The 71,449-nt window shown below is 46.4% G+C and overlaps 4 protein-coding genes across 5 annotated transcripts in view; 2 read left to right on the forward strand and 2 right to left on the reverse strand.

Annotated features, from left to right (window-relative positions):
- Positions 1-246: 246 nt before the first annotated feature.
- CGRRF1 (cell growth regulator with ring finger domain 1) lies at positions 247-16,986 on the reverse strand. The gene is made up of 6 exons (XM_040411938.1): positions 16,801-16,986; positions 15,424-15,563; positions 11,351-11,528; positions 6,707-6,848; positions 2,558-2,665; positions 247-2,061 (listed from the first exon to the last, which is right to left on the reverse strand). Exons 1-6 carry the CDS (start codon positions 16,902-16,904, stop codon positions 1,765-1,767), a joined length of 969 nt encoding a protein of 322 aa, XP_040267872.1. The 5' UTR covers positions 16,905-16,986; the 3' UTR covers positions 247-1,764.
- Positions 16,987-17,128: 142 nt separating this feature from the next.
- On the forward strand, positions 17,129-33,799 carry GMFB (glia maturation factor beta). Its single transcript, XM_040411939.1, has 7 exons — positions 17,129-17,445; positions 18,851-18,947; positions 28,060-28,109; positions 28,580-28,629; positions 30,770-30,852; positions 33,269-33,342; positions 33,603-33,799. The coding sequence occupies exons 1-7, from the start codon at positions 17,443-17,445 to the stop codon at positions 33,672-33,674; spliced, it is 429 nt and encodes a 142-aa protein (XP_040267873.1). The 5' UTR covers positions 17,129-17,442; the 3' UTR covers positions 33,675-33,799.
- Positions 33,800-47,554: 13,755 nt separating this feature from the next.
- Positions 47,555-60,852, forward strand: CNIH1 (cornichon family AMPA receptor auxiliary protein 1). The gene is made up of 5 exons (XM_040411578.1): positions 47,555-47,740; positions 52,382-52,450; positions 57,694-57,806; positions 59,366-59,509; positions 60,385-60,852. The coding sequence occupies exons 1-5, from the start codon at positions 47,660-47,662 to the stop codon at positions 60,410-60,412; spliced, it is 435 nt and encodes a 144-aa protein (XP_040267512.1). The 5' UTR covers positions 47,555-47,659; the 3' UTR covers positions 60,413-60,852.
- Positions 60,853-64,072: 3,220 nt separating this feature from the next.
- Positions 64,073-71,449, reverse strand: part of CDKN3 (cyclin dependent kinase inhibitor 3) — an 11,954-nt gene continuing 4,577 nt past the window's right edge. For both annotated transcript variants that reach the window (XM_040411577.1, XM_040411576.1), the window contains 4 exons: positions 69,238-69,460; positions 66,029-66,060; positions 65,064-65,167; positions 64,073-64,429 (listed from right to left, as the gene is read on the reverse strand). In XM_040411577.1, coding sequence (XP_040267511.1) covers positions 64,343-64,429; positions 65,064-65,167; positions 66,029-66,060; positions 69,238-69,460 — 446 coding nt within the window. In that variant the 3' untranslated portion in view covers positions 64,073-64,342. The remainder of the gene's footprint in view (positions 64,430-65,063; positions 65,168-66,028; positions 66,061-69,237; positions 69,461-71,449) is intronic.

Here is a 71,449-nt window from a genome sequence, read left to right on the forward strand (position 1 = left end):
AATGAACTTGCACTGGATGTATATTAACAGCATTCTGTTTATTAAGAATTAAATGAAATTATTCTTGCAAAAACTTTTTGGAATGCCGTGGATATTTAACCTACACCGCTGAAGGACTGCAGGGTGGTCGTAACCATGGAAACTAGACGTGTAATGGAAAAATGTATCCAGCCAGCAAAGGAAGCAATATGGACAATCACAATACATTAGTAAGTGGCTTGTATTAACTTTCTCTACATGATAAATGCTATTTGCTGAAGTGAGAGACGACCCCTTTAACTGCTCATTTGCATATGGATTAAAAGTACTTTTTTCTCCAGAATGAAGCTAAGTGAAAGCTGTCATCACATTCAGCTGAGGTAGTCCTAGAAGGCGCAGTGAATTTCCTGGTGACACTCCCTTTAAGTGTATGGCCGGCCTTCAATATTATCTATAATATGGCATCATGGTCTGAAGCCCTGGGGGATGTATCACTGTATCTGTCCGTACATACAAGAGTTTACAATCTAACATACAGAATCGTCTTAATGTACGCTGCAGAGCAGCTTTCTTCAACCTGTGGGTTTTCATCGGTTGTACTACAACTCACAGCATCCCCAGCATGCTGTGAGCTGTGGTTCTGAGACCACCTCTGCAGAGAAAACTATGAAAGCTACAGTAAATCAGGAGACAATAAAAACTTGGCTAGAACATGGTAAGTATAATATGGAATAAAAGCCGAAAAAAGGGCGACTCGTCCGAGGCTACTGCATACATCGTCCATTCTAATTGGAGATCCCTCATATAAGGGTTAATCTTGTAAGTCCCCGCCAGTCCTGGAGTCGTCCTCGTCCAGTAATTCATTCGGTCATATCTTTATAGGAGTCGGAGCTCCACTGTTCTAATACAGAGCTCCAAATCCCCAGCAGCATAAATACAGACTTAAAGGGGTTGGTCCATGAACATCGCTTATCCACAGGATAGGTGATAAATGTATGACCGCTGGGGGTCTGACTGCTGGGACCCTCGAGAGTCCAAATGTCCCCAGTGTGAATGCAGCAGTAAAGCACATGGGTGACCGTCGCTCCATTCACTTCTTTGGGACCACCGGAGATAGCCAAGGCAGTCCCATAGACAGTGAAGGGAGCGGTGGTCATTCACACAGAGGACTCGGGGTTCCTCCATTCTCAAGTTCGGTGAGGCTCTCATTAGTCAGACCCGCCAGCGATCAGACATGGAGAGGTGATAAATGTTGTCTGTGGGCCAGCCCCTTTCAATGATAACATTCTTGCTTTCTGCAGCCACCCCTAGGAGGAGCTGAAGAGCTTACTGCATTATTATGGAGTTCAATGTATGAGCTGTATGCAGGAAGAGCCTGAGCTCCCCCTAGTGGTGGCTGCACATAGCATTTAACTATAGGACCATAAAGAGGATTTGGAGCTCTGTATCTAATAAAATGGACCATCATCCACTAAACAGATATGTCCACGAAACTTTGGCGCTATTTAAATAAGAAAATACACAAAAAATAAAAAACAAAAAGATACCCAGCGAGTACTGAACATAAATTATTTACAATTAGACCCTTGCAGGATGCTCGCGGGCACTGGATGGTTGCCTTGGTAGCAGTCTTGCCCAGGATGCAGTGGCGAGAGCATGCCTGGACAACCCCTTTCCATAAGGATATCTATCAAGGTACCCTCTAAATCACCAATCGGGGGCCCCTACGTGCTGATGGAAGCAGTGCATGCCGGCTTGTGGCAGTAGTATTCTAGCTGCAGTCCATTACTCCGTCAGTGGTGTCCTGCTACGTAAAGGGAAGGTTTCCTGAACAAAATGGCGGCATATTGGGCAATGCTGGAAGCGCATCAGGCAGCCGTCACACAGGCACACGTGCCGACACGGTAACAGCACCCAATTCACCGAGTCATTCTGACACACCACACAGTCTTTGACGCTGCTCTCTTCTATCTCTTCCTCTGATATTCCCAACTTCTCCAGCAGTTCTTTATCCCTGGAGACATCGTCCTCCACGGCCTCCGCTGACTCCGATGGGTTATCGCTCACAGACATGTAAAGTTGCTAGGAAAGAAACATACATGATGAATGACGGTCATAACGTGTGACTACCAACTAGACGCCGGACACGTAAATGCTTGTATTCCCCGTAATATTCTGGAGCAACTTTTCTTAGAACTTTACATTGAGCTGTTCCCCTGTTATTCCTACTGGAAATGTGACTAGGTCAGTTGCGGGCGTCCTTACGCAATCTAATCTGTGCTGAAAGACTGCGAAGGGACACATCCTCTTGACATGGGGAATGGTAATGCCTAGTTTCCAGGAGGAATAACAGAGGAGAAACGATGCTCAAGAATTATTTCATGGGGGAGGAGGATGCAAACATTTACTGACACTTCTGGAGAACAGACGGTTCCTTTTTTTGAAGGAAATGTGCAAGATCCTTAAAAAGGATCTATTCTTTTTTTTTTTTCGGAGAAAGAGCGCCACCCCTGTCCACCAGGTTGTGTCTGGTACTGCAGCTCAGGTCACATGCTGAGGACACAAAAGTTTTTTTTACCTTAAGGTCATAGAATTGTCCTTGTGCAGTGAGCAGATACTGGTACATTATCCTACAGGGCAGCCGGTAACTTCTGTCTGGAATGTGAATGACAGTCAGCATGGACACCTGTAAGGAGAAGACGTCAGAGTACGTTTAGCGTACATGCTGGGAAAACGTATGACGTGCACTCTAAACGTGACCATAGGGTTACATCAAAGTGTTCTTTTTGCCTCCGTCAGTCCGCCACATTTCGTCATCAGGGGTGCACCTAGCCTTTCTGCTGCCTGAGGCGAAAACTGAAATGGTGCCCCCCCCTCCCCCCACAATGCTAATTTCTTAACCTAACCCCTTTGCCACAATGAAAGCGCTCATTGCCCATGGCCCTTCCGCTGCTGCCCTCTTGCCCTTACCTGGCCTCATTGGTGGTGCGCCCCTGGTCGTCATACCGGATACAATACCGCAGTAGACTGCACAATTCCATTGGACGGATGCTACTGTATGGTACCTGTTGGCGTCACAACCATGGTGTGCGCAGAGCCTTAGCAGGACTAGGCCGGGACAGTTTTCAGCCTATGAATGTAATGAAAACTGTTTCCATTCACAGGCGGCAAGCAGAGATCTTGAGAACAGCGAGAAACTGAAACACAAAGCATATGCTGCAGAAACTCTTCGTTCTACGATTCAGCTTCATGAAAATGTTGTAGAACAGGAACATTGTGTGGCCCCTGCGCGAGGGCCACAGCATCTACCGTATCAACGTCCGACGTGATTATCGGCAGGGCGGGTTTAGGCCGAAATCCTCCATTTACTGGAATATAACAGTCAGCAAAACAGGGGAAGCTGGAAATCACCTCCCCGTGGCGAGTAGCAGACGGCGGCTCTACCTGAGCCCCCGCTGCTGACGGGTGAAGCGTCCGTGTCAGCACAATGCCAAATTCCACGCTTGTCTCCTGCAGCTCAGATTTAAGGAGCACGAGTTCAATAACCGAGAGGTGAGATGGGTCGCTCATACTCAGCTGAGGGTCACGTGACTGACGGCGACGCAGTGTGCCGCAACGTTTCACAATCTTACCCCCAGCTCAGGAAGAACCATGGTCACTGCATACTGGAAGCCGCGCCCAGTGTCTATCTACACACGCCCAGTCCCCTTGCTGCCCCCACACAGTAGTTATGCCACCTTTGTGCCCCCACAAAGTAAAATGTCCCCTTGGTGGCCCCCTGAGAGAATGCCTGGTAACTGCTCCTACAGTTATGCCCCATTAATGCCTATTTCACAACAAAATGCCCTCTTACTACCCTCACACGGTAATTATGCCCCCATAGTGCTTCCACACAGTAGTACTGCCACCTAGTGCCCCTCTTACAGTTGTGAGGCCCCTTAGTGTTAATACAACAAAATAGTAATACTCACCTGGCCCTGTTCCCCCGATGAATGGAGCACAGCATGCTCTTCCCAGCATCAGGAGCAATGAGCTGGGCAGGAGAGCACACAGACCGATTCCCCGGCTAGAGAATGACCTTTGGCCTGTGCGCCCTCCAGCTCAGCACTGCAGGTGCGATGACATCACTGCATGGCGACTGCTGCTAGGGAGAGCACAAGCCGGTGAATGGTGAAGCAGGGAGTGTCCGGCTCCCTGCTTCACCATTGCATTCAACTCTATCGGCATCCACAGGACATACTTCACCCATCCCAGGACCATAGGACAGCTGGCGAAATCTGGGATTGTCCCGCTGTATCCGGGACAGTTGGCGGGTATGTGACATTATTACGTGATTCTCAGGGGGTACTTTCCCTACTTACAGAGATTTATTTAATGTGTAGAGTCTTATAGGCAATGGTACATGGGAAGGAGTGGAGGAGCGTGGGTTACCAGCACCTGGGGCAAGCCAAGTGTTGTGCCCCCTAACCTATGGGCATGCCCTATTTATTGAAGCATGCCCACAGTGTACCAAGACCAACATAACCAATAATAACACTATATAAGGGCCAAATAATACCGCTCCACCATGACCATAGCCATTTCGGACCCTGTCATTAATAATTCTGTTTAGGTCCCCACTCAGTGACTTATAGGTGATGTCTCCTCCTGATTGGGGGCATTCCTGTAGTGCCATCTGTACATATAATGCCCCACCCATAGTGCCATCTCTACATATAATGCCCCCCATATCACCATCTTTACATATTATGCCCTGAAGGCCTAGGAGGCTGCACAGCGGGGACAGGGACTATCGACCGCCTTCCATTTTCAATGGTGTTTCATTAGAACCCCCCTTGAAAATGAATTCTGCTTTCCCATATACATCAATGAACCTTTCCTTGTATAATGACGAGTACTGCAGCAACTTTCTCATATATTTTTTTGGGTTTCAATTCCTCAACATTTGTAAGATCTCTGCTTCCGGTCATTGAATGGAAACATTTGGATTAAATGTGAGAGGGGGAAAGCTGGATTTCTGCCAGCGATTTACAGTTCTATCCGGTCCACATGTGGATTAAAGGGGTTGACCAGTTTCCTGTATTGAGGACCTATTCTTAGGATAGGTCAACAGTATAGGAAACTGGTAAATCCCCATCCACGTTGTTAAAAGGGTTATCCAAAGTCTAAAACATGCCCCCCAATGACCGGGTCCCTCATATAGATTATACTTACCCCGTTCCCCGGCACCCGCGTCTCCCGGGAGATGCAGTGGCGGCCGTGCGGGGATCAGGAACGACACTGGTGCCGGGGAGCGGGGTAAGTATAACCTATATGAGGGGCCCGGGCATTGGGGGGCATGTTTTAGACTTTGGATAACCCCTTTAAAGGGGTTCTCTGGGAATTAAGAAAATGAAAATACTTAAATATTATATTATTATAAATGTATTCCCAAATACCTTTCATTATTTATAATGGCTCGTTTTGTCTGGGGACCAATCATCAGGGGAAACAAAATGGCCGCTGTCCCATCAGTTCACACAAAACCTGCCCTGATCACACAGGAGGACAAGTTACTTTACGACACTGAGGTAAAGTGCTGCCTCATCCTCCTCGCTGCTCTGCTTGTCCGGGGTTTATGATCCTGAATACAGATGATAAGAACTTTAGCTCAATCTCTGGGGAATTTAGTTCATGAGGAGACATGAAGTACAGAGAAGGACGGACAGGACAGACTGTGGTAATGGAGACTGTAAACAAGTGCTGCTGCTCATTACCCTCCGCTCATGTCTCCTCATCTTCTCCATTCCCACAGAGATTCACCTGTATTCAGGATCATAACCCCTGACCAGCAGAGCAGAGAGGAGGATGAGGCAGCCCTATGGCTCATTGTGGTGAAGTAACTTGTTCTGCTGTGTGATTAGGACAGGTTTTGTGTGTACTGATAGGACGGCGGCCATTTTATTTCTCCTAATGATTGCTCCCTAGACAAACTGAGCCATTCTAAGTAATGAAAGGTATTTGTGAATATATTTATTATAAAATAATATTTAAGTATTTTCATTTTTTTTAATTCCTGGAGAACCCCTTTTAACGTAGGTGTAGCCATCCGCTGTGGTTTCCGCGTGGAAACCATGACCGGGATTGGGCATTTTTTTTCCATGATGCGGATTTCAAATCCGTGTTTTCAGAAACAACAGGACTGTGGGATACATGTGGATTTCCCGCGGATTTCAGCACGGAATACCTGCCAAAATCCAACATGTCCTAATACTTCTCACAGCTGAGGTGTTGCAACAACCGTATCCGACACATCAGCAGCACAAATCTCTGCTACAGTGTATCAGTGCAGGCCCATGAGCTCTCGGAGGACTGCCTAGACTGGATACAGTTGTAGCAAACCTTCAGCTGTGAGAAGTATTAGGTTGGTACATATTTTTCAACTTCTTAAACAACCTTTTGTGTCCGACAACAGGTGCGGCATCAACACAAGTCAGTCCGTAAGACTAGGAAAGACAGGGACTTTCTATCATCGGGCTTGGAAATATGCAAATAATTAGATCGGAGGCCGGGGCTTCCCTTTATACCACCATGCTGAAATGTGATCTGAAAGCAACAAACCACAAGGCCCTGATCTTCATCCAGTAAAAACAAGGACAAAATCGGATTCAGAGCAGGGGGTGCACATACTTAATCATCCATCATGTGCGCGGGGTAAACAGCTATTCATGCATTAGTGCAGACTTACTATGAACTCCCGGTCATCCACATCAGACATTGTCAGCAGGGCTACGAGAGGATAACGAGTCCGGGGCACCGGGCCAAAATCTTCTATCTTGTTGTCCTCTGGCAGCTGAATTAATATTTCTTCCTTGCTTTGTTTCGGCACGCTGAGTGAGTGTTCAGGAAAATGCTGCACCCGCGATATAAGGGGCAGAGTGATTAACGGGGGGCTCTTATTCACTGCTGATACAATGAATCAGTGGTTACTGTGTTGCAATGCTGAGTGACTCATGTCTTTCACTCATTCCTGGTGACCTAGGGTGCACCCAAATTGTTTTTTTTCTAGTGTGGCGCCGATTTTCGCGTCTTTAGCCGGCGCATGTGCAATAGTTACTGTGATGCCGTACAAAAAATGGGCATCGCAGTGTGCATGCGCTGGCCAAAGGAATGAGTGCGCCGGCGCGGGATATTGGCAGCATAACAAGTTAGTACAAAGGAGGTCAGAGGGAAAGGATGGGCGGGCGGAGGGTAGGAAGGTGCTGGGGGACGCAATGAGAAGGCTGAGCAAGCAGGGCACCTAAGAGAGTAACGCCGCCCTGAGCACTTGCGAGACCTCATTTGCATATCTTATAAAGATCGTTTTTGAGGGTTCTATAAGTCCAGGATTGATGCCAGAGGTAACGTTTTTATTAACTGTAAGCATGCTAGGGAGCTGTGGGAAGGGTTAAAAAAGTGAAATGCTGGTGACAGACTCCCTTTAAACTGTTATATGAGATCTGTATGGTTCCAGGCCCTGGATGTAACTATTTCCTCCTATACGTAATCACTTTCAGCTGCAGTCTGGTACAGTTTTATCCACTAAAGATAATCCCCTCTGAGATGCATTTACACATAGGGGTCAATCTACAGACATCTCTCTCCTGGACACATCTGCATGTATATACTCAGTAAGCTTCCTAACAGCGCCACCTAGTGGCCAAACTGTACATAGCAGAAATCATGTAAGTAATAGGACTATAATATTTGTGCTCTGTCAGCACAGACTAAAAAAATAAATATTGCAATCATTAATGCCTTTAGGATATATTAGCATACGGTTAATTTTTGCTAGTATCACAATTTTTGCTAATGCTATACTCCCCTGAGTTCCTTGGTTTCTAAGAACAGCCAGAACTAGTTTAAAAAAGAAATGAGAGTAGAGGAGAGGAGAAGCAGCAGGGAGAAATTTACCCATATATCTCTGAATTTAATTGGCCAAATTGCAGCAGGTCAATTACCCACTGAATTGTACATATGAATGATCCTACTAGCAACATAACTAAACTGGTTGGCCAGAGCTGCACTCACTATTCAGCTTTGAAGTATAATACAGGATGTAACTCAGGATCAGTACAGGATAAGTAATGTATGTACACAGTGACTCCACCAGCAGAATAGTGAGTGCAGCTCTGGAGTATAATACAGGATGTAACTCAGGATCAGTACAGGATAAGTAATGTATGTGCACAGTGACTCCACCAGCAGAATAGTGAGTGCAGCTCTGGAGTATAATACAGGATGTAACTCAGGATCAGTACAGGATAAGTAATGTATGTACACAGTGACTGCACCAGCAGAATAGTGAGTGCAGCTCTGGAGTATAATACAGGATGTAACTCAGGATCAGTACCGGATAAGTAATGTATGTACACAGTGACTGCACCAGCAGAATAGTGAGTGCAGCTCTGGAGTATAATACATGATGTAACTCAGGATCAGTACAGGATAAGTAATGTATGTACACAGTGACTGCACCAGCAGAATAGTGAGTGCAGCTCTGGAGTATAATACAGGATGTAACTCAGGATCAGTACAGGATAAGTAATGTATGTGCACAGTGACTCCACCAGCAGAATAGTGAGTGCAGCTCTGGAGTATAATACAGGATGTAACTCAGGATCAGTACAGAATAAGTAATATATGTATGTACACAGTGACTCCACCAGCAGAATAGTGGGTGCAGCTCTAGAGTATAATACAGGATGTAACTCAGGATCAGTACAGGATAAGTAATGTAATGTATGTACACAGTGACTGCACCAGCAGAATAGTGAGTGCAGCTTTGGAGTATAATACATGATGTAACTCAGGATCAGTACAGGATAAGTAATATATGTACACAGTGACTCCACCAGCAGAATAGTGGGTGCAGCTCTGGAGTATAATACATGATGTAACTCAGGATCAGTAGAGGATAAGTAATGTATGTACACAGGGACTGCACCAGCAGAATAGTGAGTGCAGCTCTGGAGTATAATACAGGATGTAACTCAGGATCAGTACAGAATAAGTAATATATGTACACAGTGACTCCACCAGCAGAATAGTGAGTGCAGCTCTGGAGTATAATACAGGATGTAACTCAGGATCAGTACAGGATAAGTAATGTACAGTCATGTGAAAAAATTAGGACACCCTTTGAAAGCATGTGGTTTTTTGTAACATTTTTAATAAATGGTTATTTCATCTCCATTTCAACAATACAGAGAGATTAAAGTAATCCAACTAAACAAAGAAAACTGAAGAAAAGTCTTTTCAAGATCTTCTGTAAATGTCATTCTACAAAAATGCCTATTCTAACTGAGGAAAAAGATAGGACACCCTCACATGTATTCCCTCTTAAATTGGCTCAGATCTCACACAGGTATATCACACCAGGTGCACATAATTAGTAGATCGTTACTCTGCATGTTGAATGAGGCTTGCCCTATTTAAACCTCAGACATTTAGTTTGGTGTGCTCCTGACTGTTGAAGTGAGAGTGAGCACCATGGTGAGAGCAAAAGAGCTGTCAGAGGACTTCAGAAAAAAGATTGTAGCAGCCTATGAGTCTGGGAAGGGATTTAAAAAGATCTCAAAAGATTTTGAAATCAGCCATTCCACTGTCCGGAAGATAGTCTACAAGTGGAGGGCTTTCAAAACAACTGCCAACATGCCCAGGACTGGTCGCCCCAGCAAGTTCACCCCGAGAGCAGACCGCAAGATGCTAAAAGAGGTATCCAAAAACCCTAAAGTGTCATCTCGAGAACTACAGCAGGCTCTGGCTACTGTTGATGTAGAAGTACATGCCTCTACAATCAGAAAGAGACTGTACAAGTTTAACTTGCATGGGAGGTGTGCAAGGAGGAAACCTTTGCTTTCCAAGAGAAACATCGAGGCCAGACTGACATTTGCCAGCGATAAAGTTGACAAAGACCAGGACTTCTGGAATAATGTTCTTTGGACAGATGAGTCCAAAATTGAATTATTTGGACACAACAGCAGAGGACATGTTTGGCGTAAACCAAACACAGCATTCCAAGAAAAGAACCTCATACCAACTGTGAAGCATGGAGGTGGAAGTGTCATGGTTTGGGGCTGCTTTGCTGCAGCAGGACCTGGTCAGCTCACCATCATAGAATCCACGATGAATTCTACTGTGTATCAGAAGGTGCTTGAAGAACATGTGAGACCATCAGTTAGAAAATTAAAGCTGAAGCGGAACTGGACCATGCAACATGACAATGACCCAAAACATACTAGTAAATCAACCAAAGATTGGCTGAAAAAGAAGAAATGGAGAGTCCTGGAATGGCCAAGTCAAAGTCCAGATTTGAATCCCATTGAGATGCTGTGGGGTGACTTGAAAAGGGCTGTACGTGCAAGAAACCCCTCAAACATCTCACAGCTGAAAAAGTTCTGCATTGAGGAGTGGGGTAAAATTTCCTCAGACCGATGTCGAAGACTGGTAGATGGCTACAAGAACCGTCTCACTGCAGTTATTTCAGCCAAAGGAGGTAACACTCGCTATTAGGGGCAAGGGTGTCCTATCTTTTTCCTCAGTTAGAATAGGCATTTTTGTAGAATGACATTTACAGAAGATCTTGAAAAGACTTTTCTTCAGTTTTCTTTGTTTAGTCGGATTACTTTAATCTCTCTGTATTGTTGAAACGGAGATGAAATAACCATTTATTAAAAATGTTACAAAAAACCACATGCTTTCAAAGGGTGTCCTAATTTTTTCACATGACTGTATGTACACAGTGACTCCACCAGCAGAATAGTGAGTGCAGCTTTGGAGTATAATACATGATGTAACTCAGGATCAGTACAGGATAAGTAATATATGTACACAGTGACTCCACCAGCAGAATAGTGAGTGCAGCTTTGGAGTATAATACATGATGTAACTCAGGATCAGTACAGGATAAGTAATATATGTACACAGTGACTGCACCAGCAGAATAGTGGGTGCAGCTCTGGAGTATAATACAGGATGTAACTCAGGATCAGTGCAGGATAAGTAATATATGTACACAGTGACTCCACCAGCAGAATAGTGGGTGCAGCTCTGGAGTATAATACATGATGTAACTCAGGATCAGTAGAGGATAAGTAATGTATGTACACAGGGACTGCACCAGCAGAATAGTGAGTGCAGCTTTGGAGTATAATACAGGATGTAACTCAGGATCAGTACAGGATAAGTAATGTATGTACACAGTGACTCCACCAGCAGAATAGTGAGTGCAGCTCTGGAGTATAATACAGGATGTAACTCAGGATCAGCACAGGATAAGTAATGTAATGTATGTATGTATGTACACAGTGACTCCACCAGCAACTATATTCTAAGCATCTGGAAAGGATACATATGCTGCTCCTTGTGAAGGTATTCACTATACAGGGCGTCCTCCAGCACTCCAGGGGTCTGTATCTGGAAGCAGTAGACATGTTTCTGTAAAGCCTCTTGCACTTTCTGTACACTGCACCCCCAGTAACAGGACAGAATACACTTCTCCAGACAGTGCGGTCTCAATGTAACCCCCTCTGTGTGAAGAGAGCAAAGAAACCAAGATTAGGACCCCTCGCTCCTCTCCCCTCTATGACAGTGAATCAGCAGTCAAGTGCTGCATCCATGCCACTATAATCCTCACTTGTGCATAGACAACAGTTGTTCTACTAAATGTAAATGACAAAGAATATCCTATTGCTAAAGGGGGCTGTCCCATTTGGGACGTATTATGGCATATCCACAAGCTCAGCTATTTTCAGACGTCCTATAGAAGTGAATGGAGAGAGCTGCGCATGTGCCGCACCGTATGCGTTCCCAGGCAGGCGTGATGGAGCTCGGTTCTGGAGATAGGAGCGGGTCCATCCTATCAGACATTTATGGCATATCCTGTGGACATGCCATAAATGTCACATGTGAGAATACCTCTTTATTTGCAGCTCAAAGGGGTTGCCCTTGGATATCCTACCCACAGGACCACTGGGGTCCCCCTGACCACGAGAGCCAAGTACATGCGTTTAGCTACCTTCAGTGGCCCCACAGAGCTGAAGGAAGCAATGCGCATGTGTGTCCACGGCTCCATTCAAACTGGGCAGCACAGGCATCTGTTCTCGTAATCAGTGGGGGCCCCAGCGCTCAGACCCCCTGCCTCAGACACTTATTCCCTATCCTGTGGGACAACCTCTTTAGCGCTCTGCCAACGAGAGTAAGCGCTCAGTGCCCATACTGCGGACCGCAAATTGTGATCCGCAATGCACGGCACTGCCTGTGTGCATTGATTTGAATGGGTCCGTGATTCGCAACACGGCATCTTTTTGAGGTGTGGAGGCACGGATCAGAAGCCCAAGGAAGTGCTTCGTAGTAGGGCTGGGCGATATGGCCTAAAATCTATATTGCAATATAATTTGAAGCATGTGCGATATAACGATATATCACAATATATTATTTTCTTCTGTATGTATACAAATTACAAAACTGTTCAAGAAATTTTCAAGATGTGCATTGTGTAACAGATCTTTTTCCAAACGATGTAAAGATGAAGTGTCCCCCAGCCATCGCCATCAGCCCCATGCTGCCATTGCCATTTGCCATCATTCATCTCCCCCAGCCAGCGCCATCAGCCCCATGCCATAGCCATCCACCGTCCCCCCACCCCCCGGTAGATTCGGGCCCCTGCTAATATACATGCCTTTCCTTCAGGGTGCGCGGCTGGCTGATGGAGTCCGCAGGAGACGGACCGCGTCTTCCTCCCAGCATGCACTGGGAGGGACCTGACGTCACACACAGAGTCAGCCAGCGCGCTGACGATGTGTGCACGCAAGGCCCTGGCCAATGCAGCGCGGTGCAGAGTCGGGAGGCCACGGAGCAGTAAGTGAGAAGGTTCTACAATTCACTACTGTTCCGTGGTCATCTATCGCGATATGGCGATATAGACAAAATCAATATTGTTGCCCGAATTTATATCGTTCATATCGTATATCGTTCATATCGCCCACCCCTACTTCGTAGTGCTTACGATCCCTGCTTACGAACACCGCAAAAAGATAGGTGAAGCCCTATTTTTGGTCATATCTGACAGATTCTGACCCATTTAAGTCAATTGTCCGTTTACGATCCCCAATACGGGTACTGAGCACTTACGCCTGTGGGCATGAGCCCTTAAATAAATGTTATTTTCAGTTACTCAGCATTTTCAAAATCGCTGTTTGCTTCCAGTGGATAAAAACATTCTTGTTTACAAAAAGAGGCTGAAAATCTGTACAGCCTTAATATTTTCTCATAGCTGAGGGTTTGCTACAATTGCCTAGGCAATCCTCTGTGAGCTAAACAGCATGGAATACAAAACGGATACATTTTACCTACTTTGTAACAAAACAGGAGAGAATTGTGCTGCTGATGGAATTATCTGAAAGAGGATGCAATAGTAGGGAATCATCAGTATTAGTTCTGTTAGGCCCCATGTGCATGACCGTATCCGTACTGCGGCCCGCAAATCACAATTCTGCAAAACCGGCCATGTGCATTCCGCATTTTCCCAATCCGTCCGTCCAATCGTATGTTAAAAATGCCTATTCTTGTCTGCAAAACAGACAAGAATATGACACGTTTTATCTTTTTTGTGGGACAGCGGAACGGACTTACGGATGCGGACAGCACATGGTACTGTGCATCTTTTGCGGCCCATTGAAATCAACGAGTCCTTATCTGATCTGCAAAAAATCGCCCATCAGCTGTTTGATGAGGCCACAGAACTCCAGTGAGTGCCACGGCCTCCTCGCAGTTTACCAAGCTCGGCACCGTCCATTGTACAGCGGCAGTGCTTCGTATCACAGAACAGCCCCAATCACTTGAATAGGACTGAGCTACACCTAGGCCATGTGACCGATGAACATAACGTCACTGGCCTAGGAAAAGCAGCGAGCAGGCCTCTTCAGGTGGGCCGGGAGTTGGCCCCACACAAATCAGACCTGATATTTATGACCTATCTCGAGGATAGGTCATCAGTATTAAAGGGGTTGTCCGCTGTTGTAATATTGATGACCTATCCTCAGGATAGGTCATCAATATCAGATCAGCAGGGGTCCTACTGCTAGCACCCCCGCTGATCCGCTGTTTGAAGTTAACACAGCACCCGTACGAGCGCTGCATTCTCTCCACTGTTTATGCTACTTTTACACTCGCGTTTTGGGCGCATCCGTCATGGATCTGCAAAAACGGATCAGTTACAATAATACAACCGCATGCATCCGTCATGAATGGATCCGTTTGTATTATCTGTAACATAGCAAAGACAGATCCGTCATGAACTCCATTGAAAGTCAATGGGAGACGGATCCGTTTTCTATTGTGCTAGATTGTATCAGAGAAAATGGATCCATCCCCAGTGACTTACATTGTGTGCCAGGACTAATCAGTTTGGCTCAATTTCGTCCAGCGGATAGCAAAACGCTGCAGGCAGCCTCCATAGGCGGAATGGAGACTGAACGGAGGCAAACTGATGCATTCTGATCCTTTTCCATTCAGAATGCATTAGGTCAAAACTGATCCGTTTTGGACCGCTTGTGAGAGCCCATGACGGATCTCACAAACGGAAAGCTAAAATGCGAGTGTGAAAGTAGCCATACCTGCTTGCCGTTGCAATTGAAGCGGGAGCAGTGTAATGACAACTCTGCCGTCCCTATTCACTTCAATGGGCCAGCTCCTCCCTATTCCACTGACGGCGAGCAGGTAAACAGAGAAGAGAACACGGCGCTCATAAGAGTTTTGTGTTCTCTTCAAACAGCTGATCGTCAGGGGTGGCAGCAGCTGAGCCCCCGACGATCTGATATTCATGATCTACCCTGAGGATAGGTCATCAATATTAGAAAAGCGGACAACCCCTTTAAAGACAGCAGGCGGAGATCTCAAAATGGTGAGGAACTGAGAAAATTATTATGGAAACCTCATTCAGGTATAATAGTTTGGCGGTTGCTTACTTCAGAAGCCCCTGTCAGTAAGCCTTATTAGGCCACCTGTTCACACAGCGCATTTTCAGAGTAGATTTTCCTACGGAAACCCACAGTGCAATTCAATACCAGCCATGTAAATGAGATTTTAACAAATCTCATCCACACACTGCGAAGATTTTCTACGAAGAAACTGACCTGCAGTGCGGATTTTAAAATCCACAGTAAGTCAATATTTGCTGTGGATTTTTACAGCGGATTTCACCTCCATTCAATAGAGAAAGGGGAAAATACATGTTAATTTTTCCAGGGTATGTCCAGGTATAAGGGGGTCCTCTGCTTGCACTTCTCGTGTGCACTATTGTTACAAACAGTGAAGCTCCCTCTGGAACACCTGGCATGGTCAGCGTACTATATGGACATATGGGGGGACCCCGCTCCATGAAGTCTTTACCAACCTCTCTCTGCAGCGGCCGGAGTCACTTACTGGCTAATGTGGCAGTATCTTGATTAACTATTTCAAGGCCAAAGGGGTTCTTCACTTCTTGCATCTGCTTCTTACAAATGAAGGCATTGGAAGCGGTCTCAGCTGAGTTTCTCAGTATAACAGGGACGTCCAGGCCGCGCCTGCAACGAGAAACCAAGTGCGAAGCTTATACAAGAAAATTCTGAGAATCTTAAAGCCACAATCCATGCCCAGATTTTATAAATTACAGGGGTTGTCCGTATGTATAGCCTATCCTTAGAGTAGAGTAGACCATCAGTATCGGGGGGGGGGGGGGGGGGGGGGGGGGTCCGACTCCCAGCACCTCCACCAATCAGCTGTTTAAAAGGAGCGGCGCACTTAGGCCGGAGAGTCAGACACAGCGCCGTCCATTTTATAGAGGCTGCGCTTGGTACTGCAGCTTATCGAATGGGACAGAACTACGGGTTGTACTGCGCACTGCCATGTCTGAACTGTACTTTGCGGTCGGATCACTGTAGGGCGCAAGAACACCGAGGAGGACTGTTGTAATATTTGAGATCCTCTTTATTTAAAGTGAATGCATCAACAGGAAAACTACGCGTTTCGGGGATGCTCAGGTCCCCTTCATCAGGTTTGAGATGCCATGTCTGCACCGTACGGCACTGTGCCCGGTCAACCGAAGAAGAGGCCGCAGCACCCGCCGGAGCCCCGCTGCCTCTTCCAACAGCTGATTGGTGGAGGTGCTGATACGTTCATCACACACGTAGCCGTGTAAACAGTGACCACTGTCCATATCCTTTTCCTGTATTGAAAAGGCGAAAAATGCACAACGTTTAGCAGTTCCTTGACCGCCTTCAGCACAGAACAGGGATTAAGCGTCATCTTGGAAAAGGATATGGTTGGCAGCGACTATTTCCACTGCTACCCTGGACACTGAGGGAGGGCAACTCCGTGTGGGCTAAGGTAAGCCCAGAGGCCAGCCAGCACTAGAGCATGACATTACTGTAATTTACCGTAGAAGCAAGGAGGAAAATTAGCAAAACTGGTGCAAAATTAAAGTGGTGCAGTTGCCATAGAAACTGGACTGCTGCTTATACAGCTGTACCTCTTAGCAACCAACCAGATTGCTGCTTGTTGAACGGTTGCCCACAGCAACCAATCACCTTGCTGCCTGTGTAGCCTTTGCCCAAAACAACCAATCGCATTTCTTCTTTCATTTTCCAAAAGGCTTAAAAAAAATAAGATCTGGAATCTGATTGGCTGTCATTGGACAACTGCTTTTACAGTTTTTTTTTCTATCGCCAGCTGTTATACATCTCCTGTTCTGCGGGTGTCTGCCGATGGAAAATAAAGGAAACAGATGGCAGACAGACAGCATAGCATTCACTAGTGACTCACCATCCCAGCACTATCCCGCAAGTGACTACAAAGCAGATAGACACCACAGTAATGTAGAAGAGAGGGGAATACTCGTATAACGTGGCCAGGAATATCGCTGGCATCGCAGCGCCGGACAGCCTTGCCCCATCCGCAACATAACAGAAGATAAAAACGCCTTCGCGACCGTTTTTACCTATCTGAGCCGCCGTAGCCACTAGCTGTCATTCTTCCTGCCTCTCTGATTGGTCAACGGTAGGTGACGTATAGATCACATGACGTACTAGCAGGGACAGAGTATCGGCCATGTTTCTTTTGGGGCCTGGAGCCATTACCTAGAGATGTCAGATCCCAAACTGTGGACAGATCACTGAGCGATACGTTTATGAGTTTTGAAGTCAGAACATACTGACTCTGTACGGCAAATCAAATCAGGGATAAGAAAACTCCAGCTTGCCCTTTACAAAGATGGCAGCTCGCTTTGGTTCCGTCAGACTGCGGTTTGACCACGCCTTCTGACATAATTTCTGCTTTCTGGTTGGACGTTTTCCAAAGTCACGTGACGTTTGGCTTTTTCTCCCTCTTACCGGGTGGTTGACTAGTCCGGGCAGAGCCAGAGCTTTTTTTTTTTACCGCGCAGTGTTGCCAGCCGGGGGAGCGGATATGGTGAGTGAGCGGCCGGGGACGTGGCGGTACCGGGAGCGGAGGGGAAGCTGCTGTCATTGACCGGGGAACGGCCGCCGCAGCCCGCCCTCCTCCCCCTCTCTCATTCCTGGGAGACTCCCTGCACAGGAAACGCAGCCTGAGGGCTGGAAACCTGCTTGACATCAGTTTTCCCTCTTGACACTGAAGCCAGGAAGGGCGGCTTCTTCATCCACCATGGAGGAGCGTGCAAGTTATGCATGCCTGTAGATGGGGTGTAGTACTGCAGGGACCCTGTAGACGGCGCTGCGGTATTCATTTTGCTATAAATTTGTCTATCATCAGTCATTTTTCCAATTCCAGTGAAATATTGTCACCAAAACCCAACAGATGCCTGGCAGACGTGTATTCTGTGAATCAGTGGTAACCTCTGTTATTCCTTTGGGGAATGCATCCCCTTGTCATTGGGGGGTGGATCCCTGTTCTGAGCTTACAGCGTCAGATTGTGTAGGGAAACCCTCTGTTGACAAAGGAAATGGTAGCAACCAGTTGTCAATTGAGTCCTGTACTTCTAGGAGGAATAACAGAGGAACTGCATTGTACAGAGCTCTGAAAAGAATACCCATAATTGTTACTTCATGGGGATTGCAAGTATATGCTAACATTGACATGGAGGAGTATTATCAGGTCCTTTTTATAAGGGACAACTGATCTCTTCTCCCTTATATGAGCTGACCGCAAGGTTGATAGTTTCCATTAACAACAAGTAGGATAATGAGTGCAGCTCTGGAGTATAATACATACAGTTACTGTGGCTCAGTACAGGATAAGTAATGTATGTACACAGTGACTCCACCAGCAGAATAGTGAGTGCTGCTCTGGAGTATAATACAGGATGTAACTCAGGATCAGTACAGGATAAGTAATGTATGTACACAGTGACTGCACCAGCAGAATAGTGAGTGCAGCTCTGGAGTATAATACAGGATGTAACTCAGGATCAGTACAGGATAAGTAATGTATGTACACAGTGACTGCACCAGCAGAATAGTGAGTGCAGCTCTGGAGTATAATACAGGATGTAACTCAGGATCAGTACAGGATAAATAATGTATGTACACAGTGACTTCACCAGCAGAATAGTGAGTGCAGCTCTGGAGTATAATACAGGATGTAACTCAGGATCAGTATAGGATAAGTAATGTATGTACACAGTGACTCGACCAGCAGAATAGTGAGTGCAGCTCTGGAGTATAGTACGGGATCAGTACAGGATAAGTAATGTATGTATTATTCTATGACTATACTATAAATCAGATGAAAATACCTATATCATTTATAGCAATATGTGAAAGTTTCTCAGCGACCAATGATATTGCAGTTTCCCCCTTAGTAATGTACATTTTGGTTTCTTTCCCGGGTTGTACAGAGTGAGTCCCTGGTTGTATGTGAGGTCGATGAGCAACTCGTGGAGAAGCTGAAGAAATTCCGTTTCCGCAAGGAGACCAGCAATGCTGCCATCATCAGTGAGTACACGCTGCCTTACAGAATTGGCGCTGGTGTTTCTGCAGGGTGGGGATCTGAAAGCGGTTTACCTACCTGTCATGTGAATATCCCGGAAGAGTCTAAAATGGGGAAAACTCTTTGAAAGATTTGTCCAGGATTTGAAAAACACGGTGCTTTCTTTCAAAAACAGCGCCACCCCTGTGCACAAGTCGTGTGTGCGGTATTTCAGCGCGGTCCCTCTTACTTCATTGGAGGTGAGCTGCGGTGCCCCGTTCTCCACCGTGTGACATTGACGTGCTGAGCCTGTACTCTCTGCACTGCCTGTTGCCCTTGGGGAAGTGCACCACCTAGTGGTGGCATCAGGAAGGAAGAATTTTATCATGTCACTCCATGACTTTGAAGAGAAGCGGACGATTTGTCCATCTGGATCCGAAACGCGGAGCTCTGACCCCTTTAACCCCTTCTCTCCCTGCACTGTAATAGCACGTTTTGCCATGAAGGTCGTTCCCGCTAGGTGCCGTGCTAATACAGTGCAGTGATGGCTCAGGAGCTGTGGGTGCTGCCTATACCGCTGGCACCCCGGGATAGAAGATAACAGCGGTCTTGGACGTTTAACCCCTTTTATGCTGCAGGTTAGAGAGAGGGAGGACGCCGCAGCCCCTTCCAGAAGCCTATCATTTTGGGTGCCCGGATTCGGACCCCTTTTGATCAGATATTTTTTTTTTTCTTTTCCAATATAAATTTTTATTGATCAATTATATTTAATAGTACATAGGCATGTAATGGATTTCGGTACATACATAATGCATCCATTGATGTTACTCAGTTTCAAAGATTCACATATATAATAGCATGACACGCACGTACATGAGATTTGCCCACAATATTGTCACCATCCATTATTGATAAAACCCGTCATATGAATAGAGTTGACCTACTGTTACCTCACATTAGTCATCTTAATTTTCCAACTTTTACCCCCTCCCCCACCCCCCCTAAACAATGCAGTGTCCCTCCTTCAACACAAGTAAAATAATCATCCTAATCGACCAGTAACCTTCCCAATGATCCTGCTATCTTATTCTTTAGATACCACTCTGAGCTCAAGAAGGGTTTCATAAGGGTTTTCAATTCTGCGTCCGAGTATACTGTTGACATGAAAGCCTTCCATTTTTTAAAGAACGAGCTGATTAATGACCCTCCAGCCTGTTCCACCTCCATTCTTTCCATATCAAAGCACCTCTTGATTTGTATGAATATCTCAGAAGCTGTCGGAACCTGAGATTGCAGCCAATTTCTTAGAAGACAACGCTTTGCCGCCAAAATTGCTATATGTACTACTGGAGCCAAGAGGTTACGATCTGTGGATGAGTGAAAAATAATAAATCCTGGTGTGATTGGAATCGTTATTTTCAGATGTGCCTTGATATGGTGTTTGACCATCTTCCAAAATTGGATGGAGTTTGGACAGGACCAGAGCCCATGAATCATGTCTGACCCCCTAAGGTGACATTTTGGACAAGCGACAATTCTAGATTGGTCTGGGTTTTTCCCCGCACAATTAAAGCCATAGATGGCTTTATGTATTATCCTAAAGTGTGTTTCTCTCCATCCTTCATTCCAAATTGATCTCCTGATCTTTTCTAAACCTGGTATAATTACATTTTCCGCCGATATGGGAGGAAAATCTTTTTTCCAGTGTGCAAAAACAGTATCCGACAACGGTTTTTGTCTAATTTCCCTAAGTTCCATATATAAATCTGAAAGGGATTTTTTAACTTTTCCCTGACCCAATAGCCTGTCCAAGATATTGGGAAGCATTATTGCCGCTGGGGATTGGGTTCTATGTTTAAGGAAACTTACAATTTGCAGATATGCAAACATGTGTTGGGAGTGAGCAAGTCCATACTTGTCCTTGATTTCCAAAAGGGAGTTAAGTCGCCCTTCCTGGCCATTCCAGATATCCCCCATTCTTTTTATTCCCTTTGCTCTCCACTCTCCAAAGTGTTTCGATTCCACTCCTGCTGCAAACTCCGGATGTCCCCAAATAGGCATGAGCTTGGAGAGCAAGAAGGGCAATTTAAGGACTTTACAAACCTCCTTCCAGGTAGCTATGGTATCCCGAACCATGAGACTGCTTTTGATTAGGGGAGGGATGTCAGCCAACCTAGCATGAAGCAGCGCTCCCAAAGACCAGGGCCTGACCAACTGAGACTCCAGTTTACAATTGGAGTAATAGCTAGTGTCAAAGATCCAGTCAATACAGTGTCTCAGTAATCCTGCCAGGTTATATAACCGAAGACATGGAAATGACAGCCCACCTTTTTGTTTTGGTAATTGAAGCTTACGTAAAGCTATTCTGGGCCTCTTACCACCCCATAAAAAGGATCGAAAAGCTGATTCTAGCTTGTTCATGTCTAAATGTTTGAGCAAAAGAGGGATATTTTGCAGATGATAGAGTACCTTCGGGATACTGACCATTTTTAGTAGCTGACATCTCCCCCCCCAATGACAACGGGAACTTTTTCCATCTATCTAAGTCTGCCAGAATAGATTTAATAAGAGGAGGATAATTTAATAAATACAGAGATTCCGGACGTCTTCCTATGTGAATTCCCAGGTATTTTATTGAAGTATTAGCTATACGAATGGGAACGTCTAGCTGGAAAGAAGGAGTATCTTTAGGGCGATTATATAATAAGAGAAGCTCAGATTTTGTAGGATTGGCCTTATAACCCGAAACTGTTCCGAAGTCTTCCAAGAGCTGGAAAACTCGCTTCAAATCCCTCTTGGGATTTTCTAAAAATAATAAAAGATCATCAGCAAAAAGGGCATGTTTTATGGTGATATTCCCAATTTTTATACCTTCTATGTCATTGGTCTGAGCTAATTTCCGTGAGAGTGGTTCAATGGCTAGGTTAAATAGCAGGGGGAATAGCGGACACCCCTGCCTAGTTCCTTTACGCAGAGCAAAGGGAGGAAAAACAAAACCCGGAGTGTGGACTCTGGCCTTCGGGCCACTATACAAGGCATTTAAGTATTGACGAAAAGGGCCAGTTATTCCCATGCTTTCCATCACGCTGCCCATCCATCCCCAGTCAACGTTATCGAAAGCTTTTTCAGCATCTATTGCTACCATTGCTGGGGATGGATGTGCCCCTGGATGCATTTTTATCTCGTCTAGGATCCCTAACACCTTGCGAATATTAGTGACCCCTGACCTGCCTTGGACAAATCCCACCTGACTGGAGGAAATTAGTTTAGGAAGTATAGACGCTAGCCTATCTGCCAGGATCTTTGACGCTAATTTCAGATCCACATTAATGAGCGATATTGGACGATATGAGGAAGCCAGGGTGGGGTCCTTGCCTGGTTTTGGCAGTACTTTGATATGGGCCGTATTTGTACATGTCGGAATGATTTTCCCCTGCATATAACCGGTGAAAATGCTCGAAAGAGTGGGGGCTATGTCCGGGGCTAATAGGCGATAAAATTCTCCTGTGAACCCGTCCGGGCCCGGTGCTTTCCCCAAGGTGAGAGATTTAATCGTCCGTATCACATCTTCCGTAGATATAGGAGAATTAAGCATGGACCTATCTTCCTCCGTTATTTTTGAAAGCCTGACTTCTCCTAGCCATTCCTGAACTCCTCTATTCTGGCACCCTGGAGTATCATATAGTTTGGCATAAAAATCCTGTAGAATCCCATTTATCTCCTTGGGATGTGAGCATATTTTGCCTGCGCTATCTAGAAGACTATGTATGGGAGTCTGCCCCCTCTGTCCCGCAGCTAATCTAGCTAGAAGCTTACCCGCTTTGTTTCCGAATCTAAATAAATGTGCCTCCCACCTAGACTGCGTTAACTGTTCCCATTGGAGAAGCCATGACTCATATATCTGTTTTGCTTTGCGCCATTTTTGCTGCAAAATTGGATTGGGATTGCTCTGAAAAGCTGAGTACGCTGATCTCAATTCATCGCTGAATTGCATTAGTTTTGTTCTAGTTGTGCGCTTTTTTCTATACATATACGCCATGACCTTTCCCCTGATCACCGCCTTTCCCGCATCCCACAACAGCTGGGGGTCCAAGGTCTCCTTATTATCCTGCTGGTATTCCATCCACCAACCATGGAGCATGTCACAGAAATTCTCATCTTTCACTAAACACGTTGGGAACCTCCACAAAAAATCTGTTCCTCTCGGTATTCCATCTTGGAATAGAATCGTGACAGGTGCATGATCAGAGATCACCATATCTTCGATTCTTGGTTCTGTGAAACGCCCCATGGAGTCCCTGTCAGTCAAAATGTAGTCGATACGCGACCATGACTTATGGGCTGCAGAAAAAAAAGTGAACTCTCTCCCTTCAGGGTGAGCCAGACGCCAGGTATCTGCAAGGTTCGTATCAGCCAGAAGTCGCGCTAAGTGTACATCTTCCCCTCCTCTCCTACTGGGCAAACTTAGATCTCTTTTCCTATCTTCCACTTGATTAACTACGGTATTCATATCTCCACCTACTACTCTTAGTGCTACAGGATCTTTAGATATTCTTTGTTTCAGGGCATCAAAAAATGCTGTATCCGACTCATTTGGCCCATATATATTATAGATGCTTAAGTCTCCCTTCACTGAAGTAAGATGCAGGTGCGACACTCGCCCTCTCTCATCCTGCTCATGATCTAGTACTGTATAGGGTAAGCCTTTTTTCAATAAAGTGAGGACCCCTGCCTTTTTCTCTTTGGCCTCCGACCCAAATACCTCCCCCACCCACAACTTCCTCATGCGATAGAAATCCTGAGCTGCCAGATGCGTCTCTTGTAGAAGCGCTATGTCCGCTCCTAATCTTGATCAGATATTGACAACCTATCCTGCTTTACGTTCTTGAGATTGGAGCAGGTCCCGAATTTGGAATCCACACCTATCAGACCTTTATCCTATCAATATGCCATAAATGTTCCAGATGGGGAATACCCCTTTAAGAAACTCTGACAACTTTATTCCCTGTCCTCTGTGTAATTGTCAGCTTTGCCGGGAACGTTCCTTTTAATAAAGTCTAGGAAATAGTTAAAGCGAGAAGATAAAGTCACCTGTAAGATCCGAAGGGAAGTCTAGTATTGGTCGCTCACTTCATTTACCAGTTAGAGCTGTTTCCCGGAAAGTTGGGTGACGGCACACACAGAGGTTGTCACCCTAGAGTCCTGCCCTGCTATACCGGAGTATCAGAAGTATCACTGTATAGGATTCTAGGAAATCTGGGTGACAACCCCTATGGGAGCTATAATGGCAATCATAATCCCTTTAACCCAGCTTTCCCAGGAACAGATATAACTGGAAAGCAAATGAAAAATTGCACTTTTTACGCTGGATTTTTTTTTTTATCTAGAGAATAAATGCTCAAGATGTACGAGGTATCTGTGTCGACTCGTTTGGCCCTGTAATCAGATTTTTGGGAAGTTTGCAGCTGCCATGGTGACGACACGGAGGGGCTGCGTTGCTTGTAACGGGAGAACAGATAATTGAATAGTGCTCACTTATTACATTATGGCGATATGCAAATGAGCCGATAAAAATACCACGGATCTTGCTAACAGGATCGGTAACTGTCTGCCTTATCACCGTGACTATGGGCAGCAGCATCTCATCTACGTTGCTTTTCGATAAAGATAAATATTACTATGCAAATTATATAAATGAAAGGGCTATTCCAGGAACTCCCGTGGGTGGCAGCCACAGTTGCGGCAATGCTATCTGATAATAAATAGATAAAGTATATTATTTAACTGCATGTTATTGACCTTCGGTTTATTTATCCCAGTTCTTGAATAGAATTACAAAACTACAGTTATTTGTGACACCCACCGAAGTAGTGCGGCAGGGGAAGGAGAAAAAAAACGTAGTGGGATGTAGCTGTGCATATCGACTTTTAAAGGGGTTGATCACCCCTGGGGACCTTTTCTACAGACCCCCCTCCCCAGCGTGGCCGGCGCCGCGGTGGTAATCATACTTCATTGATCATCACCGCTGGTTTCCTGCTCTATTGTTGCTCTGCTGGATTTGCAGGTCTCGGGTGTCCCTGAGTCAACATCAGGTTTCATGCGGGTCACGTGACTTGTCACCTACGCATCATGTGACCAAGTGACATGACGCATGGGTGACACATGATGTATCATCACTAAAGGACCACCGGAGCGGCGCTGGATTGGCAGGGGATTTAATGGGCGAGTAGTGGTTACCTTTTATTTTATACCATTTCCTGGTATTAAAGGGGTCCTCTCACTTCAGCAAATAGCATTTATTATGTAGAGAAAGTTAATACAAGGCACTTACTAATATATTGTGATTGTACATATTGCCTCCTTTGGTGGCTGGATTCATTTTTCCATTACATTATACACGGCTTGTTTCCATGGTTATGACCACCCTGCAATCCATCAACGGTGGTCGTGCTTGCACACTATAGGGAAAAAGCATCGGCCTCCCTGGTGGCCAGGACCATGGGAGCGCACATAGGCTGGTGCTTTTTCCTCTATTGTCCAAGCACGTCCACCGCTGATGGATTGCAGGGTGGTCATAACCATGGAAACAAGCCGTGTATAATGTGATGGAAAAATTAATCCAGCCAGCAAAGGAGGCAATATGGAGAATATCAATATATTAGTAAATGGCTCATATTAACTTTCTCTCCATAATAAATGCTATTTGCCGAAGTGACACAACCCCTTTAATAGGCAACCTCCTTAGAACCGCAAACAACCCCGAAATATAAACTTAGAATAACATCACATTCTACTCTTCTCTCTCTCTATATATATATATATATATATATATATATATATATATATATATATATATATATATATATAGAAGACAAAAAAATCGGACTGCACTCCAAGCATCTCTTCAAGAAAGTTTAGTTTTTATTCACCCATAAGGTGGCAAAGCGACGTTTCGGCTCAAGCATGAGCCTTTCTCAAGCATTGGTGAACAGTTCAACACTGTTCACCAATGCTTGAGAAAGGCTCATGCTTGAGCCGAAACGTCGCTTTGCCACCTTATGGGTGAATAAAAACTAAACTTTCTTGAAGAGATGCTTGGAGTGCAGTCCGATTTTTTTGTCTTCTAAAGTGGGTAAGCACCTTTTACCATACTTGGACATTGCACCCGTCTATTTTTCCACACTATCCAGGGTGGTGCTGCCAGTGGTTTTTTTTTTTTTTTTTTTTGCTATATATATATATATATATATATATATATATATATATATATATATATATATATATTTTTTTTTTTTTTTTCAGGAATTAGACCCCTGCTGCATTGTAAAAACACCACCCGGTGCTTTACACCCATAGGCGCCTTCATGCAATTTTGCATTAAAAGCACAATATTTTGTAACAAAAACGCATAAAAATTCTTATTTGTGGCTAAAAGCCTGACCCGAGCAGAGCTTGAGGCGCAAAACTCCCCAAAATAAAGGTTCAGGATCTGCACAGTTCAACGTTAATTGAACTGATTAGACCAAAAATCTCTATGATCAAGAGACCAGAGTCAATAACTGTTCTGATTTTCCTGTATCGCTTCCTTTCCTGGGATCACTGGAGGCTGTGCAGGCTCAGAGTTCATACTAAAAAGCTTTGACTGGTAAAGGGGGTAGGGATCGACCGATATTGATTTTTTTTTTTTTAGGGCCGATGCCAATACCGATAATCTGGGAACTTTCAGGCCGATAGCCGATAATTTATACCGATATTAAGTGAATTTTCATTTTTGAAAAAAAAAACAATTCCTACACAAATCTGCTGAAAATGAATATGTTTATTGTTAACGTGTATTTTTTTTTTTTTTTTAAATCTTTTTTATTTATAATTAATATTTTGGTGTTGTGTTTTTTCTTCTTTTTTTTTTTTTGTATTTTTTTTTTTACTATTAGCCCCCTTAGGGACTAGAACCCTTGTCCTATTCACCTCACACTGTCCCTGCTGCCCTGTGCTTTGTGCACACAGCAGCAGGGAGCTGACTATTTCAGCCAGGGCTTCAATAGCGTCCTGGCTGCCATGGTAACCGATCGAATCCCCAGGCTTACACTGCTGGGGCTCCGATCGGAACTTCCACGGAGGGGGAGAGGGGACCCTGTGGCCACTGCCACCAATGATTAATACTGGGGAGCTTGGGAGGGGTGGTGGCGCACTGCGCCACCAATGATTAATACGGGGTTGGGGGGGGCGCACTGCGCCACCAATGAAGATAACTCTCTCATTAATTCATATACAGGAGGTGGGAGCTGGCTTCAGAATCACATAGCCGGCTCCCGACCTCGATGAGCCGCAGCTGCGATTCGTGGCAGTTAACCCCTCAGGTGTGGCACCTGAGGGGTTAACTACCGCAGATCGCAGCTACTTGTCATAGAGGTCGGGAGCCGGCTATGTGATTCTGCAGCCAGCTCCCGCCTCTTGTATATGAATGAATGAGAGTTATCTTCATTGGTGGCGCAGTGGCCACAGCCCCTCTTGTCCTCCCTCCTCTCATTAGTGGCAGCACAGGGGGGAGGGAGACACTGCTTCCTTCTCCCCTGTGCTGCTGAGGGAACACGGAGAGCGCTGACAGCAGCGCGATCCTTGTTCCCCATACGTTATCGGTATATCTGCAAAATAGATGCCGATAACGTTCAAAATCCTGAATATCGGACGATAATATCGGTAAAACCGATAATCGGTCGATCCCTAAAAGGGGGTGATGACATGAAGAAAAGTTCCTGAGTCTCCTTTCTAGGTTCACTAGAGGCTGTACGGGGACAGAGATAAACATAACAGGCTGCGATTGATAAATTGAAGGGGGTGATGACACAAAGCGTAGCTCCTGTATCCCTCCTGGGGGTCACTGGTGGCTGTACAGGGGGAGAGGTGACAGTAACAAGCTGTGATTGATAAAGGGGGTGATGACACGAAGCATAGCTCCTGAGGTCCCTGGAGGCTGTACAGGGACACGGATGAGGGCAATTTGAAAGATGTCAAGACGTGTGTCATTGGCAGTGAGGTAGTTATAAGGTAGGACCCCTTTAAGGTCTGTGGACACCTGGGTGACATCCCATATTAATTGCAGATTGTGATATATACTTTATTTTTTTCTTCCTCTAGTGAAAATTGACAAAGACAGGCGTCTGGTTGTCTTAGAAGAAGAACACGAGGTGAGTACCATGGGGGGGGGTGGGGGGGGGGTTGTTCCGTACGTCATGGAAATATACTCACACCAGACCCGACCTGCGCAAAATGTTCACATTAAATGACCTGATCCTCTAAGGCAATGGTCTCACGTCTCCAGCTGTTGCTGAACTACAACTTCCAGCATGCCCGGTAAGACGGGATCTGCTAGGGCATGCTGGGATTTGTAGTTTAGCAACATCTGATAGTAGTTGGTGACCCTTATGCCGAAGGGGATAGCTACAGTACAGACTGTATATACCATCTCTGCCCCGATATATCACATGTGTGGGCAGAGCGGCTCTGGCACGTACACCGCTCCCGGCTGTATGGAAAGAACACTGTGATTAAATTACTGTAACCTGCCCGGAGAGTCCCCGGGGCCGATCCTGCTCTGCAGTTACCGCTCTCAGAGGTGCTGCTCTGTTAATTGCTTCTTCTCCTTTCTTGTTAACAGGGTATTTCTCCAGATGAACTCAAGGATGAACTTCCAGAGAGACAGCCCAGATATCCTTTCATGTATGGCTGATGGCCGCATGCTCACAGACGCGATGCTGCATCACCGCCTTAAAGGGGATATGCTATGATTAATGCAAAAAAAACAAAAATCTGACGTCCTATAGTTCATGACTCTTCCTAACAAAGCCAGAACCAGCCCTGGACCTCATATGGATCCAGAGATATCCCCATCCATTACTCCAGTTGCTCTGCTAGATTTATATCAAGCTAGTAGCTCAGGGGGCGTGTCTTGCCGGCTGCAGCTCAGGGGGCGTGTCTTGCCGGCGGCAGCTCAGGGGGCCGTGTCTTGCCGGCGGCAGCTCAGGGGGCCGTGTCTTGCCGGCGGCAGCTCAGGGGGCCGTGTCTTGCCGGCGGCAGCTCAGGGGGCCGTGTCTTGCCGGCGGCAGCTCAGGGGGCCGTGTCTTGCCGGCGGCAGCTCAGGGGGCCGTGTCTTGCCGGCGGCAGCTCAGGGGGCCGTGTCTTGCCGGCGGCAGCTCAGGGGGCCGTGTCTTGCCGGCGGCAGCTCAGGGGGCCGTGTCTTGCCGGCGGCAGCTCAGGGGGCCGTGTCTTGCCGGCGGCAGCTCAGGGGGCCGTGTCTTGCCGGCGGCAGCTCAGGGGGCCGTGTCTTGCCGGCGGCAGCTCAGGGGGCCGTGTCTTGCCGGCGGCAGCTCAGGGGGCCGTGTCTTGCCGGCGGCAGCTCAGGGGGCGTCTGCAGTTCTCTCCTTATCACACTTCAGGATGGAACTGAGCATCTAAGTCCACCTAATCCCTCATTTACACATCAGTGATTGTGAGCCAAAACCAGGATCGGAGCCTCCACAGACATAAGATATAAGGGAAAGACCTGCCCCTGTTCTGTGTTTAGAGCCGCACCTGGTTTGGGCTCAAAATCACTGACCGAACACTGACTGTTCTTTTTCTTATTTCTCTGTCCATCTCACTTATGCCTTGTTCACACAAACAGCAGGTGGCGCTATACTGTGACATTTTATTGAATAACTCATTACAAAAATCAGAAACTAAGATATTGATGACTTATCAATAGGATAGGACATCAGTATCAGATCGGTGGGAGGGGGTGTTTGAAATCCGGCCTCCCTACCGCACACAGGTTCCGGAAGTAAACAGAGTATGGAGTGGTAACACCACAGCGCCCTACACTGTGTACTGGTCATTCTTGGGTACTGCAGCTGATACTGAGCTTCACTACCTGAGAACACCTAGTAAACAGTGCAGGGAGCTGTGGTGGGTGTCGGACCACCACCAATCGGATATTGATGACTGTCCTGTGATTAGGTCATTAATATGTCTGTCCCAGTAAACCTCTTTATTGAGCTCAGCTATGGCCCTAGACTGCTGATTCATGACTGTGTGGCGTTATCTTCCTGCAGTGATCTTTGTTCGCTGAGGTCAGAGTGCGAACAGGAAGCTACATGCAACAACCTCGCCTCAGGTGTAGCTTCCTGACTGCCAGCAGAGGGCGCAGTTCAGGAGTGTGAAGGAATTAAAGGGGTCTTCTGATATTAGAAACTCTTGGTTTATTGCTTGTATATGACCAGCCAGTATTGGGAATCAAGGGGGATGCAGTGTTGGTTTAGGCTACTTTCACATTTGCGCTTTGTGTTCCGGTTTTGAGATCCAGCAGAGGATCTCAAAACCAGAGCCAAAGGCTTCCGTTCGATGTAATACATCAGGATGCGGTTGTGTGAAATCGAAACGGAACAAACCGGATCACCCGGCACCATTGACGTACATTGTTTTTAGTGCCTGATCCGGTTTGGTCCGTTTCGTAGACCGGACACGAAACTGCGCCGGGTCACAAAACGGAACACAATGCATCCTGATCTGTTTTGTCCCCATTGACAATGTATGGGGACAAAACAGAAGCTTTTTGCTCCGATTCTGAGAGCCTCAAAACCGGAATACAAAACGCGGATGTGAAAGTGGCGCCTTCACAGCAGCGCTCCCTTCTTTGCAGAGAAATGCTGCACAGTCCCATTCCCTGAACAGGGGATAGACAGGAGCAACGCTGTGAAGGGGCCACAGCTCCACACCAGGGCTTTGTCCCTTAGGCTCTGAGGATTGATGGGGGGGTACCTGTCAGAAAGGGATGACCGTAGCGATATCTGTTTCCTTAGCTTGGCCTCACGTTCATAGTGTACAGTTACAAGTACCAGCACGATGATGGGAGAGTGTCGTATCCGCTGTGTTTTATTTTCTCCAGCCCTGTAGGTGAGTACATCTCAGAAGTGCAGCGTGACTGACATGGTTCCACGCCGCTTCACCGGTGAAATTAGACATGATCTGCATAATCATTAGGCGGCCGGTCCTTCTCCCGCAGGTGGCATCTGTGGCCATGACCACTGCTAGCCAAAAATGGCTGACAAGTCACGTGAAAGATATAGCATCCCATTAGTTCTGAGCCCAGAGTCGGAGATGGTGGTACATGGTGTCACCACCGCCTTTTCACTTTCTTTGCTGTAAGCACAGAGAACATCCAGGTTTCAGTGGCGTCATGGCTGACAGTCTGGTTGCTAGGGATGCACTGCATAACAACCACCACTTTTCCATGGGGATGTCATGCAGCACGTCTCTAGCAACCAGCCTGGCTCCGATTAATCAAGTGCTTGTGCGGAATGAGAAAAACATGGCTGCTTTCCTCCACAACCAGCGCCACATCTGTCAATGGGTTGCATCTGGTATTGCAGCTGGGCTCCATTGTAGTGAATGGGACTGAGCTGCAATGCCACAAAGAACCTGTCGATATGTGTGGTGCGGCGTTTCTGGGAGAAAGCAGCCATGTTTTTTCTAATCCTTTTACCCACAGGATAAGGGATAAGTGTCACAAGAACAGGAGCCCCTGCTCCCCATTTGAATGGAGCCACAGACTGGCATGAGTGCCCAATTCTCCGCTCAGCCCTTGGATACTGCCTTTAAAGGGCTTTCCCAGATTCTTAGAATGTATTCCCCTCAATGATCAGTTGATCACAGCACATCCAGTTGTTCTGAGCATTTCCTCTGCAGCCAAAACTGTTATGTCGCCCACTGGGTGATCACGTAATGCATGGCTGCATCAAGTACACCAAAGTGGGGGATGCCCTCTGCCCTGGCTTATGGAGGGTGGTCCCCTGCTTGACATCCATATGCACTCTTAGGGTAATCCGCTTTCTGCAGTTCCTTTAGGCCCCTTTCACACGGGTGAGTATTCCGCGCGGATGCGATGCGTGAGGTGAACGCATTGCACCCGCACTGAATACCGACCCATTCATTTCTATGGGGCTGTTCACATGAGCGGTGATTTTCACGCATCACTTGTGCTTTGCGTGAAAATCGCAGCATGCTCTATATTCTGCGTTTTTCACGCAACGCAGGCCCCATAGAAATGAATGGGGTTGCGTGAAAATCGCAAGCAAGTGCGGATGCGGTGCGATTTTCACGCACGGTTGCTAGGAGACGATCGGGATGGAGACCCGATCATTATTATTTTCCCTTATAACATGGTTATAAGGGAAAATAATAGCATTCTGAATACAGAATGCATAGTAAAATAGCGCTGGAGGGGTTAAAAAAATAAATAAAAAAATTTAACTCACCTTAGTCCACTTGATCGCGGCCCGGCATCTCCTTCTGTCTCCTTTGCTGAACAGGACCTGTGGTGAGCATTAAATACAGGTAAAGGACCTTTGGTGACGTCACTCCGGTCATCACATGGTACGTCACATGATCTTTTACCATGGTCATGCATCATGTGATGACCGGAGTGACATCACCAAAGGTCCTTTACCTGTATTTAATGCTCACCACAGGTCCTGTTCAGCAAAGGAGACAGAAGGAGATGCCGAGCTACGCGATCAAGTGGACTAAGGTGAGTTAAATTATTATTATTTTTTTAACCCCTCCAGCGCTATTGTGCTATGTATTCTGTATTCAGAATGCTATTATTTTCCCTTATAACCATGTTATAAGGGAAAATAATACAATCTACAGAACACCGATCCCAAGCCCGAACTTCTGTGAAGAAGTTCGGGTTTGGGTACCAAACATGCGCGATTTTTCTCACGCGAGTGCAAAACGCATTACAATGTTTTGCACTCGCACGGAAAAATCGCAGGTGTTCCTGCAACGCACCCGCACATTTTCCCGCAACGCCTGTGTGAACCCAGCCTTATAGAATCACGTGTGTGTCATATTTTTGTCACTTTTAGTACCTCGTAGTATTCTAATTAAAGGGGTATTCCAGCTACTGATGACCTGTCCCCCATTTAGGTCATCAGTATCAGAACGGTGGGGGTCCGACACCCAACAACCCCACCCGATCAGCTGCTTATTCAGGACCTAAACGGCATACGGCTTAGAAGCAGAAGGCTCTGCCCATTGAGTAGTGGCCGTACCTGGGTACTGTAGCTCGGCTCCCACTCAGGAGCTCAGCTGCATTACCCCGTCATGGAGACTACACCATAGACATCACCTTCTGCTTCTGGCTCCGTCCACTGCTTCGTTTCCAGTGCTGGCAGCTGATTGGAGGAGTTGTCGGATCTCCATTGATCCGATTCTGAAACTGAGGATAGGTCACCTGTATTAAAATGCTGGAATACCCCTTTATCCAAGTTCAAATCAAACCCCATTTTTTTTTTTTTGCACTTTCTAGGGTGTAAACCAGAACAGCAGATGATGTACGCCGGGAGCAAAAATAAACTTGTCCAGAAAGCTGAACTCACAAAGGTGAGCTAGTTCTACCATCCGTCCTGTTTGTGCAGAGGTGCTACATACACAAAACGGCAGTTGTTTTATTTATTTTTTAAATTCAAGACCATTAGAAAAATAGCTTCATTTTATCATCTTCGATGCACCGGTTGCAAAACTCTACATCCCCCTTTATGAGCTGCATTACCTCCTGAGTGCAGTAATGTTAGAGGAAACTTAAATGGGGAAAAAAATAATAATAACCTGAATTTTTATTTTTTTTCTCCCTTCCTTTTAAGGTGTTTGAGATCAGAAACACGGAGGACCTCACTGAAGAATGGCTGATCGAGAAGCTGGGTTTTTTCCACTAACCTGTATTTTTTTCTATGTCAGCGAGCCCGAAGTATATTCCCTTTATACTTCTTAATTCTCATTTAGACAAGACGTCCACCCACCCTCCAAGTGTCTGTGCTGCAAAGATGTGCAGGTTTTTTTTTTTTTTTTTTTTCCTTCCTTAATATAAGGCTCCATTCACACGTAATTCTGTCCCGCATTTTGTGCTGCCTGGATCCGCATTTCCCTTCCCGAAAAAAATAGAACATGTCCTATTCTTGTCCTCAATTGCGGACAAGATTAGGCATATTCTATTATAGTGCCGGCGATGTGCGGTCCGCAAAATGCGGAACGCACATTGCCGGTGTCCGTGTTTTGTGGATCCGCAAAACACACACGGATGTGTGAATGGACCCTAAATCTAGTGGGAAAAAGTTAAACGATATCATGCAACACTAAACTGCTTAACTCTTTCACTGCCTAGAGGGCCTACAGAGCCGTGTGCAGTGGAGGACGTAAGCATTGGAATATCTTATCCTGACCGCACTGGACGACAAGCGTTTATTGTTCTGGATTTACTAACAAGTCTACCTGATTTTATTAGAACCATTTATACCTAGCACCAAGGGTATGGACACGTACTGTGACCTGCAGCCGCCATAAAGGGGTTGTCCAACTGCTTAATAGTGATGAACTAGGTCATCAGTATGTGATGGGTGGGGGTCTGACGCCCGGCACCCCCTTCCAATCAGCTGTTTGAAGAGGCAGTGAGCCCCACAGCTTACCAAGCACAGCGCCGTACGTTGTATAGTGGCTGTACTTGGTATTGCAGCTTAGCCCCGTTTACTTGAATGGGACTGAGCTGCGTCTATGCCATGTGACCAATGAACGTGATGTCACTGGCCTAGGAAGAGGCGTCGAACCCCCACGATCAGATCCTGGTGACCAACTTCAGTATAAAAGTTGGAAAACCCTTTTAACACAAACCTCCTATTGTTATTAATGGAATCTGAGCCTTAGTTCACACAGTGTAGATTTTTCTGTGAGCAGACGTCATGGGGGGGGGGAAGACACTTGGTACGTCCATTCCAACTCGAGCATTCTTCGGCAGTGCAAACCACAGCAGACATCCAGCGGTCAGACTCTGGTTTCTGCCACAGGTTCCACAGCGAGAAAAACCTGCTGCCTGATCTTTCCTAAAATCTCCAGTAAATATCAGTCCTTGGGTCGTCCTCTTCTGTCAAGGTCCGTTCAGCCATGATAATAGACAGGTGGGCACGCAGCTTTTCTAGAATCCTAATGATCATGTCTCTTTAGTTATGCCATAACAGCCTGCCCCCATTTCATACATAATTAGGCAGGCTTGCCATTCAGGAGTCTAGTACATCTGGGTGACGACCCCTGAGCTCTAATGGCAGCCATATTGGTTATCATCAAGGTATAGCTACATATTTATCGCTGCACAACTGGGCGGGTTTTCTTCTCAGTAGTCTGGTAAATCGGGGCGACTGCTCTGTTCATCCAGCTGACCTAGAAATGTCTAAAATTGTTGGATAGTGCTTTTAAAATGACAGTGTTTTACCAAAGTGGGGCCTACCTCTGGGGCTCTTATCTCTAGATCAGGGTCCCTGCTGATTCCCTCCGACTGCATGTGGAAGCCCAAGGTGGTCGCAGCTACTGAAACAGCAGAGTGGACTGCGCTATGCTGTTTCGGGTAAAAGGTGGTTGGGGAGGTGGGGCCCATTCTGAGATAGGAATACCCCTTTAAGAGCTTGACAGATGAGAAAAGCTCAAGAAATGATATTTACAAGGAGTGCTTTTACAGGGGTTGTCCAGCCTAACTGATGACAACCCCCATGGTCCAAATATGTGCCCCATACAGAAAAAAGAACACTCGCCTGTCCTTTGTCCCATAGCACCCTGTACCTGGTCGCTTCTGGGCCCTGCAGGACAGTAGTGACGTACCCTCGGAGAAGATTTGACCGCTGAAGCCTTTGATTGGCTGCAGCGGTCATGGGACCTAATCGCTTCCTGGTCTTGCAGGGACTAAATGGGGAGGATGTGTAGGCATGGCAGGACTTGGACCATAGGGGTTGCCTGATCCACGGCTGGACAAGCCCGTTATGGATGGGACCAATCCTTCTACTGTATAACTGTCAATTACTTGTATATTTTCCAGCCATGTATATGTGATCCTGTGGTATGTGGGCATTAAAGACTGCCTTCTCTGCGCTGTCCAATTTTCCCAGCAGTGACACAGGGTGGAAATGATGTCCAGGAGGTCATTGTCCATTGCAACGTCTGATGCATGGTGGCCGCTCACACTCTGGACACTATAGGGAAGCGGCACAGCTGGCTGCGCGGTTTACGGTTTTAGGGAATGTAAGGGAATTTGGACCAGTGACCCGTTGCAAGCATTTCTGACCAATGTTTGTCCATGTAGGGATAAGTGACTGCCGCCGCTTATCTCCATGGAGAACTGTCAGACTGATCTCCTACACAGACATCTTTCAGCAGATCCCAGGATCCACTGAGAATCAGCCCTGGCAGTAGGATGCTCCGTTCTCAGGTGGCCCAAGCAGGGCAGGACTGGACTCTCTAATGTAAACTGAACACTAGTTACTACTAATTTTGATCGAAACTAATTTATTTTATTTTATTGAACGAGCATTAGAATTACCACTAATAATCCGCAATGCAAGTGGCTTGCATGATGAGGCTAAGGGCTTGTGCACACGACCGTATGCCCTCCGAGACATGCGCTCCGTGAGCCGGCCATACGTCCCGGAGCGGCATTGATCGTGCGCACGGGAGTACACAGCATCATAGATTACAATGATGCTGTGCACGTCGGGCTGCCCGTGGAGCTACTTTCCCGCACTCATATGATCATTGTAATCTATGATGCTGTGTACTACTGTGCGCACTATCAATGCCGCTCCGGGACGTATGGCCCACTCACGGATTGTATGTCTCGGAGGGCATACGGTCGTGTGCAGGAGCCCTAAACCTGCATTTACATATATATATATTTTTTTGCATTGGTATTCTTCCGCCCCCTGATGGTGTCACATATGTCAATCCAGTCTCAGGAATCTCCGAAGGCTAGGTTCACCTATGTGACATGAACTCTGGTAGTCTGTTCCGGCAGAGGAGTTTACCATATCCAGCATAGCCGGATACCCCTGCGCACTGCCCGATCCTGATTGATCATAATGGGATACGGCCACTTTCTGGCATAAATGTCACATTTGGCCAGACAAATAAGGCTAGCTTCCCATTAGCTTTAAAATCTTCCTGCAGGCTGTTCCGGCAGAGAAACAACCTGCCGGAGTTCATCATATCCTGAGCACTGCCAGGCCCCTTATGATAATGGGACCCAGCGGGATCCAGTCTATTTTTGGCATTGGTGCCAGGATTCAGCTGGCGGAGCTTGCAATGGTTTTTGTCCGGTTGAATCCCGGCACTAATGCTGGAAATAGCCCAGATCCCTTTATAATCAATGGGGATCCAGCAGTGCGTGGCAGTATTTCTTAAAATCGCATCCACTCTGCCAGTACTGTACTGTATAACGCTGCGGATTTGCGGGCCGAAAAGTTGCAACAGCAAATCCGTGGCGTCTACGCTCTGCGTGAATTTACCCAATATGTCGCATGTTCCAGACGGAGCTCATTTGGCACTTTTTTTTTTTCTTCCCTGTGGGTGAAATGTCAGTTTAGCCTATGAAATCATGCCGTCATATTCCTCCCAGAGCTTGCACTTAGCCCTAGATATCTTATTAGGTAATTTTTGTATCCCCCACCTTTACATTCCTGCAGTCAGCCTGCGCAGCTGTGACGGATCCGCTTCTGAGCAGCCTTGCATGTGGTAATGTTCCTTGGCGCAACAGCATGCATCTGTATCCTACTGACAGATATAATGTGCGCTCTTAACCATGATTAACGCTGTGTCATAATTGCACCGGAAAAAAGGGTTCGGTACTCGGGCCGAGCATGCATGTGTTCTGAATGGGGAGAGGGGAGTAAGCAGCTGCCAGGCTCCTACGGCGGCAGCTCATCTCCTGTTAGAACAAAGGATCGGGCATGCTGAAATTCAACCTCCCGCTCTTTCTTTTCCCCAACCTATGCTGCCAGGGGAGAGTTGGGACAACCCATAAACATCAGAAGGTTGACCGATTCTGCCGAAATCGGGAGGTTCGGACAGCTTTTCCAATGTGTATGGACACTTTTGTGGATCTCCAGCTGTTGGAATGGCTGGAAACAAAACTGAAAAATGTTTAAAAAATAAAAATTCTACATGGTCACATGTATCTAGAGGTTTTTTATTTTTTTAAGAGGACAGGTTGGTTCTTGTTTTAATAAGTAGTAACTATATTCCCTATATTTTTTTATTTATTTTTATTACTTTGCATTGTTGCGTTCCTCTGTCATTCCTCCTGGAAATGTATGAATAAATTGACACCTGCATGTTACCATTCCCCTTGTGAATGGGGCATGTCACTTGGTCAATTCTCATTCTGACAATGTCTAGTCACTGCTGCCCGTGTCAGACTGTGCAGGAACGCACCCCGTTGGGTTCTGCAACTCTTAAGTAAAGGGTATTCCCACTGTAGTTAGTTAAAGGGAATAACCACAGTAGGTACCTGACAGGCGGGTGTTTGGCGGCCAGAATTTCGGAAACATCCAAACGGCCACTTCTCTGCAATAACTCCTGTAGCGGTGAATGGGAGGGGCAGGCCGAATTCGCTCGGTGCACCATGGTTTCTCTGGTCTGCAAGCCACTCCCCCTTTCAGTTGATTGCCAGGGCCAGACGAGATGACAATTGGGACGGCTGGCCCTGTCAATCAGCTGGAGGGGGAGCTAGGGTGCACAAAGTGGCTTGGACCCACCCAGTGTGCACTGTAGGCCTCCTTTTGCATATTAAGAAAAAGCACTGTATCTCTAACTCCCCAAATGGGATAATGCCAGTATCAATGTAATCAGCTCCGCAGCCCCGCTAGACATTGCGCCTGGTTTCTTACTGTTGTTCCTGGCGACATCCCCTTTCATTCATGCAGTTCCAGGAGGAATAACAGAGGAACAACACAATGGAGCACACTAGGAAATGATACTCGGTCATTGTTATTTTATGGGAACTGCAAGTATTTACTGACGGGTGCTTATTAATTGAAAAGCGAATTATCAGTTGCAAGACTACTGAACCCCGAGATGTGGAACAGATGGACTAGTATTGTATCACATAATACACAGTACGGCGCTGCAGCCGCCCTCTGTTCTTATGGCGCCGGCTGCTATCATGTGACATCACTGGAGCTCAGTATCGATTAGGAGCTCGTATAATTATAACGACTCCCCCTGCAGCCTCCTCTGTATATAAAGCACATCAGACACCGTTTTATTTCCTGCCCCGATTTTGGTAACTTCATTTTATTGTGTGAATGTGTTGTTTTTTTTCCTTTTGTGTCCGACCCAATCATTGCCGTTTGTTCTGAACGTCTCCGCTGCTGCCTGTTCACGGTTCTAGGCTTCTCCGCCGATGTGTAGTGCCAGCGTCCCGTGCATTCACGCTCTTGGTTAAATAAATACATTTTGAAATTCGCAAACGACGCCTGTCTTCATTCTGCGCGCAGTGATGGATCGGCCCCGTGACCTCATGTGATACCGGTCACGTCAGAAGCTTTAAAGAGGACCTTTCATCAGAAAATAGTGTGTTAAATTCTTATACGACCTTATGGGGCTGCGCCCACTGACGTCCAGACACTTTTTTTTTTTAAATGGACCCCCCCCCGTTCGGCCGCTACGCTCTCCGTTAGTTTCGTCCCCTCATATGCAAATGAGGCGACGAAGTTATAGTAGGCGTTGTTCTGGTGGGCGCGGTTATGCTCTCCCTGGCAGCGAGCGCATCCAATCGCAGCGCCCCGCTCTTAGCCAGAGATTTTTGCGAGAACTTGAGCTTCTAGACATCCGGACCGAGCGCAATCTTGGAGAGCATAACCACGCCCACCAGAACTTAGAGAACAACGCCTACCATAACTTCGTCGCCTCATTTGCATATGAGGCGACGAAACTAACGGAGAGCGTAGCGGCCGAACGGGGGGGTCCATTTAAAAAAGAAATAATATGGTGAAGGACTTAGTCCCGTCGATTAGAGAGGAGCTGCGAGATGTAATAAGGGAAGAAATTAGATCTGCCATGGCAGAAAATCCTGTAGTTACCCCTGGGACATCTAGCTCTAAACACAGGGATACTAAAATGAGCATCTCCGGGTCATCATCCTCTGACTCAGAACTGGAATCGGATTCAGAGGATCAGGATTCTGAGGTCTCTTCTGGGTCTGATTCAGAATATAAAAACTTCCTTTTTTCCCTCTGAGGACACAAAGGAGTTAGTAAAAGCTATCAGGGCTACTATGGGGCTTTCGGATGAAAAAGTGCAGAGGTCCATCCAGGACCAAATGTATAGCGGTCTAGAACAAAGAAAAAAGAGTGTTTCCGGTCCAAAAACGATGAAACGTCGCCTTCCCTTCTGTGAAGATGAGACCCCATTAACAACTTGCCCCAAAGTTGACGTATCTCTATCCAAACTAGTTAAAGGGGCTAATGCTCTCCCATTCGAAGATATGGGGACTTTAAAAGTACCATGGACAAAAAAGCTGATCAGGTTCTAAAAAAGGTCTGGGATGTTAGCACGGCGCTATTCAAGCCAAATCTGGCGGCCACATTCGTATCGAGATCTTTAAAAAGGTGGCTGTTACAGTTAGAGGTTCTCCTAAAGGAAGGAGACTCTTATGATACACTAAAAGACTCCTTTCCCCTACTAGTGAAAGCTGTCGTTTTCCTGTCGGACTCCACTGCAGAGTCGGTCAGAATGGCAGCTAAGACCTCGGGCCTAGCAGTAGTAGCTAGGAGAGCTCTCTGGTTGAAATCCTGGTCTGGCGATACCAGTTCAAAAATGAGACTTTGTAGTTTACCCTTTCATGGGAACCTACTGTTTGGCCAAGACCTTGAATCTAATTTAGAGAAGGCCTCGGACTCAAAAAAGTCCTTCCCTAAAGATACAAACAAAAGGAAATTTCCCTTTCGGAGAATTAAAAAAGGGAGTTCTTTCCAGGCCAAAAGAACATTAAGGACACTCCTTGGTCAAAAGGGAAAAATCAAAAAAGTGGTAACAGAGGTTTCCTATTTAACCCAAGAAATACAGACTCTACCAAACAATGACGCCAGGGAGGTAGGAGGAAGACTGAAGTTTTTCTTAAAAGAATGGAAAGATATCACAGTAAATCCCTGGGTGTTAAATATTATTTCAAAAGGTTACAACATTACCTTTCGCCTTCCTCCTCCCCCAAACGTATTCAGAATAACCCCCATCCAAAGATCGGCTGTCTTACAGAAAAAATTGGAAGAGGGGATTCGGGATCTTTTGGCCCAAAAGGCCATTATTCGGGTTCCTCTCACAACAGAGGAAAGGTTATTATTCGACTATTTTCCTGGTAAATAATAAACTTAAAAAGATTAAACAAATTCATAAAATACGTCCGGTTCAAAATGGAAGCGATAAGATCTATAATAAACCTGTTAAAAGATGGAGATTTTTTAGCATCAATAGACCTAAAAGATGCTAATTTCCATATTCCGGTTTGCGAAGAATCTCAAAAATTTCTCTGCATAGCGTTTTTTTTTAGGAAAAAAACTGTCATTTCCAGTTTCAGGTACTCCCATTTAGAATTACCTCCGCCCCAAAGGTATTTACCAAGGTAATGCTGGAGGTAGTGGCTCACTTAAGAAGACGAAACATCTTGATATCCCCTTACCTAGACGACCTGTTGATCGTAGGCAATTCAGAGACAGCTCTCGAAAACAATCTGTTTCTGACTTGACAAACACTGTATCGAACAGGATGGCTAATAAACTGGAAAAAGTCAAATCCCTGCCCATCTCAGAGTTTAATCTTCCTGGGGGTTCGTCTAGATACGATTCACCAAGAGACTGTTCTTACAACCCAGAAGGTGATGGGGATAAGCGAAAAGGTAACAAATTTCCGAAATCAATCCGTATGTACAATCAGGGAAGCAATGAAGCTACTGGGCTCCCTGACCTCATGCATCCCGACCGTAAGATGGGCTCAGTTCCAGACCCGGATCCTGCAACAAAGGATTTTAGAGGGTTGGAACAGAAACCCGGATTCTTTAGAGATAAAAATTCTAATCCCTGCACCAGTGTTTCAGTCCCTGCAGTGGTGGAAACAGTCAGAACATCTGTCAAAGGGAGTTCCTTGGAACCCCGTACATCTGGTTGTTATCACGACAGACGCAAGCCTTTGGGGATGGGGAGCGCAATGTTCCCATCTCTATTCCCAAGGAGAATGGTCCGTCACTCAAAAATCTCTGTCTTCAAGTCAAAGAGAATTGACGGCAGTCTGTGAAGCGATAAAGGTGTTTGCTCATCTCATACAAAACAATGACGTTCAGGTAAGAACGGACAATACAACAGTAGTTGCTTACCTAAACCATCAAGGCGGGACAAGAAGTTTAGCATCGAGCAAACTAACAGAAAAAATATTTTCCTGGGCGGAAGTTCACTTAAGATCCCTATCATCGATTCATCTAAAAGGGTTCCTAAACATAAAAGCAGACTTTTTAAGCAGAACTTCCTTAAAAACAACAGAATGGAGCTTGGAAAAACACGTTTTTCTCCAAATCACGGAGTTGTGCGGAACTCCACAAGTAGATCTTTTCGCTTCAGCCACAAACGCAAAACTAAAAAAGTTTTTTTTTTCCTGAATCCGTTCGACAGAAACATAGGGTTAAACGCGCTGTCACAAAGATGGGATTTTCAACTAGCCTATGCCTTTCCCCCTCTTCAATTAATTCCCAGAGTCCTAAAAAAGATTCGGTTAGACAGGGCTCATGTGATACTAATAGCCCCTCTATGGCCGAAAAAACCGTGGTTTCCGTTACTGAAGACCCTTTCAGTCCAGAGCCCATGGATCCTTCCTTGGCAACATGATCTTCTGTCCCAGGGCACGATCTACCATCCCCAAATAGAAAGGTTACACCTAACAGCCTGGAACCTGAAAGGATGATTTTGAGATCAAAGGGCCTATCAGAAGCCATTACTAACACTATGTCAGCCAGCAGAAAAGATGTAACTTCAAAAATTTACCGTAAGGTGTGGAGTAAATTCTGCTGTTGGTGTATTCAGGAAAAAACTTCTTCTCAGAAGGTCTCAGTCCAAGCAGTTCTAGGTTTCCTGCAGTCAGGCTTCGAAAAAGGATTACGCCCAAACACTTTAAGAGTGCACCTATCAGCCTTAAGTGCAGTGTTTGGAGAAAAAATTGCGGAACATCCATGGGTTATCCGTTTTCTAAGAGGGGCAGATAGGTTAAGACCGTTCCTAAGGCCTACAGTTTCCCCTTGGGATCTCAATTTGGTACTATTAAGGTTTGACAAACGCCACGTTTGAACCTTTGTCAGAAACCTCGTTGAGATATTTGTCACTAAAGACTTTAACATTGGTATCAATCACCTCAGCGCGTAGAGTAAGTGAAATTCAAAAATAGCGGAACCTTTCTGCATCGTGTTTCCTGACAGAATCGTATTCAGACAGGAGGAGATTATTGTCCCATAATTTTGCTCAAACCCAAAAACAGAAGGAGAAGTGAATTTCCACAAGTTAGATGTACGTAGGGCCGTGTTACTCTATCTAGAGGTTACAAAAACGTTCAGGAAAACAGACTATTCGTCCAATGCAGTGGAACACCTAAAGGGCAGAAAGCCCCAAAAAACTCTTTATCCAGATGGATAAAAATGGCGATTTCGGAGTCCTATAAAGTCTCAGATATTCCTCCACCAAAGTCCTTTACAGCACATTCCACAAGATCTGTGGCAGCATCCTGGGCTGAGAGGGCGAGCGCCTCATTAGAACAGATATGCAAAGCAGCAACATTATAGAGTGGATACTGGAGCTAGTCAGGAGCTCGCTTTCGGCAGGAAGGTGCTTCAGGCCATAGTCTCCCCCCCACCCCCCCAATAAGAGAATTAATCTGTTATATCTCATGGTATGCCGTCATGGAGGATGAAAGGGGAAAACCAAATTACTTACCGGTAATTCCCTTTTCATGAATCCTCCATGGCGGCACGGATTTCCCAAAATTACGTATATGGATAAATATATGTATATACAGGCAAACATATAGGCCAATAAATAGGTGAAGGAGTGTGTGGGTGTGAATGCAAAAAAAATAAATATATATATATAAATTTGTAGATATATAATAATCCTTTATATGTGAGGATAAGACTCTCTAGGCTGTCGGTCCAGAAAGACACTGAGGAAGAGCTGAAGGAGGGTCTAATTTATACTTCCTGTCCCTACCTGGTTGGAGGCGGGTAATCTCTCGTCGTGGAGGATTCATGAAAAGGGAATTACCGGTAAGTAAGGCTACTTTCACACTAGCGCTTGATCGGATCCGTTCTGAACGGATCCGATCATATTAATGCAGATGGAGGCTCCGTTCAGTACGGATCCGTCTGCATTAATAACTTAGAAAAATTTCTAAGTGCGAAAGTAGCCTGAGCGGATCCGTTCAGACTTTCAATGTAAAGTCAATGGGGGACGGATCCGCTTGAAGATTGAGCCATATGGTGTCATCTTCAAGCGGATCCGTTCCCATTGACTTACATTGTAAGTCTGGACGGATCCGCACGCCTCCGCACGGCCAGGCGGACACCCGAACGCTGCAAGCAGCGTTCAGCTGTCCGCCTGGCCGTGCGGAGGCGAGCGGAGCCTGAACGCCGCCAGACTGATGCAGTCTGAGCGGATCCGCATCCATTCAGACTGCATCAGGGCTGGACGGAAGCGTTCTGCTCCGCTCGTGAGCCCCTTCAAACGGAGCTCACGAGCGGACAGCAGAACGCTAGTGTGAAAGTAGCCTAATTTGTTTTTTTTTGCGGTCCCATTGAAGTGAATGGTTCCGCATACGGGCCGCAAAAAAATAAACATAGCAGACACAGAAAAAATATATATGTTTGTGTGCATGAGCCCTATGTGATTGGTGGAGGTCTGACTCCTGGGTACCCTGCCGATCAGCTGTTTGAGGGGACTGGTGGCGCTCCAGAGAGTGCTGCGGCCTCTTCCAAGGCCATTGACATCATGTTCATCTGTATAATGGGCTAGGGCAGGGTTAGGCAACTTACGGCACTCCAGCTGTTGTGAAACATGGTTATAAGGGAAAATAATAGCATTCTGAATACAGAATGCAAAGTAAAATAGGGCTGGAGGGGTTAAAAAATAATAAGTTAACTCACCTTAGTACACTTGTTTGTGCAGCCGGCATCTCTTCTGTCTTCATCTGTGAGGAAAAAGACCTTTGATGACATCACTAGGTTCATCACATGGTCCGTCACATGATCCATCACCATGGTGATGGACCATGTGATGAGCGTAGTGACGTCATCAAAGGTCCTATTCCTCACAAAAGAAGACAGAAGAGATGTCGGCTGCGCGAACAAGTGGATTAAGGTAAGTTAAAAAAAAAAATAATAATTTTTAACCCCTCCAGCGCTATTGTACTATGCATTCTGTATTCAGAATGCTATTATTTTTCCTTATAACCATGTTATAAGGGAAAATAATACAATCTACACAACCTTGAACCCAAACCTGAATTTCTGTGAAGAAGTTCGGGTCTGGGTACCACAGTCAGTTTTTTATCACGCGCGTGCAAAACGTATTGCACCCGCGCGATAAAAACTGAACAACGGAACGCAATCGCAGTCAAAACTGACTGCAATTGCGTACCTACTCGCGCGGGTTTGTTGCAATGCATCGGGACGCATCCGGACCTAATCCGGACACGCTCGTCTGCAAGGGGCCTAAGTGCAGTCTCTATCAGATTGATGGCGCTGTGCTTGTTAGGCTAAGAGTGCTGCAACAGCTGATAAGTGGGGGTGCCGGGAGTTGGACCCCCACCAGTCAGCTACTGAGGACCTACCTATCCTAAGGGCATAAAGATGGTTTCACTGCATGGCCCTGTCAATCAAAGTGCAGAGGGCGTGGCAGTTGCAGAGAGAGCTGAGCCTCTAGGTGTAACGGCAAGGCCCCGTTGCTCCTAGAGGCTCATTTGCATATATTAAAACTTTGTTTTCCACAGTAATGCGGGCACATATGAACATGGGACCAACACAGACGCCTTCAGCTGCCAAGTGCACATGTAACAGGTCAGCCAGTGTCAGAGGGACAAATCTGCTGACAGGGGTTGTCCCGTTTGGTCATCCTTCCCGGACGTGTGAATGGAGCCTTACACGGAAAACAATTTGTGCATGGGCGTAGAGCACGGCGCAGGCACAGATCTTGCGCCGTACACCACACGCAGCCCCACACTAACATTTTAACATCACACATCAATTAATAGGCGTCCTCTAACAACCGATTGATGGGGGTCCTGATACTGGGCGGATAACAGCACCGAATGGCTGCTTTTCAGCAGAGTCTGTGTTTCATTGAGAGAGGTTTACCGATTCTCATTGAAGAGACAGTGATTGTATGGAGACTTATTTCGTAGCAATGCTCCATGCAAATCAGCTCATGCCAGCAACTCCTGCAAAGGGAAGAGCGACCCATGCGTAGACCGCTGTTTCGAGGCTCTTGTCACTACAGGGCAGGGTACTGGTCGGCTGGATGAGACGCCGGAGACGCAGCTCCTAGGTGGTGGCGCTCTGGTTTGGCTGTTCAGTCTGTTGATGGCAATGAACCTGCAAGGCCCCCTAGAGCAGGGATGCTCCACCTGCGGCCCTCCAGCTGTTGCAAAAATACAACTCCCAGCATGCCTTAATAACTGTAGGCCGTCTAGGGATGCTGGGAGTTGTAGTTTTGCAACAGCTGGAGGGCCGCAGGTGGAGCATCCCTGCTCTAGAGCCAGTGGTTCCTTCCTGTGGCACCCTCTAAAATGGCCCATAGCACTTAAAGGAACACTCCATGCAAAATAGATGCGCCGTCCCTTGATTATTGCAAGGCTTGAGGGGGCGGAGCATGACACAGCAAAGAGAATAGTCACGCTCCGCCCCCTGTTGGCCTGCACAACCTATACCAAAGCGTATCAGATTCGCCCAGAGCAGGCATGGCCAACCTGCGGCTCTCCAGCTGTTGTAAAACTACAAATCCCATCATGCCCTGCTGTAGGCAGACTGGGCATGCTGGGAGTTGTAGTTTTACAACAGCTGGAGAGCCGCAGACTGTTCCTTCGAGGGCTCGTTCGCAATTGGTGTTAGGGTCTATTCACACGTCCGCAATTCTGTTCCGCATTTTGCGGAACGGAATTGCAGACGATCCGCGGATCCGCAAAACACACACGGACGTCTGAATGGAGCCTTAGGCTTCTTTTAAAAATGTCCATTGTGTTTCAGGAGGAGAACAAGAAAAATGAGAAGTGCGGGATCCGTAATGGACCGCGCTCGACAAGCTCCGGTGACTGTATCGGGGTCCGTTGGGTTCCGCCAATGTGTGCTTTAATGTCAACTGTGACAAAATCCGCGATGGAGCCGCAATCTGATCAACGGCTACGGGCGAGTCTCGAATGGCGGATCTTATATACAACTGCATATTATATGGGATTTGGGAAAATATATGACCCCTTCCCATATTACTTTATTGGATTTAATACATTGAATTTGCAAGTGTTCTTGATCCTTTCTTTAAGGTAATTCACGACATCTCAAACTTTTACAATTAAAATTAATTCAATTAATTATGTAAATATAAAGTTGTGGTGGGGGGTACAGAATGTGAACATGCCCCCCCCCCCCCCTCCGCAGTCAGTTGGTAGCTCCCGGGCTGGCTGTCACACGCGGTCAGCTGACCTCAGCGCGGGCGTTCCCGAAAAGGTGCGAATGCGTGCTCGCGCACGCGCGGCCGCCGCCTGACGTTGCATCTACGTGCGCGCTCCCCGCCTGGCTGAACCGCCGGTGAATGATTTCTCCCAGCAGCTCCCGCGGCGGCCGCCTCCTCCTGCGCTCCCCGGACTGAACATGGCGTTCACGTTCGCGGCCTTCTGTTATATGCTGGCCCTGCTGCTCACCGCGGCGCTCATATTCTTCGCTATATGGCACGTAAGTATCCGGGACTGGGCGGAAAGTCCGGGGATGGCGGTGCTGAGCTGGCTTCTCTCCCCCCCCCTCCTCCATTCCGGGTGCAAGGTTCACACTCTATCCCCACAGTGCCTGCTCTCCCTCAGTCACAGGGCTCGGAACTACGACTCCCAGCATATTTTTCATGAGGAATGTCCACCTGTTACATAGTAACGAAGATTTCCCCGCTGGCTGGGACTTGTAGTTCTTCAGCTGTAGTCCAGATAGGCGGAGAGCTTCCTGTCACAGCTTTGATTTTCAGTTTTCAACGTGCTTGGTGTGCTGGGATTTGTAGTTCATCACAGAATATCTTTTATGCTGCATACTGTTTGAGGGAACTACAATCCCCAGCATCCCAAACTAAGTGGCATATAATAGATTTATTAGAGGCGCCAAAACGTGCCGTCCTTATTCATCAAAGATTTTCTCGTGGTTTTCAGGATCTCTGCTTGCTGTTGGTGAAAGGGGGTGTTATCCTTGTTTACATCTAGAGGATGAGCCCCTATGTTTGGACTCGGCCCAGAGAATCCTCTAAGGGGGGGGAGTATACATGATTACTGCCTCCATTGACATGAATTGGAGCTTCTCTGTTGATGTTCACTCTCTCAGGGTTTTGCGGGGGTCTCCGCGGCCAGACACCCACTGAACCGACTCCTATCACAGAAGTCCTATTTAGGCCTCATGAACACGACAGTTTTTCGGGTCCGCATCCGAGCCGCATTTTTTTGTGGCTCGGGTGCGGACCCGTTCACTTCAATAGGGCCGCAAAAGATGCGGACAGCACTTCGACATCTGTTGCTCTGTTCCGTGGCCCTGCAAAAAAAAATAGCATGTCCTATTCTTGTCCGTTTTGCACTAGGCATTTCTACAATGGGCCGCCAGTTCCGTTCCGCAAATTGCGGAAGGCACACGGGCGGCTTCCGTTTTTTGTGGACCGGAATGGTCGTGTGCATGAGGCCTTAGGACGAGGTCCCTGATGTGTATAAACCTGGAGAGAACTAAACCGAGCCCACATCGCCTCTTCTAACTTGACCTGGGAACCCATGTACGACGTCCGTGTTTTCTGTATCGCAGGAGGTCGTCAGTAGTTGCTGACTGTATGGGTTATGTGACTCTTTGGCTGCCATTGAAGCATGGTGGCTCAGAGGTTAGCACTGGTTTCTTGCAGTGATGGGATCCTGGGTCAATTCTCGGCACAGCCGCAGCTTTAGGTTACTTTCACACTCTCGTTTTGTATGGATCCGTTCAGATAATACAGCCGTTCAGAACGGATCAGTTTGTATTATCTTTAACATAGCCAAGACGGATCCGTCTTGAACACCATTGATAGTCAATGGAGGACGGATCCGTTTTCTATTGTCAGTGAAAATCTGTTAGGCTCAGTTTCATCAGACGGACACCAAAACGCTGCAAGTAGCGTTTTTTTGTCTGTCTCCAAAGCGGAATGGAGACGGAACGGAGGCAAACTGATGCATTCTGAGCGGATCCTTTTCCATTGAGAATGCATTAGGGCAAAACTGATCCGTTTTGGACCGCTTGTGAGAGCCCTGAACGGATATCCAAAACGAAAAGACAAAAAGCGAGTGTGAAAGTAGCCTTAAACTGCTCCGCGATCTTCAGCTCTGCTGAAAGGACACAGCGGCCAGCAGAATTTCGTGTCCAAGGCTGGTCTGAGCCATAGAGGACTTACAGCATGTTATTCTTTGGACCTTGTCCTGGCGTCATAGACTGTTTGTTTCTCTGTGACCCTCCCTCGTTCAACTTTCAGTAGCATCTCGGATATTTTTGGTGATCACTTTATGCAGTAGAGCGAGTTTACCACATGTCCCTCTAGTGGATATTAAGTGTAACTGCATTGCCTTTTGGTGAAGGGAACCCTTGTCCAAACGCCCTATTAGGGACTCTATTCGCACGAAAACTGCTCAGATGGTGCAGGCTATCCATGTACATGCGTACCTGCTGCACTCACTGTGGCAGGCACTAATTGCATCTTTCCTCCTCCCTGCGGGATACCTAGCGTGTATCTATACTAGGGCTGCAGTAAACGATTATTTTAGTAATCGAGTGTTCTAATAAGAAAAAAATAATGGACTGTTTTCCTTTATAAAAACTCATCAGACCCCCTCCAATCATTCCCCAACACCCTTCGTTCCCTCCTGTGCGATCAGCCCAAGTGCTTTAGTTCCCCCAGTGCCATCAGCTCCTTTATCCCCCAGTGCCATCAGCCCCTCCATGCCATCCATTGCCATGTCCTCCCTGTCCCCCGGTGCCATCCATTGCCATGTCCTCCCTGTCCCCCGGGTGCCATCCATTGCCATGTCCTCCCTGTCCCCCGGGTGCCATCCATTGCCATGTCCTCCCTGTCCCCCGGGTGCCATCCATTGCCATGTCCTCCCTGTCCCCCGGGTGCCATCCATTGCCATGTCCTCCCTGTCCCCCGGGTGCCATCCATTGCCATGTCCTCCCTGTCCCCCGGGTGCCATCCATTGCCATGTCCTCCCTGTCCCCCGGGTGCCATCCATTGCCATGTCCTCCCTGTCCCCCGGGTGCCATCCATTGCCATGTCCTCCCTGTCCCCCGGGTGCCATCCATTGCCATGTCCTCCCTGTCCCCCGGGTGCCATCCATTGCCATGTCCTCCCTGTCCCCCGGGTGCCATCCATTGCCATGTCCTCCCTGTCCCCCGGGTGCCATCCATTGCCATGTCCTCCCTGTCCCCCGGGTGCCATCCATTGCCATGTCCTCCCTGTCCCCCGGGTGCCATCCATTGCCATGTCCTCCCTGTCCCCCGGGTGCCATCCATTGCCATGTCCTCCCTGTCCCCCGGGTGCCATCCATTGCCATGTCCTCCCTGTCCCCCGGTGGCATCAGGGCAGCCCCTCCCTGTCCCCCGGGTGCCATCCATTGCCATGTCCTCCCTGTCCCCCGGGTGCCATCCATTGCCATGTCCTCCCTGTCCCCCGGGTGCCATCCATTGCCATGTCCTCCCTGTCCCCCGGGTGCCATCCATTGCCATGTCCTCCCTGTCCCCCGGGTGCCATCCATTGCCATGTCCTCCCTGTCCCCCGGGTGCCATCCATTGCCATGTCCTCCCTGTCCCCCGGGTGCCATCCATTGCCATGTCCTCCCTGTCCCCCGGGTGCCATCCATTGCCATGTCCTCCCTGTCCCCCGGGTGCCATCCATTGCCATGTCCTCCCTGTCCCCCGGGTGCCATCCATTGCCATGTCCTCCCTGTCCCCCGGGTGCCATCCATTGCCATGTCCTCCCTGTCCCCCGGGTGCCATCCATTGCCATGTCCTCCCTGTCCCCTGGGTGCCATCAGGGCAGCCCCTCCATGACCGCCCTCACCGTCACATACCGTACACCTGCATATCGCCGTCACAACAGAGAACAGCGCTGGACAAAGAGGTAAGTATAACGTGTTTTTTGTATTCAGGAGCTTCTCCAATATTTTTGATTATCTCTCGGACAAGCCCTTTAAGGCCTCGTTCTCCCTTACTTTGGTGAATACTAGCCAAATACGGAAAAAGATGCAGAACTTTCCAGTCTTTCTCGTTTAGGTTCCATTACTTACTGATGCAGCTACCTGTGTGAGTGAGCCTGTGGGTCCCTTTAGGCGCCCATCAATGATATTTTACTAGTTGATCGTTGCTCCTTATGAACGCTCATTAAACCGATCGTCCCATTATGTAAAACATTTCCATGTCCGTTACACGTCTGTGAAAAAATCTGTGAAGCATATTTCACGGATGCTGCTCAGCTGAAAATTAAATTCCAGAGCATCTTCTACCGGTGGTTAACGAAAAATACGGATGTGATTTTCACGGACCCGTAGACTTTAAAGGGGTTCTGCAGTTCGTCAATAAACTTTGGATGTATAAAGTAAAACCGTGTGACTCCCAGCAATATACAACAATATACTACGGGGTTCTGCAGTTTGTTTAAACTGATGATCTATCCTCTGGATAGATCATCAGCCTCTGATCGGCGGGAGCGCTGTGGCCTTCACACTGTTTACCGCAGGCACAGCGACATCACGACTAGTATCAACTGGCCTGGTTGCGGCTAAGCTCCATTCAAGTGAACAGAGCTTAGCCGCGCCCAGGCCAGTTAATACTAGTCGTGACGTCACTGGGCCTGCGGTAAACAGTGAGAAGGCGCGGTGCTGCTGGAGCACCGCTTTCTTCTCAAACAGCTGATCGGTGGGGGTCCCGGGTGTCGGACCCCCGTCGATCAGATGCTGATGATCTTACAGAGGATAGATCATCAGTTTAAACAAACTGCAGAACCACTTTAATGGACGTGTTTGTTCCGTCTCGCAGACTAAAGTAGCGCATGTCTCTGTGGTGATTTTTTTTTAATTTATTCTGAACCACGGTCAGTAACAAAAAATACTGGTGTGTGCACAGACACATTAAAGTAAATGGTTACGTGCACTGCCCGTGAAAAACGGAAATGTGGACCAGGCCTTTGGGGGCGGCTTTGTGCAGCCCTCTGACTATGGAGGACTAGATAGCAGTCAGCACAGGCCAGCCATACACCCAGCAAATAAATGGTAAGAAAATAGATTTTAGGTGAAGGAATGTTTCTTTACTTGTACTTATATTATTTTCTTTCCACAGATCATCGCATTTGATGAACTGAAGACAGACTACAAGAATCCTATAGACCAATGCAACACGCTGAACCCTGTAAGTCACAGACCACCTTATTTGCTGTCATTTGTCGCGCTCCGTTCTTGCTCTGTCTGTGATCTTTGGTGTCTGTGGCAGCTGCGTCATAAAATGGGGCGATGTGGTGACGGCAGAGGAACTGTCCCACTTAGCAGCGTTGAGCTTGTAGAGGCTGTCCTACATTGTGGGTGATGAGATTGGGTGACAGGTGGATCGGCAGCCAACACCTGGTGTAACATTTCTCTTTCCTGCGTAACGTCCATTAGTGGAGACGTGGATCTGCCTGAATTTTCATCCCTCCCACCCCTGCTTTCCCTAGAAGATGAGAGGTGGCAGGTTATGGGGCAGCCGCTTATCTCCTTACTATAACATACACAATGATCTAGGTTCAGCAGGCTTTAAAGTGTCCTGAGGGTTCCACTAAGACAGTGATGGCTAACCTCCGGCACTCCAGCTGTGGTGAAACTATGACTCCCAGCATGCTCCATTTATTTCTATGGCGTTCTGAGAACAGCCAAGCACGTGTACATCTTGGGAGTCGTAGTTTTGCCACAGCTGGAGTGCCGGAGATTAGCCATCACAGCCCTAAGACATCCTCTCTTCATACATTACGTCCACGTTCTAGCGGCAGTGTCGGCTAATTACAGCTTAATCCCGTTCACTTGGTTAGGGCGAAGCTGCAATATCCGGCACCATGGCATGCAGGTGGACGGCCCCATGCGCACAGGGAAGATGCCGCAGCGCTCACACAAACCGATCCTGGAAGATGCCTTTTATCCTCTCCTTTTCACCAGTGTTTATTAAAGGGGTTAGCTGCAATTTTTTTTACTGGTCCGCCATCATGTCATTAAGCACTTTAACAGTGATAATGCTGAAAATATTACTACCAGGCCAGCGCTGCACGCTCCAGTATAATTAGTTGCGGCCACTTACTGGTTCATGTGCTGAATGTACAGCATGTGATCCGGGAAGCGGACACAATCTAATTACATCAGGGAGCACAGCGCCGGCCTGGTAGGAATATTTTCTGCATTATCACTGCTTAATCACATGAAGGGATTAAAAAAAATGTTGCAGATAACTCCATTAAAAAGGTTGCCCCATCTGGGACATTGATAATATAACAGCATTTGGAGTGCTGGAGTTTGCTGATCCCTCTGCTAGGGTCCTAGTGTCAGATAGGTACGGGTCCCTGCTCCTGTCTAGAAGATTGGGCCCCTGAAGTGAAGGAGAGCACACTGAGCAACATACTCTCCTTTCTTCACTATGGGAGTTGCCAAAACCGCTTGCGCTGCTATTTTTGGAAGTCCCATAGCAGTGAATGGAGAGCGCAAGTGCGTCCACCTCTGTTCACTGCTGCAGGACTGCTGAAAATAGCCGATCCAGCTATTTTTGGAGTGTATGCTCGGTTTGCTTCGTGGGTCCCACATTGAATAATAATGCACATAAAAGTCATACTCACTCTTAAAAAAAATATATAAAAAAAAATCCTTTTATATAACTTTGCTTAGAACCTATGGATTCTGCTAACTGGGACGGTCCCTTTAAGTCGGACTGGCGCGTATTCTGCCGGTGGGCTGAGATGTGTCGTACGTTTTCTGGTTGTTACTCTCCCTCTCGCCGCTCTTTTACACTAACATTCTTTCAATCTGCTTTTTACTCTGTCGCAAACAAAAGACATTTGAAAAGCTGAAAAAGATTAAAAGAGTGAAAATTGCACTGAAGGTGTGTACGTTCCCTTCACTGTTCAGTCCCCACATTTTTGTTTTTAGGAACATTTGTTTGTATGAATATTTTCCTCCATCTGCCGTACGTTTTTTTTTATTTTTTTCCCTGTTTAACATGCCTGATCCATCCGCATCCTCAGATTTAGGCCTCATGCACACGGCCGTGTTGCGGCCCTCAATATGCGGGCACCGGCCGTGTGCTCTCCGCATCACGGATGCGGACCCATTTACTTGAACATGTTCTATTTTTTTGTGCGGACGGATCACGGTCCCCTTCAAGTTGAATGGGCCTCGATCCGTCCCGGGCCGCCGCACGAACGTTGCCCGTGCATTGGGGACAGCAAATTGCGGTCCCTAATGCATGGAACGGCCGCACAGCGGCAGTGTGCATGAGGCCTTACATCTAACCTGTTTATCTGCTGACATGGAAAAACTTGATTTTGCCTGCTGACTTAAAAGAAAAACTGTTATCTGCCTTCAGGCTTCTCCTTTAAACCCACATACACCCCAAAAACAAAGAGGATTCAAAATTCTATTAACCTAATTTATAATGAACTTCTTTTTTCTTTTTTTTTTTTAAGTGGATCTTTCAACATCGGGGGGAGATACTGAGCTCATGGGCTTAACATAGAGGACTGGTCAGCTCTCCTGTGTGTGGAGTAATGTAGTATAGAGGTCCTGTTAGTTTTTTTTTGACCTCTCTGCTTTTAGGAACTAATTGCATTCTCCATAAAAATAAAGATGGAGTGATTTATTATTTTTTTTATATGTATATATTTTATTTTTGTAACTTTGCATTGTGCTGTTCCTCCGTTATGTACCCCTAGAAATGTTCTGTAGAAACTAACATATTTGCATTCCCCAGAGGAATAATAGAGTAGTTACAAAAACTGAGCCAAAGTTGAGTCCAGATGTTATGGTAGCTTCTGCAGCAGATTTTTGCCAAGAACCATTGTCAGAGCTGCAGCCGATCCATAGCAAGATGCACCGCTAGGCCCTATAGATTATAACAGGACCCAGACTGTTTCCGGCGAGCAGCAGCACTAATGACGGCCCGGATCCTTGACAGGTCCCATTAAAGTCAGTGGGCTCCGGCGGGGAAAGGGAGGGTAGTATCCGGCTTCAGCAGCAGCTCCTCTATTATTCCTCCGGCTGGCTGTTCCTCTGCTGGAAGATTTTAGCACTAATATTTTGGATCAAAATGAAATGCCTTAAAAGGTTTCCGTTCTGAATTTTGCTATTTTCTGTTATAAGCATGTTATTATAGAAAGCTATAACGGAATTGAAAACGTCGATGTGGATCGATTCCCCCCCCCCCCCCCTTCCTTAAAAAGTTATGAAATGTCTCAATAGTTACATAATATCTGGAATCCTTTAGGTTCAGCTCTGTTTATCAATACATAGTAACCTAGGGGAGCACAGGGTAGTGCCCCGCCAGCACTGGGAGAAATAATACCGCTGTGATGTAGCTTATAAGAGTGTATTGTAGGCAAAAAGTCCATGACCAGGACCCACTTTTCAAAACTTTTTTTTTTATATATAAATAGAAAACTGCCCTCCCTGCTGCCTCTAACATGCATCTATAATGCGCTCGAAATCTTCAGAAGGCATTTCACAGTTTGATCGCGCGTCATTGTCACACTTATTATACTTTATAACAAGACTTGACATCACTTGTGAATTGACTTCACCATCGTATTATTCACCGTGAGGCTATTAATATGCATGGAAAGCCGTGTGTGATATTAACCCAGGAATGTGCACGATTCAGGGGTTGTGTTCTGTGCTGACACCAAGGTTCAGGGAGCGCCACAGGCTGCCACGATTCCCGGGAAGGGATACGGTTGATGCCTCGCATGTTTTAAACCCGTTCCCAGCAGCATCTGGAGAGATTATGTGACCGGCGGATCTTCCTGCAGCAGGATTAGGGCATTTCTGCCTCCCCAGCTGTTCTTGTATTACAGGTCTCTGTGAGCGGCTGCAGGTTTTACTAGAATGTTCCAGCCGGGTTGATCTGTATAGAATCTTCCTATCATTTGGAATCAAACAGTCAAAAAAATATCTCCAGCACAGGATAAAATGTTTACATTATGACCATTAGTTATTGGGCAGCATCTGATAATCCGGCACCTCTGAGGGTGCACCTCTGCCAGATAGGAGGAAGATGCATTTTGTCCTCACTTCTAATAAATACAATTACTGTTCTGAAGGGCCGGAGTCATTAGTGTACAGCAGTTTGTAGGGTGACTTCGTAGGTCTCCACTGTCAGTGCCTAGTGTGAATAGGATGCAAATCTGCATTGAAAACTCTGTGCAGACCAGACACTGAAGCCAGCTTAATTGTGAGTGCAGCTCTGGAGTATAATATAGAATGTAACTCTGGATCAGTACAGGAAAAGTCATGTAATGTATATACACATGGACTGCGACAGCAGAATAGTGAGTGCAGCTCTGGAGTATAATACAGGATGTAACTCAGGATCAGTACAGGATAAGTAATGTATGTACACAGTGACTGCACCAGCAGAATAGTGAGTGCAGCTCTGGAGTATAATACAGGATGTAACTCGGGATCAGTACAGGATAAGTAATGTATGTACACAGTGATGATACCCCAGTGCACATTATGTATCACACAGCCTGTTTAATGTCTGTTACCGATATTTCATGCATGCATTTACACTGTTTTCCTGATATCTCTGCAGCTTCAGGCACAATCAGGTTTATTCCAGAACTGTGTGTAATATGAGTTAACCATTTGTCCTTATCGGCAGTATCGATCTTATTATAAGCTGCAGGCAGTAATGTAGTATATAGTATGTACTGTTTTTTTTTTTTTTATACAGGAGCTCCTATCTGCAGGAAGGCTTTGACCTCAGATTTGGACACCTGTGCTCAGCGTTAGGTGTAGGCTCCCTGCACATCTTGAAGGGAACCCGTCAGGACCTTTATTCGAGGGCAGCATGGTGTAGTGACAAGGACCCTGATCTCAATTGTCTTTTCATTAATGTGAAGTTGTTTTTGAGAATACACAAGGGAAAAACTGCTCTGCAGCAAGGACTCCAGTGAGTATCCGTGACGTGGGCTCCCACCGCCCTCCAGAAGCTTATGGCCAATCTGCAGCAGAAGAGCCCCCCGTGGGAGCCTATGTCAAGAATACTCCAGACTCCTTCCTACACAGCAGATTCTGTCCATGACTTAAAATTACGGTACCATAACTTATTACCCCTAAAAGTGGACAGCATCTACACCTAGCAATGTGCAAATGGTGTAGAGAAGGAAAGGGTCGCAGGATCATGTACCCGCAGCCAGCTCCAAAAGGGGATTTGGGACTACTGCTGAACACCACTTCTCTTTGAGGTCGGTGGAGTTCCCACTTCCCCCACCAGTGTTATTCTCTGACACATTGCAGTTCCCCTTTATGTGTGTACTGGGACAAAGGGCTTATGGTGCCTAGGAGGGGGCTTCTCTGATGTCTTGTGTATGGAGAAGTCTGTGGGACTGATGTAAATGTTCTCTTGTCACTCTCTTGCAGCTTGTGCTTCCCGAGTATCTCATCCATGCGTTCTTCTGTGTCATGTTTCTGTGTGCAGCAGAGTGGTTAACGCTCAGTTTAAACATGCCCCTGTTGGCGTACCACATTTGGAGGTAACGTACATTTCTCACTTGTATGACCGTCAGAACATTTCCTTTCTTACTGTACAAAAACTGGAAGGATGTAAGGTGCCGTGACCTGCAATCTGTGGCCTCCCAGCTGTTATGAAACTGCAACACCCAGCCGAGCGCTGTAGGGGCACGCTAGGAGTTGTAGTTTCACAACAGCTGGAGAGCTGCATCAAGTGCATCTAATCACGGACACAAAAATCACCAGAAAATGTAATTATTGGGGTTCCCTGAGCTTTAGGGAAGGCCACCAATATTTAATCAGCGAAGATTTGACCAGGGGCACCCCCGCTAATCGGCACAATTCAAGTGAATGGGACCAACCGCAATACCAGGGACAGTCATTACAAAATGTTTGTGCCTAGTAGTAAAAAGGAAGGCGATGTGGTGGTGCGATATGACCCCGCCATAAGCTTAGTAGTGGAGAGGGGGGGGGGGGGGGTGGACAGGCTCATAAAACCTTTTTAAAGAAATCTTTAGTTACCCTGTTGGTCATTTTCTATGGGCTAAAAATTTTGGAAGTAGCAGAAATGTATCCCAAAGACCCCAGATCTTCTATCGCCCATTTTGCAGAGAAAATCCTCATGTTTCGTGTGTGGATTTCACTCTATACATTCCAAGGGTGGAACTCACAACTGTTTGAAATGCTGTGGATTAGAAAATCTGCACCATGTGGATGGATTATAAAATCCCGTACAAATGTGTTGTACTGTAAAAAGGTTTATTTTTTTATTGTTATTGATAAGCCTCAGGATAAGTAATCAGTATCAGATTGGTGGGGGCCGGTGACCCCGCTGATCAGCTGTTTCAGGAAGCAGCTGGAAATAGAAGGTCCCGTCCACGTGTAGTGGCCATGCCGGGGGTACTGCACCTCAGCTCCCATTTAAGTGAATGGGAGGTGAGCTGAAATACGCTGGTGCCAAAAACTACAGTGGACAAACCTTCCATCCACTTTATAGTTTCCGGCGCTGACTGCTGCCCAAAACAGCTAATTGGTAGGGGTGCGGGGTGTTGGACCCCCACTATCTCACCACTAAAGTGAATGAGGATGCAGTACCACACACCACCTGTGGACATGGGTGGTGCTGTTTTTGTTATCCTCCACGACTCATTGAAGGTTTCTGTTCTCACTCAGTGCATAGTATTACTGTGACATTAAATGATCCAAATCTTATTTTAGGCCTCATGCACACTACTGTTGTTTTGGTCCGCATCTGAGCCGCAGTTTTTGCGTCTTGGATGCGGACCCATTAACTTCATTAGGGCCGCAAAAGATGCGGACAGCACTCCGTGTGCTGTCCGCATCCGTTGCTCTGTTCCGCGGTCTGCAAAAAAAAATATAACCTGTTCTATTCTTGTCCGTTTTGCGGACAAGAATAGGCAGTTATATCAATGGCTGTCCGTGCCGTTCTGCAAATTGCGGATGGCACCAGTGTGCGTTCCACAAAACGGTCGTGTGCATGAGGCCTTAAAATGAGAGTTTGACCATTGACATCTGTTCGGTCACACTATGATAGTCCAGTAATGTTCCCTCTTGTTTGCAGGTACATGAGCAGGCCGGTCATGAGCTGCCCCGGGCTTTATGACCCCACAACCATTATGAATGCAGACATCCTAGCATATTGTCAGAAGGAGGGATGGTGTAAACTAGCTTTTTACCTGCTTTCATTTTTCTACTATCTTTATGGGTAAGTTGTGTTTTGTATCTGTGCTTTAAGAGGTTGGTGCCAAGTTCTGTGCCATTAGCTATGAAAGCCATGCCCCTTGGGTCAGCAAGCCCCCCCCCCCCCCCCCCCATAAGAGTGATGCTGTGTCATTCAGCCTTCTCCCCCAACCACTGCGGTAGATTTCCTGACATTCTGCACCTGCGCGGATGGGAGGCACAAGCACACAGAGCTATTGGGACTAGGTATTGCAGATGTGCTAGCGGCCATCTAGCAACCCATGTCCTCAGCTCTATACACAAAATCCCGGTGACAGGTTCCCTTTAAACTTGCAGAATGGCCATGTGGACACAGAATGCACACTGAGTCATTTCTGTATATTTCTCTATTGCAGTGAATGGATCTGCATATGGGTGGCAAAAAAAAAACAGACATAGAAGAAAAAAAAGTGTGCATGAGCCCTAAGGCCCTGCCTTGTCCGTGCACTGCATTTTTGCCCATTCATTTGAACTGCAAGATGCTGCTATCCCTGCAGACCCACAGCAATTCCTAGTCCTCAGGTTACCCCTGGTTCAGTATTAGAGCTGTAGGTCCTTCATATATTTTATATGCAATGGAACTTGACGATGTATTTTTACCCATGAAGTCTGTATTATGCTACCATATAAAATCGAAATATAGTTTGGGTCCATAGCAACCTGTGGCGCATCCCCTTTTGTGACTACAACTCTCAGCATGTCCTTGCAGCTGCAGGCTTCACAACAGCTAGGAGCCACAGGTTGTAGCTACATTAGATCTTGTAAGGTCCATTCTACCGTAGAAGCTTTGATATGACTCTGAGCATAAGCATATCTTGTATTTTCATCCTGTCCCTTTTTTTCTCTCCCTTTTCCTTGCAGCATGATCTACGTTTTGGTGAGCTCCTAAGAAACATAGAAGACGCTGGTTGAATTTAATTGCATGCAAAGCTGTAAACACTATAGGCGTTTGATCCGACGAGATCCTACTACAGCGGCCAATGGGTTCCCTAGTCTGCGTATATACTTGATGGGGGGAAACAAGGCTTCCAACTTTTTAAGGGCCGTCACATTTTGTGTCGGTGGGAAGATGATTTTCATGTTTTACAAAGACTGGGAAATTGTGTATATATATCTTTCTTTCTGTTTCCTCTAAACTTGCTATTTTTTTGCCATGATATTTCTGCTTGTGTGAAATGTCCTGCACTGACGTTATTGACTTGGCCTCAATGGCTGAAGGAATTGGTTTCACGTCCAGTGCTCAGTGTGTGATTCTTTGAGTCAAGTTTTGCCCCTTTTTGTATGAACCTGTAGGATCCCTTTAGCAAATACATTTTTTTTAAATTTAAACATGCTCTATCTGCGCATTGTTTTTTTTTTTTTTGATTCAACTAGTTTGCCAGTCATCATGCGGCTTTGCAGATGTGTGACGTGGCCTGTGCCACTAATGACCCTAAAGCATGTGAAACAGGAATAACACATGCGTAGCTGCTGGACACTTCCTAATGCTGTATGTCCTTGCCTGGCAGGCTCAGGAAGCAGAAATTGTAGAATTTACATTAAGTTTACTGATCCCTTCCCATTGCCGCAGCAAACAGCTTCATGCAGACGTCACCATCACTGCTATCTGTGTCCTCCTCAGCAGATTATTGTATTACACGAAAGAAAACATACAGGTACATTATAAAGGAGTTATCCATTTATTGCAGTTTAAAGGGGTTGTGCCATGTAGACATCTATATGCCCCATATGGGGGGGAGCACCCCACCTAGTACATGAGCTACAGCAGACACACTGACAGCATCTCCATGGATCTGGTTGGCAAATTACTTACATTTATTAAATGCAAATTGATGGCTGGCTGCAGCGCTGTCTGCTTTCAGTGTAGGTCGTCTTTCTGCTTAAAAGGGGTTGTCCACTTTTTTAAAATTTATTTTGGAAACCGTTTGTGGCCTGAAAATAATAAAAGCACTCACACTTCCCATATACTCCTACAGCCAGTAATTGGCTACCGTGGTATATGGGACGTCCCTGACCACAGCTTGGGGAGAGGATGGAGGTGGCCTAAGAAAGTGACGTTAAGTGCTTTTATTATCGGGCATTTTCCAGAAATAAAAACACGGACAACCCTTTAATTTGGGAAATATTCACAGAATAGGCGACTATGCTAGTGATTTCTACATAACCAACCCATGCTCTGTGTGGTTTGGTCCAGTTGCGTCTGTCACAATGGCTATTTTCCCATCAGTGATTTCCCTATTCTATGGCTGCTGTGAAAGACCTTATTAGTCTAGCTAATTTACCTTTTTATTTATATTGCTTTGTATGCATGCCTCACATTTCCACATCCAAACACCCCAAATGCCTTTTTTTTTTTTCGAGTTCTGAATACAACAATGCAATATAATATACCAATAAACGAGGGACATGTAACATGTTCAATAACTTTACATCCTCTATTTGCACATTTCTTGCTGGGTGTTAGGATTCTGCAAGTGAAAGATTTTATAAAATTAGAGCGATTTTGATTTAAAGCTCATAGCAACCTTTCAAAGGTTTTGAGTACTAACCCCCCCCCCCCCGCCTAAAATGGAGAAGCCGACACATAGCACGCTCTCCCTGCTGCAGGAGACTGAATCCCGAGGGCTTCTTTGTGTTCTTCTCACTCAGCCGCCCACTGATCAAAACCTTTGCTGCTATGCCATATAAAAATTTTTATTTTTTTTGAACGCTCAGGGACACTTTAAAGGGTTGTGCAGCTGCTTAATATCTTCAAGACAAATCAGTGGTGGTCCAACTTCTGGCATCCCCACTGATTACCTGCATGTCATCTCCTTTGTTGAGATGGTGCAGTGTAATTACAACTGCTCATCCCAAGCATTTGAGTGGGACAGAGCAATTGTAGTTATACTGAGTCTCCTCTACAAATGCCATGAGGCTCAGGTAATTGAAGGAGGCAGCACTCCCACAAACGCCTATACCCCCTTCAACCAGGTGATCAGCAGGGGTGCCAGCAGTTGGACCCCCGCCAATCTGGTATTTGACCTATCCTGAGGATAGCTCATTAATATTTAGGCCCTGCCCAACCCCTTTTAAGCTGAAATTGTTTTGTAATATCTATAAATTGTTTGAGATTAGAGCTCCAATATCCAGGCCTCTTTCATGTCAGCGTCTTGCAGTCTCATGAAATTCCTCACCATAGCGGATGCGTACACTGGCACAGGTGTAATTTATATTTGAGTCTAAAACAGAAGCCAAGTTTGGATAATACCAGAGGCAGGTTTGAGGTGCGCTTTGTTTATTACCTCATTAACTCTTCACATGTAAAAAGCATACCAAGAAAAACCCTCAGGCGCATGGACACCTGGAACCAGAAAATACATCATGAAAAAAGGTGAAGTCTAGGGATGAGCGAACCGGAACTTTACAGGTTCAGTGTTCGAGTTGTGTAAGAATTCCATTATAATGGAATATGACGGAATGCAAAAAGGAAGCCTTTAAGAGGCATTCCATTTTGATCCGTCATAATGGAGGTCTATGACTGAAAACAAAGTCTTGCATAAGGGTCCATTCACACGTCCGCAAGTGTTCTGCGATCCACAAAACACAGACACCGGCCAGGTGCGTTCCGCATTTTGCGGACTGCACATGGCCAGCTCTTTAAATAGAAATGCCTTTTCGGGTGTGTGGACAAGAATAGGACGTTATAGTTTTTAGCAGATGCAGAAGCACACTATGCTGTCCGCATCTTTTGCGGCCTTGTTGAAAATAAATGGGTCCTGATCCGTTCCACAATGTTGTGGAACGGATCCGGGCCCATTTTGTGGACGTGTGAATGGACCCTAACAGACACCAGACAGATCCGTTATGCTTGACCATAGACTTCTGTTATGATGGATCAAAACAGAATGCCTCTTAAAGGCTTCAGTTTTGCATTCAGTCTACAAATTCCTTTATAACGGAATTCCTACACAACCCGAACACCAAACCTATAATGTTTGGGTTCACTCATTCCTAGTGAAGTCCAGTACACGGTCTGTTAAATTTAATCAAGCCAGTTTAAAAAACAAACAAAAAAAAAAACCATACCAATAGTACAGTACCGCAAGCTTTTAAAGGAGGACCTTTCACCAGAATAAAACATCTAAACTGACTATACAGACATGGAGAGCGGCACCCAGGGATCCCCCTGCACTTACTGTTATCCCTGGGCGCCGCTCCGTTCTCCGGTATCTTCATAGTTAGGCTCCACCCAGGGGAACCTGCCGGCGTCTCTTTCTCCTATGCTGTAGCGCTGGCCAATCGCAGCGCTCAGCTCATAGCCTGAGAGTTTTTTTTTTTCTCTCAGGCTATGAGCTGAACGCTGCGATTGGCCAGCGCTACAGCATAGGAGAAAGAGACGCCGGCAGGTTCCCCTGGGTGGAGCCTAACTATGAAGATACCGGAGGCTATACCGGGCGAACGGAGCTGCGCCCGGGGATAACAGTAAGTGCAGGGGGATCCCTGGGCGCCGCTCTACACCTCTGTATAGTTAGTTTAGATGTTATTCTGGTGAAAGGTCCTCTTTAAGTTGGAAATGCATAAACGGATGCTATGGTACTGTACTCACGGTATGTGATTTTTAACAGATTTTATAAAACAATGTTTTAACAGATTGTGTGCTGGAATTCAGCTTTTTCAGACTTCAAGCACAAACTCAACTGCAGTTTACAAAATGAACTAATTACAGAGAAGTAAAAATTTTCATGTATGCAAGAACTGAACACCAAAATGCAGCAAAAGAGACTGGATGGAGGACACGATAACAGCAGGGCAACCTCACTGCAGAATATCTGTGGCATCATCTAGACAGGGACTGTCTGGACTCTTCAGATGGAGGGCGAGAATGGCACATGTTTTCACGGAACTCGTTAACAAAGTTATATTGCTGAAAGAGGAAGAGAATATTGACACCACTTCGTAAACTATTCATATGGCTGAATTATTAGTCTATGGTTAAAGAGGTATTCCAGTATTTTCAAGTTGTCCCCAGCCAGGGTATAACTATTTAGAACAAATGTGGGGTCCTACAACCTTGCTGAAATGAACAGAGCAGCAGGTCAGGCATTCACATTGCTGTTTCTCTGTATGGGATTGTCAAACAGCTGAGCAGAGGGCTCGGGGTCCCCACCAATCTATTGGTAGTTACTGTTAAGCCACTTTTTATAAACACCTCAAGCAGTATTCGAGACGCCATCCCCAGAAGCCGAGCTTCTAAAGACAATGGTGTAATTTAATATGCCCCTATACCAGTTTCCTGGCTTACAAAGTTGGGTGCAACTGATGTTTTTAACACTGCTCTTGTCACTTAAAAAAAAAAAAAAAAAAAGTGCCGGGAATAGAGTTCTGTTCTGGGACGCAGACGATACAACTAATTTATTACTTAATAAAATAGTCACATCCTCTGCCAGCGAAGAATGACCCCCAGTCTCTCTCCAATACTCCAGCATAGACAGATATAAACAAGTGCGAGAAGGAGACTCTGTGAAAACACTGTACACTAAATTATAGCCGAGTTTTACCTTAACGGTTTGTATGGCTCCACGCCCACGTGTTGCCCGAACCAGATTTATTGCTTCTTCAGGTGTCATTTTGTCATCCAGCCAAAGTAACAGGCAAGCTGCAACTGCAAGAGGATAAACCAGACTTCAGCTATCTTTTGGGTTAAAAAACAAATATATAAAAAATTACTACTAGAGCATTCCAGAAAATGGGGTGAATAAAAAGCTGTGTGGCGACAGCTGTAGTGAAACCTGGAATTGTGCGTTTGCTCACCCTACCCTCTCCCAGCATACGGTCTCGCACACAGAAATAATGCAGCTGCATCCCCTTCTTATCTGTGCAATATTAACTATATTACTCCAGGCAGATTTTCTGGTGACTGAGCAAGTTTCTGGCATTTTACAAAAGAGCCCGTAGGCAAGGAAAGGGGAACTATGCAATGCTGGAAGGTGAGGAAGATGCCACTTTGTATACATCTTGGTAGCGTAAACTTTTATATATTTCTGTGTACCATGAATTTATGCAATACTAAAATAGGAAAAAATTAATAAATCAGTGCCTACATACACAAACCAATGGATATGTCCAGAGCCACAAACAAGCTACAGATGAGGATATGTGTGAAAGTTACTACAATATGAATGACATGCATTTCAAAAGATTATCCAGGCATCATTATCATATCGGTGGTGGCCCAAGTCCTGGCACCCCCACCGTACTCAGCGGAGCTCTGGCGAGTATAGCTCACAGCTTTCCAAGCACAGCCATGTACATTGTATAGCAGCTGTGTTTGGTATTACAGCTCAGCCCTATTCATTTCAATGGGGCTGAGCTGCAACTAGGCCATGCGACAGCTGATCGGCAGAGTTCCCAGGGGTGTGGACTCCTGTCGACCTAATACTGATGACATATCCCGAGGATAGGTCATCAATATAAATTGCTGGATAACCCCTATTAAAGCAACATTGTCTGGTGTCGGACTTACTAACACATGAGCGTCCCAGGCCCCCATAGCAGCTGCAAGAAAAAAATAAAAGTAATTAGTATTGAGGAATAAAATCACAGATATAGCGTTCTCATGATACAAGTACAATGCAGGAATTACTAGTGCGGAACCTAAATCAGACGGGTAATGAGACCTAAAGTTTCTACATTTGAAGTGCAAGAGAAAACAATTAGAGATGAGCGAATTGAAGTTGACGAAGTAGAATTCAATCCGAATTTCAGGAAAAATTCAATTCGCAACGAAGCCGAATTTCCTCGTGCTTCGTTTCAGCGAATCAATTTATCCTGAAATAGTGTAAAAAACATAAAAATTCTAACTTACCCCCTCCATTTGCGTGTAATGTTAGACTGTTTTTAGCAAAAAAAAACAATTACATCAAACTTACCGTCTCCATTAGTTCGCGACGGGCTGCCAGCCACCATCTTGCTTGAAGATCTCGGCCTAAATCCCATGCAGCGCAAGATTACAATATCACGCCGACCGACGCGATACGTCACCACGCCAGCCGGCGTTATGACGTAATCTCGCGCCACACAGGATTTCTGCCGAGATCTTCAAGCAAGATGGCGGCGGCGGGCCTGTCGCGAGCAAATGGAGACGGCAAGTTTGATGTAATTGTTTTTTTATTGCTAAAAACAGTATAAAAATTACACTCGGATGTCGCGATCATCTATAAACGCGGCATCTGAGGGGTACAATGACGGGGGCGGCGTTATCGCTGCTCCCTGTCATTGCACCCGCTAATTACAAAAAAAAAAGTGCTTCGTGACGAAGTAATTCGTCACGAAGCGAATATTTTTTTTAAATTAGGCGAAGCAGCCAAATTGAATTTTGAAGAAATCCGCTCATCTCTAAATACAATCTACCGTTCACTGTTACAACCTGAACGTAGTGCTCCTCAATGCAAATACTATTCGGTAGTGTGTATATTGGGCAGACTAGATGGGCCAAATGGTTCTTATCTGCCGACACATTCTATGTTTCTATGTGTAAAAAGTATTTGATCTCTACACAAGAAATATTAATGTCGTGTCACTGGTTTTGTACAAAATTACTGATATAAAGGAAACCAGCCGAGGTGGTGTCAGGAAGCGCTCTCCTGGCCCCCTGCTGTGCAGGAAATCGAAGCAAGCCACATTCACTTACATGGAGCTGCTGTGCAGGTAAATAGAAAGCATAAGCGCCACATTCTGTGCTGCCGCCCCTTCTGTTTGAGAATCAGATGGGAAACCCCTTTAATAAATCTTTTATTCATGCCCGGTCTTAAGGCTGTATTACACCGTCCGATGTGGCAGACAATTGTCAGGAGGGAAGCATTCCCTTCCGGGAATTGTCTGCTCGCTAGAAGAGGAGACCGCTGCCATTACATTCACCGATCTCCTCCGCAGCATGGTGAGGAGCGATCGCTGTGCCATCACTCGTCCCCATGCTGTATAGTGGTTAGACACCGCGATCTGCCGATTGCAAATATATATATATATATATATATATATATATATATATATATATATATATATATATATATATATATATTTATTTATTTTTAACACGTCAACAGATTTAGATTGCCTGGTGATCGAGTGTTTGCTCGTTTATTGGGCAATCAGCAGCAGTATTAGGGCGCATTTACACAAATGTGGTTCTGTTCCCCACGTCCACATCCGTTGCCCCACAAAAAATATGGATCATGTCCTATTCTTGTCCGTTTTGCGGACAAGAATAAGCATTTCTATAATGGGCAGCCCGTTCTGTTCCGTGTTTTGTGGACCACAAGACACGGCACGTTTGTGTATATGAGCCCTTACACTGCAAGATGGCCACTAGGCTTTAGTCTGGTGCGGAGTAAAGTGTCTAAAACACTGAATAACTTGGTGCAATTTCACACAGATTCTGATGCATTTTGCTTAGTATATTTCTCCCACGGTAGTGGAATCGCCTATGAATTAACTGCTCATCAGGTATTCAAATGCAAAAATGTTCACAATAAAGCAGGAAAATATTTATCCAAAATAATGAATTGTAGAGGAGATAAAGCAAAACTGCAGTCTGCTGGGCCGCAAACTAATACGTTTAATGCAGCATCTGGATGCTGAAAAAAATAAAAAACATTCTCCACTAGAGAGAGATTTTACATAAAATTAAACGTACTTGAGGCATTGCAGCGAGTTATACAGCACTACAGATTGTGCTGAATCCAATCAGATTATCTTCTACTGTACGAGAAAGGCTAACAAGGAATGAACAGTTACAGTAGGGATTAGCAACCTTAGGCACTCCGGCTGTGGTGAAACTACGACTCCCAGCAGGCACACTTGCTGGCCTGCTCTTGGAACTACCAAGTGTACAGCACAGGTTTTTTTTGCAGCTTCCAATCTATTTCAGTGTGCTAGTCATGCGAATTCATGCCAAGACAGGGCATGCTGCTTTACTTTTTTTTATATATATATATATATATATATAAAAAAGAAAGTGCTGCTTCCTAATAAAATGAATGGGAGGCTGTTTGAAGGTGTATTTTTGGCGCTGATTATGCATGGAAAGCGTGCCAAACACATGTGTGTAAACAGGACCTTCTTACGTTCCATTATAGAAGCAGGACAATGAAAATAAACACAAGTGCTGTTAATGGCACATACCAGACCAAGGTCTCACGCACCCGAATGTATTTTCTTCCCATTCCGATTTTTTTTTAACTATTAATTTCAATGGGTCCGCAAAAAAACGGAAGTTAATCGGTGTGCATTCAGTTTCCGTATGTCCGCTCCAAAAAAGAAAAATAGAACATATCCTATTATTGTCCACGTTACGGACAAGGATAGTACTGTTCTATTACGGGCCAGACATTCCGTTCCACAAAATACGGAATGCACACCAATGTCATCCGTATTTTTTTGCGGACTGCAAAATACATACGGTCGTGTGCATGAGCCCTAACGGCGCCAAAGGGACCCTACTGACTATAATGGGGTCCGTTGGGGAGTCCAATATTTTAGAAGACAAAATAGTCATGCAGGACTATTTTGTCTGATATTTTTTATGGAATTTTCAACAGAGGCCTGTAATGAAGCATCCGACACTGATGTGAGCTCACAGCAGGAAATAAGAGGACAGATGGGAATTTGACTTTTCTCTTCTGGCAGTTTTTGTAAGTCTCCCCCAGCGTTTCCTCTTAGGAGCCTAGTACATACTGTATTAAAGTCTTCCTGCTGTTGTCCATGCTGGTCTTTAGGTTTTCCAATATCTTATAGCAGGTGTCAAGTTCTGGAACATCTCCATCAAGGAAAGGGTAGTGGTGAACCACAATATCCTGCTTGCTATATTCTTGTATTAGAGTGGGAACGCGGTAATATGAAAGCTCCGACGTAGTGCAGAATATGAACACATCCTGGATGTCAAGTTTCTTAATTTCCTCTAAGGGAAAAAATATATAAATATGCAAAAATAATATGACCAGAATTGTAAGTAACATTCAAAGCAATAGTAGTGCAGAAGGAAAACCTCATTGTACCGCACAGAGTGCATGTTTTGCTTCAACTGGTGGAGATGGTGCGTTGCTAACGCTTCTACAAAATGTGCAATTAAGGCCTCATGCACACGACCGTATTTTTTTTGCGGTCCGCAAAAACGGGTTCCGTTTTTCCGTGACCGTTTTTTCGTCCGTGGGTCTTCCTTGATTTTTGGAGGATCCACGGACATGAAAAAAAAGTCGTTTTGGTGTCCGCCTGGCTGTGCGGAGCCAAACGGATCCGTCCTGAATTACAATGCAAGTCAATGGGGACGGATCCGTTTGACGTTGACACAATATGGTGCAATTTCAAACGGATCCGTCCCCCATTGACTTTCAATGTAAAGTCAGGAGTTAATATACCATAGGATCGGAGTTTTCTCCAATCCGATGGTATATTTTAACTTGAAGCGTCCCCATGACCATGGGAACGCCTCTATGTTAGAATATACCGTCGGATTTGAGTTACATCGTGAAACTCAAATCCGACAGTATATTCTAACACAGAGGCGTTCCTATGGTGATGGGGACGCTTCAGGTTAGAATATACTAAAAGAACTGTGTACATGACTGCCCCCTGCTGCCAGGCAGCAGCCCCCCCCCCTGTAGTTAACACATTGGTGGCCAGTGCGGCCGGCCCCCCTCCCTCTCCTGTAGTTAACTCGTTGGTGGCCAGTGGGCCCTCCCTCCCCTGTAGTTAACTCGTTGGTGGCCAGTGGGCCCTCTCCTAATTAAAATCTCCCCCCTATCATTGGTGGCAGCGGAGAGTACCGATCGGAGTCCCAGTTTAATCGCTGGGGCTCCGATTGGTAACCAGGACGCTACTGCAGTCCCGGTTGCCATGGTTACTTAGCAATTTGTAGAAGCATTATACTTACCTGCGATGTCTGCGTCCGGCCGGGAGCTCCTCCTACTGGTAAGTGACAGGTCATTAAGCAATGCGCCGCACAGACCTGTCACTTGCCAGTAGGAGGAGCTCCCGGCCAGACGCAGACATCGCAGCTCGCAGGTAAGTATAATGCTTCTACAAATTGCTAAGTAACCATGGCAACCGGGACTGCAGTAGCGTCCTGGTTGCCATGGTTACCGATCGGAGCCCCAGCGATTAAACTGGGACTCCGATCGGTACTCTCCGCTGCCACCAATGATAGGGGGGGAGATTTTAATTAGGAGGGGGAGGGAGGGGAGAGGGCCCACTGGCCACCAACGAGTTAACTACAGGGGAGGGAGGGGGGCCCACTGGCCACCAACGAGTTAACTACAGGGGAGGGAGGGGGGGCCCACTGGCCAACGAGTTCACTACAGGGGATGGGAGGGGGGGCCCACTGGCCACCAACGAGTTAACTACAGGGGATGGGAGGGGGGGCCCACTGGCCACCAACGAGTTAACTACAGGGGATGGGAGGGGGGGCCCACTGGCCACCAACGAGTTAACTACAGGGGATGGGAGGGAGGGGGGCCGGCCGCACTGGCCACCAACGAGTTAACTACATGGGAGGGAGGGGGGGCCCACTGGCCACCAACGAGTTAACTACAGGGGATGGGAGGGAGGGGGGCCGGCCGCACTGGCCACCAACGAGTTAACTACATGGGAGGGAGGGGGGCCGGCCGCACTGGCCACCAACGAGTTAACTACAGGGGAGGGAGGGGGGCCGGCCGCACTGGCCACCAACGAGTTAACTACAGGGGAGGGAGGGGGGCCGGCCGCACTGGCCACCAACGAGTTAACTACAGGGGAGGGAGGGGGGCCGGCCGCACTGGCCACCAACGAGTTAACTACAGGGGAGGGAGGGGGGCCGGCCGCACTGGCCACCAACGAGTTAACTACAGGGGAGGGAGGGGGGCCGGCCGCACGGACCACCAACGAGTTAACTACAGGGGAGGGAGGGGGGCGG

This window comes from Bufo bufo, chromosome 11, assembly GCF_905171765.1.
Source record: "Bufo bufo chromosome 11, aBufBuf1.1, whole genome shotgun sequence".
Taxonomy (NCBI): Eukaryota; Metazoa; Chordata; class Amphibia; order Anura; family Bufonidae; genus Bufo; species Bufo bufo.

What these genes read in the sequence shown, in the direction of transcription:
- CGRRF1 (XM_040411938.1), bottom strand. Translation starts at nt 16,904, where the DNA reads ATGCCAGCGATATTCCTGGCCACGTTATACGAGTATTCCCCTCTCTTC. An exon ending in TGCGGGATAGTGCTGGGATG is followed by an intron (nt 15,564 to 16,800) that starts GTGAGTCACTAG and finishes TTCTCGTTGCAG; the next exon opens with GCGCGGCCTGGACGTCCCTG. An exon ending in AGATACTGCCACATTAGCCA is followed by an intron (nt 11,529 to 15,423) that starts GTAAGTGACTCC and finishes CTCTTCACACAG; the next exon opens with AGGGGGTTACATTGAGACCG.
- GMFB (XM_040411939.1), top strand. An exon ending in TCTTAGAAGAAGAACACGAG is followed by an intron (nt 28,110 to 28,579) that starts GTGAGTACCATG and finishes TCTTGTTAACAG; the next exon opens with GGTATTTCTCCAGATGAACT. An exon ending in AGAAAGCTGAACTCACAAAG is followed by an intron (nt 33,343 to 33,602) that starts GTGAGCTAGTTC and finishes CTTCCTTTTAAG; the next exon opens with GTGTTTGAGATCAGAAACAC.
- CNIH1 (XM_040411578.1), top strand. Translation starts at nt 47,660, where the DNA reads ATGGCGTTCACGTTCGCGGCCTTCTGTTATATGCTGGCCCTGCTGCTC. An exon ending in TATTCTTCGCTATATGGCAC is followed by an intron (nt 47,741 to 52,381) that starts GTAAGTATCCGG and finishes TTCTTTCCACAG; the next exon opens with ATCATCGCATTTGATGAACT. An exon ending in TTGGCGTACCACATTTGGAG is followed by an intron (nt 57,807 to 59,365) that starts GTAACGTACATT and finishes TCTTGTTTGCAG; the next exon opens with GTACATGAGCAGGCCGGTCA.